Here is a 72,089-nt window from a genome sequence, read left to right on the forward strand (position 1 = left end):
TTAAATTATTTTTCTGTTGAAGCAATGTGGGTTTGATTTCAGAGTGATTTTATTTCTGCAAGTGTGATCTTTCTTTTGAGCAAGTGTTATAATCCTGGTTTCATATTTCTTTCAAGAAAGTGTGATTTTTCTTTCAAGTAAAGTGTGATATTTATTTTAAGAAAGTGCAATAATTTTGATTTCATTTTTGTTAAAGAGTGACATATTTATTTTCATGTAAGAGTGATGAAATCATGTGCATCTCAATATCTCAATTTAATCTAGGAATTTCATGAATAATAAGGACTTCTAGTACATATAGTACACATACACTTCATCAATATACTAGCCTTGGTCGATAATTTTCATAGTAATTTAACGTCAATTAAATTATCAAACATTTTGGCACAATTGTCGGGGAAGTGTATATAGGAGTCTTTTTCTTTTCATTTAAAAATAAAAATAAAAATGATATGCATAGGGAAAGAGATTCTAGAGGTATATTTGTAAGTATATGTAGGATTTTGATTCAAACATCATCACTCACCCCACCACGACCTCGTAGTGCCACATCATCCACCCAAACTCATATTCCATCAATTGCAGGAATACATAGACTTCCTGAGGTACTTAGATCTGAAATCCAACCTAAAGATTCACCAACTTCCTCTACTGAAGTCGTAGTAGAAGAAGAAGATCCTACATCCCCAATAGAAGGAGTAATTTTTCTATCTTCAATTGGAGAACAAATTCTAGGACAAGAACTGGAAATACCTAGTGAAGAGGAAGAAGAAGAAACCTATTTTAACATTCCATTGATAGAAGAACCAGAGGAGCTAGAGGAGGAACTAGAAAACCCAATTTTGGAACCTTACATTAGCTCTAAGGAATCTATAATGGAAGGAGAAGGGGAAGGAGAAGTACATAATGTGAATGGTGAACAACCTAGGATTGGAGGTGGAAGAGGAGGAAATAAAGGAGGTGGAAGAGGTGGAGGAAGAGGAAGAGGAGGTGGTAGAGGAGATCCAGAACCTTTTGGATTTCCCATCTTTGATGAAGATACCACAACCACAATGAAAAATATCTCACCCTCTATCCTCCCTAATTTCCATGGATTAAGAAATGAAGATCCTGAAACATTTATCTTTAAGTTTGAAGTCTTGTGTAGATCCTATGACTACTTGCTTGATACTAAAAAGTTGAAATTGTTTCCAGCCACTCTTAAGGATGCATCATTAAATTGGTTTATGGGCTTAGGAGCACATTCTATAAGAACATGGGAACAAATGAAAAATGCATTCTTAGAAAAATACAAGGATTATTGTATGCCCCATAACCTTAAATATGAATTCTTTAAAATGATGCAAAAAGAATATGAAAATCTTGAAGATTTCGTTGAAAGATTTTCTTATAATGTAAAAAGGGCTAAAATGCATAATCTAGATGAAGAAACTTTGAAAACTCTCTTGCTAAAATCTATCATAGATTAGTGGAGAGATCTTCTCAATTTGATGGGTAAATGAGATCTTTCTTATTATCATTTGGATATATTTGTGTGTTATGCATACACATTTCAAGAGGAAAGGCAAGAACTTGGAAAAATCCAAGAGATCATGTTATGTCTAGGATTAATAAATATGCAGCTGGGACAATAAGTAGGGCTGAAATAGGCAATTTGCTTGACAATTTTAAAACAAATATTTGGGGGAGTATTAATGAACAAATAGATACCCTTAAAGTAAAAACAAGCAAAAGGTTGAAAATGTTGCATTATCTATCTTTTGTCCAAAATGTAGAAAGAAGCATGCCTTGAGAGAATTCCCTCTTGACTTAAAAAGTGTAGAAACCTGTGTTATATGTGCATAAAATCATGATACAAAGGAATGTCCTTCAATACTGGGTCTTAAAGTTGTCTATCAAGAGAAAGTAATGCCAAATCAAGTAGAACCTCTTTGTTTTATTGCCAAGAGACTATGGAAAAATCCACAATCGAATATGACTCAAGGTTTCAACACTCAAACATATGCACAACCACCACAAAGTAATTGGACTGCACCCATGCCTTGGCAACCTTGGCCTCAACCTTGGGCATAAGGATGGAAAAAGCCGTATGGAAAGTATCCTCAATATCCTCAATTTCAACGACCTTACCACGTTTTTCCACCACAATATTTTCCTTAGCTTGTTCAACCCTCTCAACCTCAAAATCCAAACCCACAACTTTCACTACCATTTCCACAAAAGCCAAATCAACTGCCTGCTCAGCCACTTCCAAATCCAAATAATAAAAACTCACAGCCTGTTTACAACATGGAAGGGCAGAATTTCCAAACTTACATGATAACTCCATTAGATCTAAACAATGTCCAACTTAGATCTGGTAGAGTATTGGAAAAGAAGTCACCATCTGTTGTTATCCAGGAGTCTGAGAAGGATGACCTCTCTAAGAAAGAGACATCTCTTCATCAAGAGGAAAATCCTAAAAAATAAACCACCCATGTACATTCTGATGATACTCCAATAAACTCAACTCCCATTATAGAAGAACCTTCCATTTCTGTTCAAAATCTAGCTTTTCCTGAAAGATTGAAAATTGACAAAGGGGTAGAAAAATAGATTGTGTTGCTTGATTACGATATGCTAGATGAACTGAAGAATGTTTGTATAAAAATTCCTTTGTTACAGGCTATCAAATAAATACCAATATTTTCAAAGATAATCAGGGAGTTAAGTACTAGAAAACCAGGAATAAAATGGAAAGGAGTTAAAAGAATCCAGTTAGTTGGGAAAATTGCAAATATCATGATGGGAAAGACAACAGTTCAAAAATATCTAGATCCAAAAAGTCCCATTGTGAAAATACACATTAATGGTGTTGAGATTCCAAATACATTGATTGATTTAGGAGCAACCATAAATATCATGAGTAAACAAACTATGAGTCAATTGAAACTTCCTAATCTTCAATATACACCTACATTATTGCAATTAGCAGATAGCTGATGGTGTGTTAGAAGATGTATTTTTATCCTTAGATTCCTGGGAATATCTTGTTGACTTCGTGATCTTGAAACCCAATAATAATCTAGGAGGACACCCATTGATTCTAGGTAGACCATGGTAACTTAGCTACAGTTGATGATTTTATAAGTTGTATATATGGTGATATGTTTATCTCTGATTGAAGTTCAACAAATAAATTCACATTATATCCTCCTGCAAAAACAATAATAGAAGTATAAAGTGAAGCATTGATATATGATGATAATGAAAACTTTGATATACAACCAATTTTTTCTACTTCACAAATAGATGAAGAAGATTAGATTTTGAATTTAATGGAAAATAATGAATCTTCCTCATATTGTGAACAAAATCAAAGTTTTCAAGAACAATGTAATATTGAATATCTATCATCTCGTCAAATGGATTTACATTCTATGGATAAATTTTGGCAATTCTTTAATATAATTTTTTCCAGAGAAAACTTTGAATGTTAATGATAATCTGGAAGAATCTCAAAAAAAAAAATAGTGAAGATGTTACAAGAACATTTTTGTGCTTATGCATGGGAATACATTGATATGAAAGGAATTGATCCTAACACTTGTATGCATCATATCTATATTGAAGAAAATGCCAGACCAATCTGACAACCCCAGAGGAGGATGAATCCAAATCTAAGGGAAATTGTTAAAGAGGAATTACAAAAATTGTTAAATGTGAATTTCATTTATCCAATATGAGACAGTAAGTGGGTCTCACCATTGGTAATTGTTCCGAAAAATAATGGAAAATGGAGAGTATGCATTGATTATAGGAAATTGAATAAAGCTACTTTAAAATATCATTTTCCACTTCCTTTTATAGATCAAGTCCTTGATACATTGGCAAGGAAAAAGTATTTTTCATTCTTGGATGGTTTTAGTGGATATAACCAGATCCAAGTAGCTCAAGAAGATCAAGATAAAACAACCTTTACCTGTCCATGGGGAGCTTATGTTTATCGAGTACTTCCTTTTGGGTTATGTAATGCACTTGCAACATTTCAAAGGGCAGTTTTAGGCATTTTTTTATTCTAATTCATGATTATGTGGAAGTTTACATGGATTATTTTACTGTCTATGGAAACTCTTTGGAAGAAGCTCTTAAAAAATTGGAAAAAGTTCTCATTAGGTGTAAAGAAGAAAATCTATCATTAAGCCATGAAAAATTTTTATGATGTTCACTGAGGGAATTGTTTTAGGCCACCATATTTCAAGAATTGGAATCAAAGTGGATGCATCTAAAGTAGAAGTCATTTCTAAATTATCAGTTCCAACTTGTAAAAGAGATGTTAGAAGTTTTCTTGTTTTTACTGGCTACTATAGAATATTTATAGAAAACTTTATAAATATAGCCTCTCCACTTTTCAAATTGCTTACAAAAGATTGTGAATTCCTCTGGAATTTTGACTGCCAAAAAGTTTTTGAAACATTAAAAAAAAGATTTATGAAGCACCCATTTTAAGAGGACCAAACTAGAAACTACCTTTTCACATTTCAATTAATGCCTTGGATACAACTTTAGGAGTTGTATAAGGATAGAAAGATTTAACTCCTTATGCCATTTACTATACAAGCAAAAATTTGACCCCAACAGAGCTAAATTACACTGTAATAGAAAGGAGTTTTTAGTTCTTGTACATGCCATCAATTAATTCAGACGCTATATCATTGGTTATGAAACCTTAATTCACATAGATCATTCTTCAATTAGATATTAAATGAATAAAACAATTACTAATGGAAAAATTACAAGATGGTTATTGTTATTACAAGAATTCAATATTACTATTTTGGATGGACCTGGAAAGAAAAACACAATTGTTGATTTTCTATCTAGAATCCAAAATGATAATAATGATGTTACTGTAGAAGATAATTTTCCTAATGAAAATATTTTTGTAGTATCTATTAAATCTCCTTGGTTTGCAGATATTGCTAATTATTTGGCTACAGGGAAGTTACCATCATACTTATCACCTCGAGAGAAAAGGAAGGTTATTCAAACTAGTGCATCTTATTCATGGATAAATGAAGAATCATACAAGACATGACCTAACTTAATCATTTGAAGATGTGTTAGAGAGGATGAAGTACCGGAGATATTAAAAACTTTTCATGATGAACCTGTTGAAAATAGCAACAAGAAATGTTAAAAATAGAATCCATAAATTACAATTTAATTTGTCCTTGAATTAAATTGCAATTTTTTTCTCATAGCAACTTGTAATAGTTAACTAAGTTAAGTTGACTTAGTTAACTTAGGAATTTCGAGTTGGAATTCTATCTGAAGTCATGTAAGTGTGATCCCTAAGTTTTAGGGGTCTAGATTGTGTTTATTGGAGTTGTAATTAGATAACTCAATTTGACTGAGTTATAGTCTCAATTTGACTGAGTTATAGTCAGTTAAACTAGTTCTAACTATTTGAGGAACTAGTAGAGGTCTAATAGTGAGTTGGTGCACTAGTGCATCCTCAGTGCTACTCCAGATAACTGAAGATTCCCTCATGAGAAACTCATGCATGTCATTTCAAAGAAAGACCTAGTTGAGAGTAGAGTGCAGGGACAATGTACTATCAGTTGTATGATTTACTGAGTTGTAATATCATGCATGTACTCAGGAAGAGGACCTAATTAGGATTGCACAGTTTTGGAAGCATGAATTCCCTTTAAATATGGGCTATTCATCCTAGTAATTGTGCAAGGAAGTAGGGGCTTGGCAGGCAGTGGAAATTGGCTAAGTGTTGGCTAATAGTGGGCTTGTGAGGTAGAGAGTTGAGTATACTTGTGTGGAATTATTCTTGTGAGAAAAAGCTTTGTATATTCACTCATATTTTTCGTTTAATGTAATACGGATAGGTGGGGTTTTGAGCTTGTATTTACCCAGGAAAATTTATTGTGTTATGTTCCATTGATTTGTCTTCTTATTGTTCATATTGTTTTCATCAATCTATTGGCTTTTGTTGGTTGAAAGTAGAAGAAGAATCTTGTCCTATGCTTTAGTAAATTGCATGATCTTGTGAATCTACAGGAAATTCTACACGGTATCATATCTAAATTCAATATACTAGAGTAGATTTCAAAGTTTTGAGTTTTGGGTTATAGGTGAAATTCAAATTTGCAATACATACTTCAGATGGAATTCTACGGTTTACGGCTCTAGTATGCCTTGGATGGAAGCTAGAATTACATAGCCTGGAAGGATAAGATGGAGGTCGTGTTGGATGATAATGGCTTGAATGAATTCATTGATCAAGACATTCCTAAGCCACCAACATCGGATGAAAAAGATATGGTCGAATCGAAGAAGTATGTGGCAAGGGTGAGGTGAATAATCCTTGAGGGAGTTCGAGACCACATTGTCTCGAGTCTTCATGGGAAGGAGAATATGTATGGTATGTGGAAAGCATTGACATACCTTTTCAAGAACAACAATGACAATAGGAAGTTGGCATTGAAAGGTAAACTTCGAAAAATCAAGATGGAGGCGGGCGACTCAATTCCAAATTACTTGACCAAGTTCAATTATTGTCAAGATGAGCTTGGAAGTGTTGGAATCATTGTTTTCTAGGATGATATGGTGAGCCTGGATCTTCTAGGACTTCCAAAATGTTGGCACAGTTATCAGGACTCTGTCAATGAGACGAAGAAGCTGTCAGATTGGGAATGACTATGGTCAAATTTGGTACAAGAGGAGTTTCAACCAAACACCAGAGATGGGACCTCTTCTAAGGAAGTGGAAGAGGACTTTTCCTTAGCGAGTAAGGCAAAGAAGTCCAAGGGAAATAAGTCTTAAGGTGAGGTGGACTGGAAAATTATGGACTTGTCGAAAGTCAAGTGTTTTCACTGTCACGAGCACGGGCACTATGCCACAAATTGCGCACAGAAGAAAGAAAGCAAGAAGGAGCCTACAGTAGTTGTAGTAGGGGAAGCTCTAGCTTCACAATTCAAACTTAATTTCACTCTCATTGCATGCCTAGACAGCACTGTCATGGGAGGCGTGTGGTATCTTGACAACGGTGCCTCATTCCATATGACGTAGAACATAGATCTCTTTAGTAATTTTGAGGAGAAAGACCTCAAGAAGAGCATAGAGTTTGGAGATGACGGGAGGTATAGAGCTACCGGGATCGGAACGGTTACCTTTCAGAGGGAGTCTAGATCCCCTCTCAGGATCATAGATGTGATGTATGTTACAGGACTAAAAAAGAATATTGTTTCAATCAATGTATTGGAAGACTGTGGCTATGATGTGATTTTTAGTAAGGGAAAGGTTTTCCTTAGACACATCACCACAGGACAGGTGAAACAGATCGGTGCACGGATCAAGAACTTGTATGCTCTTGAGGTATAAGATGCATGTAAAGCCTTGAGGAATAAGGAAAAGGTTAGAGACTTGGTGGTTGAGAGGGACAGTAAATTACCTCTCAACATGCAACACCATAAGAAGCCTCAGAAGTAGCTTCAATAAGTTGTGGAGTAGCCACAACTAGAGAAGCTAAGAGGAGACCGAGCGGAGAGATCCACTCAAGCAGAGAAGAAGCAGCCTTAGAAGTAGTCTCATACAATTGTGGAGCAACCATAATTTGATAAGAAAAGAGGAGACTGAGTGGAAGCATCCACTTATGAAGAGACATAGGGGGAATTTCGAGCCAAGTGGGAAGAGGGAGCAGATGCAGCCATACCTCCAGGTGAGAGGTGGGGCGATGTGAAGTGTTAGTCCCAAGAGGACTGAAATTAGGCAGGGTCCATTGAGAGGTTTTATCTCATGGATCGTACCTTGATACGGGAGCCAAAAGTACATAGTAGCAAGAGGAATTAGTGGTGATTGATGTAGTCAGAGATCAGAGTGGTGGAGGCTAGAGCAGTCAAATACTGAAGAGCGCAGAGAAGAGTTGACAACAATTAAGAAAGGTAGTGTCAGTAGAAGCACATAGTTTTTAGTCGACAGAGGCAGTAGCAGTCAGAGACTTTGGTGATAGATGCATCATATTGATTCAGGTTGGATGTTTTTTTGTTTCTTGAGTTGTTGTAGCAACAACACTTGAGAGAAGTGTTGCACGCAGAACATTCCAAAGGTTTAGGATCAGGATAGAGTTGAATTCATTTCTTGTTGAGAGGGAGTGTTGAAAATAACAACAAGAAATGTTAAAAATAGAATCCAGAAATTAAAATTTAATTTTCCCTTGAATTAAATTGCAATTCTTTTCTCATAGCAACTTGTAATAGTTAACTAAGTTAAGTTGACTTAGTTAACTTAGGAATTTAGAGTTGGAAGTCTATCTGAAGTCATTGAAGTGTGATCCCTAAGTTTTAGGGGTCTAGATTGAGTTTATTGGAGTTGTAATTAGATAACTTAGTTTGACTGAGTTATAGTCAGTTAAACTAGTTCTAACTATTTGAGGAACTAGTAGAGGTCTAATAGTGAGTTGGTGCACTAGTGCATCCTCAGTGCTACTCCAGTTAACTGAAGATTCCCTCATGAGAAACTCATGCATTTCAATTCATAGAAATACCCAGTTGAGAGTAGAGTGCAGGGACAATGTACTATCAGTTGTATGATTTACTGAGTTGTAAATATCATGCATGCAATCAAGAAGAGAACCTAATTAGGATTGCACCGTTTTGGAAGCATGAATTCCCTTTAAATATGGACTATTAATCCTAGGAATTGCGCAAGGAATTAGGGGCTTGGAAGCCAGTGGAAATTGGCTAAGTGTTGGCTAATAGGGACTTGTGAGGTAGAGAGTTGAACATACTTGTGCGGAATTGTTCTTGTGAGAACAAGCTTTGTATATTCACTCATATTTCTAATTTAATGAAATACATATAGGTGGGGTTTTGAGTTGTGGCTATCACCAGGAAAACTTATTGTGTTATGTGCCAACGATTTGTCTTCTTCTTATTCATATTCTTTTCATCGATCTATTGGCTTCCGTTGGTTGAAAGTAGAAGTAGATTCTTGTCATGTGCTTTAATAAATTGCATGAGATTGTGAATCTACAGGAAATTCTACAGAACCATTTGGAGGACATTTCGTTGATAAAATAATTGCTTATAAAGACATTCTCTTATGATATTATTAGCCTTCTCTTTTTAAGGGTGCCAAAGAATATGTTAAGAGATGTGACAGTTGTCAAAGAATGGGGAAGTTTGTTCCTTCGGATGAAATGCCTCTACAACCACAGGTACTTAATGAACCTTTGGAGAAATGGGCTTTGGATTTTGTTGGTCCAATCAATCCACCGTCAAGACAAAAAAGGTACATTCTTGTTTGTACAGATTATGTCACAAAATGGGTAGAAGCTAAAGCACTTCCTTTTGCTACTGAAAATGTTGTAGTTTCATTTCTTTTCAGGGATATTTTCACTCGTTTTGGTGTCCCAAGCAAAATTATGACAAATCAAGGTACTCAAATTACATCCAAGTTGGTACAAAAGCTAATGGAGGAGTAAAAAATCAAACATTGGAATTCTACTCCATATTATCCACAAGCCAATGGGCAAGTTGAATCTTCCAATAAAGTAATTGAAGCAACTATTAACAAGATTGTGCATCTGCATAGAAGGGATTGGGCAAAAAATATTCCAGATTCTTTATGGGCATATTGTACCACATGGACAAACACAACAAGACACACTCCTTATGAACTTGTTTATGGAAAGCAAGTCCTATTTCCTATTGAGTTCCAGATAAAGACTTTTAAAACAGCAGCCAAATTGGGTCTTGATCTATCAGAAGCCCAAAGACAAAGAATGGAGAATGAACTTGATGAGATACGACAAGATGTTATTCATAGAACCAATATAGTCCAACAACAAAGATCTAGGTGGCACGATAAGTTTATCAAAGAAAGAAAATTCCAGCTTGGTGATTGAGCATTGATTTTTGATTCAAAGTTTAAATATTTTCAAGGAAAATTTCACTCTTTGTCTTGGTCCTTATGAGATTGAAACTATATTTGATAGTGGAGCAGTCAGAATCAAAACCATTGATGAAGAAAAAATAACTTTCCCTGTAAATGGTCATAGATTATGAACATATCCTAAACCATTAACAAAGGGAGATTTCATAAGAAATCTGCAAGATAATTTTGATTTGAAGTTGGTCAAGGAAGATTCTTCTTCCTCTCCAACTTAGCCTTCTACTTTATTTTTCAAAATAAATAAATTTAAAAAAATTAATAATAATAATAATAATAATAATAAATAAATAAACAAAAAATAAAATAAAAAATGAAAATGAAAATGGTTTTTTTGTATAAACATGAAAACCAACATTGTTGGCATGTTTATACAAAAAATCTAATTTGAAAACCAAGAATTCTTAGCAGCGCAGATTTTCTTTTATTTTCCCTATTCTTGTCCCATGTCTTTTTATTCCTCTTTTGAAAAATAAGACAACTACAGAATTGTCAATAATCTGCAACTCTCATGGAATTTTGCAGCTGACTTAACAGATTGCAAATAGGGAAAATGAAGATCGTGACATAAATAAATTGGATGAAAATTACAGCTAAAGCAACTTGAGTACAACTTGCAAAAGGAAAATCCAAAATCAGTAAGGCAAAACAACAGGTATGCAAATATTAGTTAGATAATAAAGGAAAAAAAAAACATTGAATTATGAAATTAAATAGATGTATGATCGTCGCTACCACCATTTTGTGTAATGATTAATTTCATTACGACATGACTTTGGTTCTAATGAAAATATATTTTCAAAAGGATATAACTCTGATATGAAACCTTGTTATCATTCAAATTTGCTCCCATCTTTCCGTATAACATTCCACATCTTTTGCATACCATCATAGTTCCTTGCATCATATCCATTCCACTTGGTCATGTTCCATTGCCAAAAAAACCTCACCTATTACCCAAATTCCGTCCTTCATAACCAAATTCCTTCCATAACCCTTTCAAAGAGAGCAATTAGGGGCTAAGACTTCTTCAGCATGGGATTAATTGTACGCTCTGTTATGAAACCAGCTCAAGAAAAGATAGAAAAGATAGATCAACGCCTTAGAATTCAGCCTCTTCGAGGGGGCAACCTCCTTTACATTACATAAATTAACAATTCTTTGATGATACAAATGAAAAAACCTCCTTTCTATATATAGGAGTCTAAGGAGTCACAATATAATCCAGCCGACCTAACAATAATAATATAAAGCCACAAAATTAACAATAGAGGGATTCTATGGGGCACAGAAATAACAACATGGGGGTAATAGGGGCACAACAATATAAATAAGGGGTATAACTACAATAGTAATGGGGTAATCACTAGTATTATAGGGACCCAACATGCCCCTCTCCTTCAAAAAAGTGTTGTCCTCAATGCTTGAGTAGTTCTTGATACTTCTGCATAAAATTCTCATCCTCCCATGTGGAATCTTCAGCGGATAAGTTCTTCCACTTGATAAGATACTCTGAAATTGATCGATTTCGTAGTTGTCGAGTTCTTGTTTCTGTGACTGCTTCCGGTTCCAATATAATTTTTCCTTCCTCATCAAGTTCTGGCAATATTGTTTGAACTGGGAGCTTGTCGCCTATAACCTTCTTTAAACATGAAACATGGAAAACTAGGTGCAATCGAGAAGCTGCAGGAAGCTCCAATTTGTATGCCATAGTACCAATCTTTTGCAACACCTTGTACGGACCATAATACTTTGGTGATAATTTATTATCCTTCTTAGCTTGCTTTAGGGACATTTTCTTATATGGTTGTAGCCGTAGGAATACCCAATCACCTACATCAAAACTTCTTTCACTGCGATGTTTATCTGCCTGTTGTTTCATTCTATTTTGTGCCAACACGAGGTTATCCTTTAAGAGTTGGAGGACTTGTTGTTGATGTTCGATGTGATGTTCCACTGCCTGAACCTTAGAATTTTCTCTTAAATATGATGTGATGGATGGTGGTTGATACCCATAAAGTGCCATAAATGGGGTCATTTTTGTTGTTGTATGGAAGGAAGTGTTATACCACCATTCAGCCAGAGGCAACCATTTGACCCATTGTGTCTATTTATCAGATACAAAGCAACGAAGATATCCTTCCAAACATTTGTTTACTATCTCAGTTTGCCCATCAGATTGAGGATGATAAGATGAGCTATGAGCTAACTGAGTACCAAGACAAGAAAATAATTCTGTCCAAAAATTTCCAGTGAAAATGGGATCTCTGTCACTTACAATAATCTTTGGGTTTCCATGTAGCTTTTGAATTGTTTCCATAAATGCAGTAGAAACTGTACTGGCTTTAAATGGATGTGATAATGCACAAAAGTGTGCATACTTGGTAAGTCTGTCAACTACCACCATGATGACACTCTTTCCCTCAGACTTGGGTAAACCTGTGATAAAATCCATTGAAACCTCCTCCCAACATTGGCTTGGAATGGATAAAGGTTGTAATAGACCTGGTGTCTTAATTGTTTCAACTTTATTTTGTTGGCAAACCAAACATTCCGCCACAAACTTTTGAATATCTGATTTAAGGCCATCCCAAAAAAATTCCTTCTTAACCCTGTGGTAAGTTTTTAAAAATCCTGAGTGCCCTCCTAAGGGAGAAGTGTGCAATTCCATAAGAATCTTTTGTTTTAGCTGGGAATTCTTACAGAGGTATAAGCGATCTTTGTACCATAATGAATCATTTTTCCAGCTAAATGTATCAGACGTACTGGAATCTTGTTGTAGCTTTCGAATAAGTGCCCACACTTCTTCATCATTCTTCCATTCCTCCCTTGCTTCGTTTATCCAATCTGGTTGGATAATAGAAATGGCGCACAACAATGCTTCCACATCCTCATCCTTTCTTGAGAGTGCATCTGCCACCACATTTTGCTTCCCTTTTTTGTAGATGATTTCAAAGTCATAACCCAACATCTTTGTGACCCACTTTTGTTGCTCTTCAGAGGATAATCTTTGTTCTAAAAAGTATTTAAGGCTATCATGATCCGTTTTTACCTTGAAGTGTCTTCCCATTAGGTAGGGTCGCCATTTCTTAAGTGCATGGAGTATTGCCAACATTTCCTTCTCATAAATAGCTTTGCTTAAAAACTTTCCCTTGATTGGACGACTTTCAAAAGCAATGGGTCTTTCATCTTGCATTAGAACATCACCAATTCCATTTCCTGAAGCATCACATTCCACAATAAAGGTTTTTGTGAAGTCCGGTGTAGCTAAGACCAGTGCTTGGCACATTGCCTCTTTAAGATGTTCAAAGGCCTTTGTTGCTTCCGGAGTCCATGAAAATGCATCTTTCTTCAATAATGTTGTTAGAGGTGCTGCTATTCTCCCATAATTCTTAACAAACTTGCGATAATACCCTGTCAACCCAAGAAATCCTCGCAGATGCTTTATGGATGTGGGGATTTTCCATTCCTTAATGGCTTTAATTTTGCTAGGGTCTACCTTAACTCCTTCATGAGATACAATATGACCCAAATATTCCACCTCCTGGACTCCAAAGAAACATTTGGATCTTTTTGCATATAATTGTTTCTCCTCCAATAGTTGTAGCACCCTGTCAACATGTTCAACATGATCCTTCCAAGACTTGTTGTAGATTAGTATATCATCAAAAAATACTAACACAAATTTTCTAAGGAATGGTTTGAAAATTGAATTCATCAAACCTTGAAATGTTGAAGGTGCATTGGTAAGGCCAAAAGGCATGACCAAAAATTCATAATGACCCTCATGAGTTCTAAATGCCATTTTCGAAATGTCTTCAATCTTCATTCTGATTTGATGATATCCCGAACGAAGATCCAACTTGGTGAAGTAAATTGATCCATGCAATTCATCCAGTAATTCATCAATGACAGGAATGGGGAACTTATCTTTAATAGTGAGCTTGTTGAGCTCCCTATAATCCGGACACATGCGCCATGATCCATCCTTCTTGTGCACCAATACTACTGGAGCAGAGAAAGAACTTTGACTTGGTTGAATTATACCAGCCTCTAGCATTTCTGCAACCATACGTTCAATTTCACTTTTTTGGACATAGGGATATCTGTACGGCCTGATGTTTGGAGGAACACTTCCTGGAATCAGATGAATAGCATGATCATGATCACGCATAGGTGGGAGACCTTTGGGAGTCTCAAATACCTTGGAATGATTGTCCAGGACTTTTTGGAGATCTGGAGAAATAGATGATTCCGATGTGGAAACATCTAGCGAACATAATTGTGCAATTACACCTCTTTGCTCCTTTTTTAGAAGCTTTGTCATACCATTAGAGCTGATTATCTTTCCTGGTTTCCCTGCAATACCCCTTAATTCAACTTCCTTTCCTTCCGTAGAAAATTTGATGAAAAGTTCTTGAAAATTAAAAGCTATTGTACCCAAGGATTGTAGCCATTGGACTCCTAGTACAACATCAGCACCTCCCATTGGAATGGAAAGCATTGGGCTAGTCAATACATATTCTCCCATGGATAGCTTGATATTATGGCACTTTCCAGAGCAATTTATTGTTCCTCCATTTGCAATCATCACTTGACACTCTGGTGCTGGATATAGGAAGCAATTCAATTCTTTTGCTACCCTACAATGAATAAAATTGTGGGTGCTTCCTGAATCAATCAACACTATTACCTTTTTCTTCTTGATTTGTCCTTCTATCTTGATGGTTTGAGGAGTGGTAATTCCTGCCAATGCATTACAAGATATGGTCGGATTTATTTTTTCTTCATCTAGGCTTTGTTCCTGGAGTATATCTTCTTCTTTTGACCTTTCTTGCTCCTTTTCTTCTTCCTCTTCACAATCTATGTAGAATAATTTCTTCTCAGCACACTTATGACCTTTAGTGTATTTGCTATCACAACTGTAACAAAGCCCTTTTGCTCTTTTTTCTTCCAATTTTTGTGGTGTCAACCTTATAGGTTGTGGAAGACTAGGGGCAACAACACTTCCGTCTTTATAGTTGTGAGTGGTATGCTTCCTGGTTGCCATAATTTTGCTTTCCATTTTTCTTGCTAACCTGAATGCCTTCTCTAATGAATCAGGTTCCCAAAGGCGAACATCATGTTGGATATTATCCTTTAAAGACCCTATGAACACATCAATCCTATGCTCCTCTGGAATATCTTTTACCCTTATGTTCAATTTTTGGAACTCCTCAATGTGCTCCATTACTGAACCCTTTTGTTTGAGACTTATCAATTGGCTAAAAAAAGTGTTGCTTTTTGTATCTTCATAATGTGCTATCAATTCTTCCGTAAAAATTGCCCAAGTGATAAATTTTTTACGAGAGCAAAGCCATTGATACCATACAAACTGATTTGGTTCCAAATATACAGTTGCCATACGTACCTTTTGTGTGTTTTGCACATTATTGAGATCGAAGAACTGCTCCATCTGTAATATCCATGTGGCGGGATCCTTGCCATCAAACTTCCTCATATCGATTTTTGGAATATGGTGGGTCTTCGATCCAACATTAGCGTCTATGGAATCATGATTAACATTACTTTTGTTCACATCATGAGTTTCCTTTACAACCTTTTCACCATTAGTAAGTATTTCTTGTAGAAAATTTGTCAAATCTGTCTTCAAATCTGTCATGTCTGTCTTCAAATTTGTCCTCAAATATGTCTTCAAATCATCCATCTTAGCTTCCATGCCCTTTATCTTAGATTCCACACCATTTATCTTAGATTCCACGCCACTTATCTTAGCTTCTGTTAGCTTTTGTGAGCGTGACATTTGTTGCACTTGTTCTTGTAATTTTGATATATCATGTAGCATTTCTTCCTCTTCTTCATGAGTCATGCTAGAGCTTTCAGGTTCCTTACTAGGTGTTTGCATTTTCTTTCCTCGGGGCATCAGTTACCGATAATAATTCTTTACTATGCCCTTTTAATTCCGTTAAACCAAGCTTACACAAAAATTAAAAAAAAAACTACGCACCTTTTTTCACTTTATAGAAGCCTGATATTGAATTTGATGTCTCTATAATTTCGGATCATCCAGTTCTGAAATTGCGACCTGTAGTAGCCTTCTGCATCCTCTTTCCAATGCCACAAGTCTGACCCCAATTGGATTCTCCAAGGAAGAGTTATGTGAAATCTCCCACAGTGACTTGCTTTTAGACTAGTTCAGTAGAGCGAACTTGTACGACGTGCCACGAGTCACTGTTTCAACCTTTGAATCTGAAACACACATACAAGAAACTACAGTCTGTCCTCTTTCTGTACCTTCTTACGAAATTTCAATCCGATCCCCAGAGAGAAAGTTATGACGATTTTCCCCAGGTCACCTGTTTTGAATGTAATTCAGGGGTCTGCAAAAAGACCAACTTCCTCAGATCATATCTCCGCAAATATCGCGCGAAAAGCTCTGAAATTTGGACCCAAGGTTCAGCGCGATTTCTTCTCAAATGGGTTTTTTTTGTGACTTCTAAAACATCACAGAAAAAAGTTATAGCGAAAATTCCACGATGACCTGTTTGGAGCAGCGAAACCCTAGAATCCAAAGCTCTGATACCAAATGTTATGAAACCAGCTCAAGAAAAGATAGAAAAGATAGATCAACGCCTTAGAATTCAGCCTCTTCAAGGGGGCAACCTCCTTTACATTACATAAATGAACAATTCTTTGATGATACAAATGACAAAACCTCCTTTCTATATATAGGAGTCTAAGGAGTCACAATATAATCCAGCCGACCTAACAATAATAATATAAAGCCACAAAAATAACAATAGAGGGATTCTATGGGGCACTGAAATAACAACATGGGGGTAATAGGGGCACAAAAATATAAATAAGGGGTATAACTACAATAGTAATGGGGTAATCACTAGTATTATAGGGACCCAACACGCTCAGAGCCGAATGGGGCTAATTTCTTGAAGGATACCCACATGTGAAACAACAGTTGTAGCAAGCATAGTGGTCAGGGTTTGTTGAAAAAATTGATGGGCATGAGAAAGAATTTACGAAATCATTTGCTCGGGCATATGATGGTATAGAAGTAGATATTGGAGACATTCGATTGGTTTTGAAAAAGTCATTCGTAGCACAAGCTATTGGATTGCCGAGAATCGTGGAAAGTTGGTTAAAAAATCAAAAGATCAAGGAGAAAGAATGGGAAGTATTCCTTAAAAAATCGGGTATGGATATCTCTATCTTTAAGAAGGGAATTCCAGCCACGGCCTTAAATAATAAATGGATAAATTTGTTGTTGATTATTCAAAAATTCATAACTTGTCAAGCTATGTTTGGAAACATGTTCTTTTACCATGCTCGCCTGATGATGATTTTTCTTGATGGTAATGAAATCAACCTACCTTACTTCCTGCTTAATAGTTTGAGAAAAATGGCTAGAAATATTCAAAGGAAAATATAGTCCATAGATAATGCCTTATATCATCATGAGTTAGTGAAAATTATATTTGAAGCCCATTTGAAAATAAAAGGGGATAAATGGGAGGATTTTCTTATTAGAAATCATTTCAAAGAAGCTGAACAAGAAGAACCTAGAGATAATACCATAAAGAGTAGAAGAAAGTTACCTTAAAACCCTAAGGAAAACTCTCCTACACAAGAAACACAGCAAGATCAGTATTTTGATGATGTAACCCCTCTTATAAATGTGTTGGAAACTCTTAATCAGAAAAAAATTTAGAAGAAAGATAGCCAGAAATGAAGGGGGAAATACATCAAAAGGAGAAATAGAAAAAGAAAACGTTAAAAAGTATCCCCTTACTACTGAAAAATCACCATCAACTATAAGAATAAGTGCAAGGATTAACAAGCCAATACATGCACAGTCTCAACAATCTCCAAATATTGTCAATTTAGAAGAAGAAGAGGAACCGAGAGTTCCATCACCCGTTGCAAGTCCAGATAGGAGAACTCCAGAAATTGATCTTGTCTAGCAAGAAATATATGACTACATAGAATATCTGGAACAAAGAGCTACAGGAAAAATTGTTGAATCATCTTCAAACCGAGAATAAATTATTCACTTTGATCCTCCAGAAGAACCTCAAATTGTAAACACTCTTAAGCAAGAAATCTATGAATTGGAGGTACTAAATAGACATTTGTAGGAACATGAAATAGTAAAGGCACCAAATGAAATCCAGAGAACTCAAAATGACAACATATCATTACATCTTTATTTATGGTACGAGAAAAATAAGAAATTGAAAGCTAAAAATCACTTTCTTAAGAAAAAGGTCATAAGTTTGCAGCACATAATCTTAATGAAGAAACTAAGGATGGAAGAATTCAATGTCAGGAAAGCAAGAAGAACTAACTTAGATGTTCTTTCTCAGGCTTATGAAGATGCTCAATAATAGAGAAGGATTAAAAATTTTGAAATTTGTGCATGAGGACATGCAATGTCTTCTATGTGGAGGAATGTTAGAGCCCAAAATTGTCTCTTTTTTACCACCTTCTTACACTTCATCCTCCTTATTTTTTACTCTAATATTTCTAATTGAGTATCAATTTACAAGGTTCATGGAAATAGCAGGTACTTAAACATCTTTTATTTCATAAGTTTCATTGTTATTTATTATTTAACTTAATATTTGCATGAGCTACTGAATTGCACCAATTCTGTAGCTAATGACTGATTCTGTAGCAAAGTCGAAGGTTCGATAGGTTCTGAAACTCCAGCCGAGGAATGAGACATATGGGCAGGTGGCTAATAGCTGGCACAACGATATTTTCCTATCTTCATGATCTAGATCAATGATAAGAACACCACATAGGGCCAGTCAACGTGGAAGTCAACCAACGAAGAAGGAGCCGAAGGCGAACTAGGCAAGCGAGGAAATTAATGGAAGTAGATATTTAGCCTCATGATTTGCTTCTCCGATAGAAAATCATGAGGAAATCATGAGATATTATCTTTTTATGATATTTTTAGTCTCTGTCGAGTAGGATAGGCTCGTAAATCTCTAAACAGTTATTGATAGAGGTTATAAATCTACCTCTCGGCATGACAAACATAGTCTTGAATATTATTTTGAAAACTTTGTTTTATAGTTATAAAAACTTTGTTTTATTTGATATCCTTTTTGTGCATTATCTTGATGCGTATATAATCATTTGAAGGAGTCATGATGTTACCTACATCTCGCAGGAGGGCCCCCTAAAGTTGTAAGGTTTTATTGTTTTCAATTAACATTTCAATTTTGCATTTTTTTGTAGAAAATCTGCTTGTAGGTTGACCCGATTGTGCAATATAAATCAAATCAGAATACTATAACCTACTTCTACTATCAATTTGCGGAAGCCTAAAGATCGAGCTGAACAATATAACCATAAGAAGAATAATCAATGCACAATACACATGAAAATACTTTGGGGAAAGCCTTGGCTAAAAACCCCACTATTTGTATTATCATACAAGGTGGAAATACATAGGAATTATACAAAGCCTTAGCTCTCACAGCTATCTAGCTCTCAGTACAATCCTCACATATGCTCACAGGCAATCTTGGCTTCTCTCAAGCCTTCCTCTCTGCCCTCCAAGCTCCTATTTCCTTGCGTTGTTCCTCTAGGATGATTCACCTTCAACCAAGTGGAACATTGATCTCACACATTGTCAGAACTAGGAAATCCTCAAGGAATGATGCCTTGACTGCATGCATGAGTTTTCTTTATAAGGAAAAACATGCAACTGATAGTACATTTTCCTTGTCTTTAATCTCAACTGGGTCTTTCTCATAATAGACATGCATGAGTTTCTGATGAGGTAATCTTCAGTTAACTGGAGTACACTAGTTGAGTGCATGCATGCATCAACTGATTGTTAACTCTCTATTAGTTCCTCAAACAGTTTGGAACTAATTTAACTGGACTTAACTCAGTAAACTGAGTTAACTAATTACAACTCAAATATAACTCAATCTTATCTCCTTAATTTAAGGGATAACTCTTGCATGACTTCAGAAAGACTTCTAACTTGAATTTCTCCAACTAATTAATTCAAAATGAATTAATTAATTATTTCCAAGTAGTTGTTAAGACTATATTCGATTTTAATTCACAATTTAATTCAAGGACAAATTAAAATGGAATATTCTTGTTGTCATATTTCAACACTCCCTCTCAACAAGAAAGGGATTATCTGCCACCCCGATCTTGTCTCTATGGAACTCGAATTTACACTTTGACAAAGCCTTTGTCAAAATGTCAGCAACTTGCTCCTCTATCGAAATATACTACAACAACATGATCCTCCTTGCTACACAGTCTCTGAGATGATGATAACGGATGTCGATGTGTTTCGACCTATCATGAAATACTGGATTCTCAAAGAGTTGATACAACTTTGATTATCAAAATAGATCACAGTTGGATCCATCCTCTGATCAAACAAACCAACTAGGATTTTCTGCATCCAGATGGCCTCACATGTTGCCTAACTTGCAGCTATGTATTCTATCTGTACGCTGAGTGCAACTGACCTCTGTTTCCTACTGTACCAAGAAAATGTCATTGACCCAATATTGAAAATACCTCCTGATGTGCTCTTCCGATCTGATGGACTCCCTGCCTAATCTGCATCAATGAATCCCTGTAGCTTCACTCCCTCTGTCCATCTGTACCATAATCCATATTGAGATGTGCCTCTGAGGTATCTCAATACATTCTTTTCCGCTTTCCAAAACAACTTGGTAGGTTGAACCATCGCTTGACTCAGTTGGTTCACAGCATAGCACAAATCTGGTCGTGTGTTCACCAAATACATGAGTGAACCCATAAGCTGCCTGTACACAGTAGCTTCCACTACTTCTCCTGAAGTAGCATCCTCCTTCCTCTAGTTACCAGCTAGAGGAGTCTACATGGGCTTGCACTTCTCCATGTGGAATCTCCTAAGTATCTCGTTGGCATACTTTCCCTGAGACACAAACAACTCCCCATCCTTCTGCCACACTTCCATGCCAAGGAAGTAATGCATGAGACCCATGTCTTTCATCTCAAATTCTCTTGCAAGGTCCTCCTTGCAAGACATGATCAACTGATCATCACCAGTCAATATGAGATCATCAACATACAGTACGATGATCAACAACTTACCTTTCACCACAATGTGGTACAGGTTCCCATCCACTTCAATCTTTGTGAAGCCCAACCTGGTGAAGTAGTTGTCTATCCTGGTGTACCAAGCATGAGGTGCTTGCTTTAGCCTGTACAAAGTTGTCTTGAGTCGAAACACATGCGACTCACGATCGAAGGTCTCAAAACCTTATGGCTACTCTATGTACACCTCTTCCTCAATCTCGTCATTAAGGAATGCAGTCTTCACATCCATCTGATGGATCTTCCAAGCCATCTATGTTAATAGTGCCAACATAGATTTGATAGATGAGTACCTTGCGACAGGAGTAAAAGTCTCATCATAGTCAATCCCCTCGACCTGTGAAAAGCCACGGGCAACAAATCTTGCCTTATGCTTCTTCACACTACAATCAGCAGCTTTTTTTACCTTGTAAAGCCAACGGGAACTCACAACTGACTTGTTTTTTGATCTCGGAACCACATCCCAAACACCGTTACAAACTATGGAGTCATACTCCTCCACCATAGCATCAACCCAAATCGGCTACTACACTGCTTCCTCAAAGGAATATGGCTCGGTCTCAACACATTCCCCAACAAGGGCCATGTATCCAGTGTACCTCTCAGGTGACCTCCTCTATCTGCGCTGAGAAAATGGTGCTTCCACATTCTCTCTCGCATCCTCCAACAATCTGTCAACTTCTCTTGTGTGCTTCCATCCATCTCTGAAAGACTCTACTTGAGTGGATGTCTCCACTGCTAGAACCTTTGCATGTGGCTGCTCCGCATCAGTCTGAGGCTCCTCCTCCTTAGGAACCAATAGTTCCTCCACAGCCTCTAGTTGGAGCTCCCTCTCAAGGGACCCTCGCATGGCCTTTTGCTCATCAAACTTGAGATCTCTGCAAACCACTATCCTCTGACTAGTAGGAAAGTACACCTGATAGTTGTGAGGTGTATCAGTGTACTCCACAAGTATCCCCAACTCTACTGTCGACTCAAGCTTCTTCCGTGCATCCTTTGTCACATGGAAATATACCGATGAGCCAAATATCCTGAAGTGACCCACATCTGGTCTCTTACCAAAGAAAGTTTCCTCTGGTTTCTTCATCCCAAGTATGCGATGCGGCCTTCTATTTTGCAAATAGACCATTGTGTTGCATGCCTAAACCCACAAGTGAAGTGGTAGGCCTTGGTCATGCAGCATTGCCCATGCTACCCCTACAATAGTTATGTTCTTCCTCTCGGCCACCCCATTCTGTTGTGGGTTATGAGGTGCCGTCAACTCTCATTTAATTCCTTCCACTGCACAGAAGTCCTTAAACTCTTGAGAGACATATTCTCCACCAATGTCGCTTCGCAAGGCCTTGATCTTCTTCCCTGACTCTTTCTCGACCAAATCTTTGAACTCACAAAACTTTTTGAAGGTTTGGTCCTTCTTCTGCATGAAATAAATCCAGCATTTACTAGAATAGTCATCAATGAAAATCACATAATACCTTTGCTTCTATGTGGATGTTGTTGAGAATGGTCCACACACATCAGTATGAACTCGCTCTAAGATAGCCTCTACTCGACTGTCTCGATCATGAAAGGAAGACTTGGTGTACTTTCCCAAGGTACAACCTTTGCATGTGTCAACTTGCTCAAGTTTACCTTTGGGAAGTCCTATAGATATCTGCTAAATTATCTTCAAAGCCCATGATTCAAATGGCCCAACCACCTATGCCATAACTCGCCAATGTCTTGGCTTTGCACCAAATTTTCTTTCGTACTCAATGTTGCACAATCATCCACCTCTAGTTTATAGAGATTCTTCACCCGAATCCCTATCCTCTTGGTCTGACCCGTGGCTATGTGTCTTAGGAACGCCTTTCCTTTACTGAAGACAACATCGTAGCCTTTGTCCTCCAACATCACGACCGATACCAAGTTCTTCTTCAGTCCAGGCACATACTTCACATCTGTCAAGGTGATAGGAGCTCCATGCTCCCTCTGAAAAGCAACCGTGCCCACTCCTGAAACACTATACCTTCTGTCGTCACCCATCTCTATGCGCATCTTGAGGTCTTTCTCCTCCAAGGCACTGAATAAATTTTTATCACCGGTCATGTAGAATGAGGCTCCACTGTCAAGATAACAGACATAACCCATCATCGATGACACCATGCATGCAATGAGGGTAAAGTCCATTTCAAACTGAGAGGTTAATGCCTCACCTTCCGATCCTTCCCAGGATCCCTTCTTGGAATTCTTTGATGGGCATTTAGTCGCATAGTGTCCCATCTCGTGACAATTAAAGCATCTCACTTTAGACATGTCACCCTTCTTCCCTCCATGAGAAGAATTCGATTTGGAATGGGAAGCCTTCCCCTTCCCTTTCCTTGCCTTACTTACTAAGGCCAGATTTTCTTCATCATCATCCTTGGATGAAGAACCATCTCGTGTGCTCCTCCTGATCTCCTCCTGCATCAGATCCAACCACAGTCGTTCCCAATCCGGTAGTTTCTCCCTTCCATTCACAGAGTCCTGGTAGTTATTCCAACTCTTTGGAAGGCCAAGGAGAGCGAGGCTCACCATATCATCATCGGCAGTAGTTATTCCCACACTTTCAAGCTCATCTCTACAGGGGGTGAGCTTGTTCAGATATGTGGAAATAGTATCGCCCTTCTCCATCTTGATTCTTCGAAGCTTATCCTTGAGTGCCAATTTCCTTTGGTCGCTACTATTCTGGTAGAGGTCCTTCAATGTCTTCCACATTGAAAATGGAGTATCCTTCCCATGGAGACTCGAAACAATATGGTCTCGAACTCCCTCAAGGAAGATCCGTCTCGCCTTTGCCACACATTTCTTCCACTCAGCCAACTCTTGTGCATTAGTTGAAGCTGGCTTTGGGATTTATTGATCAATGAATTCCTTCAATCCATTGTCTTCTAATACAACCTCCATTCTATCTTTCCATGCTATGTAATTCCCGCTATCTTCCAAGGCATACTCGAGTCTCAAGCCATAGAACACCCTTGGCCAACCTTGAAGTATGATATGAATTCGATTTGCACCTGCAACCCCGAACTTCAAACTTCGAATTCTCTTCTCATTATACTGTTCACAACTCTGATACCATGTAGAAATTATCTACAAATATCGCTCTGATACCATGTAGAAAAAATTCTACAAACCTAGCTCTAATACCATGTAGAAAATTTGCTTGTAGGTTAAACCAATAATGCAATATAAATCAAAGCAGAATACTATAACCTACTTCTACTATCAATTTGCAGAAGCTTAAAGATCGAGCTGAACAATATAACCAGAAGAAGAAGAATCAATGCACAATACACATGAAAATACTTTGGGGAAAGCCTCAGCTAAAAACCCCACTATCTGTATTATCATACTAGGTGGAAATACATAGGAATTATACAAAGCCTTAGCTCTCACTGCTAGCCAGCGCTCAGTACAATCCTCATAGATGTTCACAGGCAATCTTGGCTTCTCTCAAGCCTTCCTCTCTGCCCTCCAAGCTCCTATTTCCTTGCGTTGTTCCTCTATGATGATTCACCTTCAACCAAGTGGAACACTGATCTCACACACTATCAGAAATGCGCAATCCTCAAGGAATGATGCCTTGACTACATGCATGAGTTTTTTTTATAAGGAAAAACATGCAACTGATAGTACATTGTCCTTGTCTTTAATCTCAATTGGGTCTTTCTCAAAAAAAACATGCATGAGTTTCTGATGAGGGAATATTCAGTTAAATGGAGTACACTAGTTGAGTGCATGCATGCATCAACTAACTGTTAACTCTCTATTAGTTCCTCAAATGGTTTGGAACTAATTTAACTGGACTTAACTCAGTAAACTTCGTTAAATAATTAAAATTGAAATATAACTCAATCTTATCTTATCTCCTTAATTTAAGGGATAACTCTTGCATGACTTCAGAAAGACTTCTAACTTGAATTTCTCCAACTAATTAATTCAAAATGAATTAATTATTTATTTCCAAGTAGTTGTTAAGACGAAATTCGATTTTAATTCACAATTTATTTCAAGGACAAATTAAATTGGAATATTCTTGTTGCCATATTTCAACATTTATATCGTGTTTAATTAGTTCATCTAACTGTCCAATTTTGATTGTTAATGAATGATTTTGGCAGTGATAACAGAGTTCGTAACATAGCGTGTTTTGTTTAATCATATTGTTGTAGGATGAATGAGTTAAGGTGAAATCTCTTATGCACATGAATATTATAATAACAGAAGGTGGATTGATTTAGGATTTGCAATATAGTTTGAGTTATATTCAGGTTAAGTTACATTTAAGTAAAGAATATTTTGATTTAGATTAAGTGTGATATTTTCGATCAAATTCTTTTTATGTTGAAGCAATTTGGGTTTAATTTCATAGTGATTTTATTTCTTCAAGTGTGATCTTTCTTTTGAGAAATGTGATAATCTTAGTTTCATATTTCTTTCAAGCAAGTCTGATTTTTCTTTCAAGTAAAGTGTGATATTTCTTTTAAGCAAGTGCAATTATTTTGATTTCATTTTTGTTAAAGAGTGACATATTTATTTTCATGTAAGAGTTATGAAAACATGTGCATCTCGATATCTCAATTTAATCTAGGAATTGCTTGAATAATAAGGACTTCTAGTACATACAGTACAGATACACATCATCTATATACTAGCCCTGGTCGATAATTTATGTAGTAATTTAACATCAAATAAATTACCAAACAATAAGACAACACAATCTTATGCTTACAGTGATTTGTAATTCATTACATCAAGTTGAAATTATAGCTTCTATCTATTGAAGGAAGAATTCGTTGTTTGTTTTTGGGTATGCAAGAAGTTTTAAGATTAAAATTTTGCTTTTTGTAACTTAGATTTTGAGGAAATTAGGCTGCATTCTTCAAAAAAGGGGTCAAGAATCGTGTATTATGCATTCTCTCTTATTTTTATTTTGAAAATGATCCATTCTTGTATCGTTGAAAAGTAAATGAAACATCTTTCCTTACTTTAGTCACAATTAATCGAAGTGAAAAAATTACATTATCATGCTCCATTGCATTTAACTTTGAGTCATGCTATAACATCGTTGGTTTCACATCCATCAACCCACTGAGTAAACAAAAGCTTAAAAACAATGCTAATAAAAAAAATTAGAATTTTTATATTTCTAGGCCTCATTACACCGACATTAGATCAGATAGTAGAGCTTTGGAATAGGGAAGTGAGTTAACTTTCCAAAGCTGCAAACAAACACTAGAATCTTGCGATAGGGAGTAAATACATCTATTGCAATTTGACTCTAGGAAGCTCCTCTTACAAGGGAGTTAAGCATGAGATCATATCCGACCAAGTGAAGTGACTGACCCCACTTCATTGGTTACGGTAGCAAAATTTTCACGCATTACAAATGGTGTTGAAAGGGGCTTGGGAGTCACTTGAAGGATAAACCTCAAGCTAATCATGTTGAGGAACCTTCAAGGGGATTGAGCTATGTACATCCAATCTGCGACTGTTCCCCTAGTTTAAATTTTTATATGTGGTAACCTTAGAGACCATTATCCTAGGAATTTTACCCAAGGTGACAGCGGGGGGGGAAGTCCCTATTGTACCTAGAGCAGATGTTGACTAGACTCACTTGGACCTTTTTGGAGGGTATTCTTCACTCGAGATGGCATAAGTGAAGTTACTTGCACCGAATTGTGCCCATTAAGTAGGTTCTCAGCGTAACTGATTCCACCTACTCTATATCTGGCTACTTTTCACATTGATCTCTGTGATGTTGGGTTTCATCACCAACAAGTTATTTCACTGTGAAAAGGCTATTTCTATGGTTTGATTCCTTAGATTTATTAGCGTGTGCTATTTGCTTGTTTTTACTTTTTACATACTGATCTGAAATGAGGGTTTAACATCTTGTCATACTTACAAGAACCTCTCACTCCAAATCTTAACAATTATTTGATCTAGCTTATGTTGACAATTGCGGAATTAAGTACTTGAAACAGGTGTATGTCTTTGTTTGTTTTTAATTGTTTAAGTGCTTTAAGTTGATTTTTTTTTGTTGATATTAGACACACATAACAGCTATATAATGCAGCAAATAAACATCAACACATAACAACAAATTTAATCTAGGAGTTCACCCAAATATCGTGGGCTACGTCTCCTTGAGCTTCTGTCAATTTGACTTGGGTCTTCGGGATTATGTCTTCAATTCTTTTACAAGTTCCACACTCAACTCCAATGGTCATTGACTGAACCAATGGGCTTAGAAAACCATCTATATCCCTGTCATGGCTATCATCATTCTTCAAACAGTTCTAAGATCCCTTAGACTTCATTCCTTCAATCAGTGCATTGAGCTTCCTTGAGCTTCTTGATGGCACAAACTCCTTCAGAATTATTCAACTATCTCTAAAACCTCTTCTACTATCTCCATCACATATTAGACATCAACAATAGACTATTAATTTTCTCAAAATGAGCATTGCATCCCCGATCAAAGCCTTCCTCCATGGTTGGCACTTGGCTGCCTAAAACTTCCTTGTAGCATCTCGGCCTTTAGAAGTCTTTAGATGCTTTTGTAAACCCTTTCAATGGATTCAGAAGGCTCATTACAGTCAAGAATGATTGTTGGTTCGCTAATAACGGATACTGGTAGCTCCCACAACTGCCTCCAACCCCTGGTGGCCCTAAGCTCCAAAATCTCCTTGGATGAAAATCTCCTTGAAGATGGCTTCTTCAACTTCTCTATACTATTCCATTGGCTTCAGAAGGCCTCAATTAGCCTACCTAGCCTCTTGTTTCACTCTCTTAGGTCGAAAATCACTTCTGGAGTGCATTTAATCAGTTTGCTCTAAAGATCCTCCACTAACTTTGGCAAACTGGAAGTTAAGGCCACCAAATATGGCAGCAAGCCCTAAATCAGCTTCGGGTGTGCATGTGACAGGTAGAACTCCTGGCGGTTAGGGATAACATTGTTAAGGATGGCAGTCAACATGCAAACCACATGGTTGGTTGACAAACTATTTCGCAAATGGTGGCATGTGACCAAGGTTATGGGGACCGCTGGCGGGTAAGACTGCTGGTGGTCTTGACCCCCAAACCGCTGACCAGTACAGTTTAAATAAAAAAAATTGACCATAGATTGTTAAGAACCACCGTAACAGAGTTGGTAGCGCGCGTTCAGGTCTTACCGGAGGTCACGAGTTCGATCCCCCTGGACCCCAAACATAATTTTATATGACCATTCCAGGGCCACATGGCAGCCTCCGAGCTTGCCACATGTCATCTCCTGATTGGTTGGACAAAAGGAATATTCCTTGGAATATTCTTTTTCTAATATTCTCCAAAAATCATTTTATCCTTGGAAATTGCAATTTACTAGACTTTTTCAAATGGTGATAACTTCTTCATACGGTGTTAGTTTTGCGAACCGTTCATGGTGCTGGAATCAGGAAGACGATATATATCCAGTCTTTTAGGTTCGACACTCTTTCGTACATTTTGAAAATTGAGCTATCATTAAAGTCCTGGATCAATATTTGATCACTCCTCCCCATTGGGAATCTTTTCGACCCCAAAAGACTGATATACTGATCTGAACAGTAGATGAGAGTATATTACCCTCTTCTTTCAGCCTCCATACACTTACTTGCATGGCTAGTGCCTCTGAACCAAAAATCGAAGGTAGTCAACACTTCCCTTCCTGGATGCGCTTGTCCTCCTATTAAGAGTTATCTTCCTTGAACTCATTCAAAATTTATAGAAGGTAGTTGAACATCACTTTCAAGCCACTTCCATGGCGACCTTTGCTATTGCAAATCTTCTTCAGCAGACAATGTCAAAATATAAGAAAACAACTTGACGACATAAATTCTTGCTCCATCAAAAGAAACAAATTTCACATCAAGTGAATCATCAACATGTCTTTAAATCTTGTGTACAAATGATCAACTAAATCAAAAACTGACAAAAACATGCCCTTTCAAGCATTTGACCCTTCAAGTCATGCATGTACAAAAGAATTTTTAATGATTCTTTTACAAAGATGAAACACTTCATCATTAACTCCCTTTTACAATCTTGGAGACCAAATCAACTTTTCCAAGTCGACATGACATTGCATGCATGTTTAAACAAAACAATATGATGGTCGATAGCTTTCCATCAAGTCAACTACATACATGTTCAAATACAAGGAAATCATTAACATCCCTGTGTTCATACATTCCATCCTCATGCATGTATTCGCTTATTCAACTTTCTCTTAAGTACAATCATAAGTACAATATCCTTGATCAAATGTATATGTACTTTCAAAGCTGAAATGAATATAATTTTGCTGCAATAAAGTAGGTCTACATACTCGACTTTTTCCATCCTGCAACTTGCATTCCATTAGAAAAGAAATGCAAATAGATGTGACACATTTCTTTTCTCATCAAAAGACATGTAACTTTAATTAGATAAGAACTCTAACCATTTCTTACCAATCCACACCAAAGGTGCTTCCTTTAACTGCACATCGACATCAACATGTGGATCATCCTAAAACACATCAATTATGGAAACTTCCTTTCCATTCTTACCATACTCTTTCTCCACTTTCTTCAAATTTTGTGGAAGCATTGTTGGATTCAAAGTCCAACACCTTTCAGCAATATGTCCTTGCTTATGGCAATAAGTACAACACATGTTCATCTTCTTGATAGCATAATTTTCCTTGTCCAATGGACCTTTGGCTTCTTGCCTTCTTTCCTTCAAAAGTTTCTTGTATGTGGCCATTCTCTTCCAACATCTAGAAACACTATGGTTAACCAAACCACAAAAGGAACATGCAATTATTTTCCAATTCTTATGTGGAAATTTACCATGCTTAACATAATCAAAAGAAGTGTGATTAAAATCAGATTTATACCTTTCTCTTTCACCTTCATTACCTTCATGAGGAGGTGAATCAAATGAAGAAGTAGCTCCCTTTGGAACACCATCAATCCCTTCAATGGTTTTAGAGCTTTCACAACTTTCTGGTTCAAGTGTATGCTTATGTACACCTTCTTCATGCAAATAATATTTCAAACAATTGCATTCCCCAAGAATACAATCTTTACAAACTTTAGGTAGAGAACCTAAAATGAAACTCCTTCTAGGAATTGTTTCAATTGCCTTCATGGCTACTTTGGAACTTTCTCCATAAGATTGTCCATAGCCAAGACCCAAATACTTAGGCCCTTCCTCAACCATTATTAGCTCAACAATACCCTGTGCATGTTTTCCCAATCCTTTTCCTTCATAGCCCATTTTTGACATTAACTTGGACCCTATGCCTCTTGTATGTTTTTCAAAAGAACCAACATAAACATTCTTAGAGGAAATTGAAGACAAACTAGAATTGTTTACCTCTTCTTCAAGCTAATACTTGACTAAGGCTTCTTTGGCAACAAGGAGATGTGTCTCCAACTCATGCATCTTTTCCAAATCCATATTTGTAATAGGAAGTTGGCTCTCCATTTCCTGCAATTTGTCAGAAAGCAACTGCTTCTCTTCCTTCATGGAATTCAACTGCTCTCGAAGTTCGGTACTCATTTCTCTCACCATATCCATCATGATGAACAAATCTCGCTTCAAGTCTTCATCAAAGAATATTTTGAAAGAGGAGGATTTGGAAAACTCACTTGTAGAATTTTTCATTATCAAAATGAACAAAATCACTTCAACAAAATTCTCAAAGCTTTCAAAGAACTAATGACAAATTTTTGAACTAAATGGCAGTAGAATCAAATTCTTATTCAAGCAGCCTTTTGCAAACAAACCCTCTTATACTTCAAGGATTGCCTTGAGGTCCTTGGGGTAAGGAGAATGCCTTCAATCCTTCTTCCTTCTTGTCCTCTCATGGACTTAGCTTAACAGTAGCTTTCCTTTCACCTTTGCAAACTCAAACAATAGTCAGCTTACAAACAATCAAACAGTAGCATCCTTTGTACTGTTTAAACACCTATCAAGTCAAACAAGCAAATAGATTGCTTTGTCAATCAAGCATCTTGCTCTGATACCACCTGATCTGAAATGAGGGTTTAACATCTTGTCATACTTACAAGAACCTCTCACTCCAAAGCTTAAAAATTATTTGATCTAGCTTATGTTGACAATTGCGGAATTAAGTACTTGAAATAGATGTATGTCTTTGTTTTTTTCAACTGTTTAAGTGCTTTAAGCTGATTTGTTTCTACTAATATTAGACACACATAATAGCCATATAATCTAGCAAATAAACATCAACACATAAAAACAAATTTAATCTAGGAGTTCACCTGAATATCGTGGGCTATGTCTCCTTGAGCTTCTGTCAATTTGACTTGGCTCTTTGGGGTTATGGCTTCAATTCTTTTACAAGTTCCACACTCAACTCCAATGGCTATTGAATGAACCAATGGGCTTAGAAAACCATCTATATCCCCTTCATGGCTGTCATAATTCTGCAAACAGATCTAAGATCCCTTAAACTTGATTCCTTCAATCGGTGCACTGAGCTTCCCTGAGCTTCTTGATGGCACAAACTCCTTCAGAATTATTCAATTGTCTCTAAAACCTCTTCTACTATCTCCAACACATATCAGACATCAACAATAGACTGTTCATTTGCTCAAAATGAGCATTGCATCCTCGATCTAAGCCTTCCTCCACGATTGGCACTGGGCTGCCTAAAAATTCCCTGTAGCATCTCGGCCTTTATAAGTCTTCAGATGCTTTTGTAAAGCCTTGCAATGGATCCATAAGGCTCATTACATTCAGGAATTACTCTTGGTTCGTTGAGAACGCATACTGGCATCTCCTGCAACTACCCCCAACCCCTAGTGGCCTAGAGCTCCAAAATCTCCCTAGATGAAAATCTCCTTGAAGATGGCTTCTTCAGCTTCTCTGGACTATTCCATTGGCTTCATAAGGCCTCAATTAGCCTATCTAGCCTCTTTTTTCACTCTCTTAGGTCGAAAATCACTTATGGAGTGCATTTAATCAGTTTGCCCTAGAGATCCTCCACTAACTTTGGCAAACTGGCAGTTAAGGCCACAAAATCTGGCAGCAGGCCCGCAATTAGCGGAATCCACCAACTTTAGCGCTAACTGCTAACCATAACCGTTGGCTTTGGGCGCGCATGTGACAGGTATAACTCCTGGCGGTTAGGGATAACGTTGTTAGGGCTGGCAGTCAACACATAAACCATGTGCTCGGTTGACAAACTGTTTCGCAAACGGTGGCATGTGACCAAGGTTATGGGGACTGCTAGTGGTCCTGACCCCCAAACCATCAACCGTTACAGTTTAAATAAAACATTTGACCATATATTGTTAAGAACCACCGTAGCGGAGTCGGTAGTGCGCGTTCAGGACTTGTTGGAGGTCACGGGTTTGATCCCCCCAGACCCCAAACATAATTTTACATGACCATTCCAGGGCCATGTGGCAGCCTCCGAGCTTGCCATATGTCAGCTCCTGATTGGTTGACCAAAAGGAATATTTTGGGGAATATTCCTTGGAATATTCTTTTTCTAATATTTTCCAAAAATCATTTTATCCTTGGAAATCGCAGTTTACTAGAATTTTTCAAATGGCGATAACTTCTTCATACGATGTCAGTTTTTCAAACCGTTCATGGCACCAGAATTAGGAAGACAAGATCTATCCGATTATTCAGGTTTGACACTCTTTCAAACACTTTGAAATTTGAGCTATCATTAAAGTCCTGGATCAATATCTGATCACATACTTTAGGCGTGGATTGTGATTTTAAATTGTTAATATTGTTTTAAATTCTTAATAAATTTATCTAATTTGAATCTAATGACAACAACATCGGAAGTTACCAATAAATAAACCCCTTTTAATGAGAATCTTAGTCCTTTTCCTGATTTTGAAAATATCGGTCCTCCTTATATGTCAACATTATCACTTCATGGATTCACGATAGGTTTACCAGTGTGGTTGTCTTCAAATTCTTTAATCCCAAATACCCAAATTGTTCCACCTCAAACAAGCTCTTCACCTCAACTAGTTTCTCCATCTCAACAAGACCAATTGTTTGTTGACCCTTTACCTTATTCACCCAAAATGTCTTCTTCCCTTTCTTCTTCTTCGCTTGGTAAAAGTTTTGATGCTAGTAACCAAGTCACTAAGAAGAAGAAGAAGAAGAAGTGAGATAAGAAATAAGTCGACCAACCAGCCATTACTCCGAGTATGGAAAAAGTTGAGAAGTAGCCCAAAATATGTCACAAGCCCAAATTCCCTTGCATTCTTTGTAAGGGTGACCACCTTATTATTGATTTTCCTAGTATTCCAAAGGTGTTAGAAGTGTTGTCCAAAAATTCTCATCAAATTCCATCGACTAGTGATTGTCAGGTTCCTGGGAAACAAGGTAAAGTTAGGTTTCCTTGTAGATTGTGCGAAGAGAGTCATCAAATTCACCTTTGCCCTCACATAGGTGAAGCCTCAAAATTGTTGGAAATCCTTAATTTTTCTCAACAACAACTTCCAATTGGTTATCATATACTTTCTCCCAACCTATCGTCGGTTGACGAAGTGATTGATCTAATTCCAAGTACAATTAATCCACTCTTCCATTGGAGAATGAAACACATATCACTAGATTTGATGAACCGTTAGTTGATCGAGTGGTCGACTCAATTCCATATTCATTCGATCCCACTCTCTTTGTAGAGGATGAAATTCATATTGCTCAGGTTATTCTTGTTACTTCAAATTCTTCTACACATGGGGGGCATTTCACCTGTTTCCATTGAACCCCCTCCAAGTAATGAGGCTTTTTCCTTTGATTGAAGTAGACTGACACAGCCTCATCTTCCTTCTTCCACAGCTTTCCAAATCATTTTTAAAGTTTATGGTAAGAATTTGCGTCGCACAAACGTCAACAAAGGTGCTTTTGTCGATATTTTATCCTTGACAGCTTGGCAAGCTTTGGGTTGCCCTCAGCTTGTGCCTGTTACATAGAATCTATTAGCTTTTAACAAAATGATTAGCGAGCCTTTATGGATCCTTCCTAAGTTACCTATTAATCTGGAAGGAAGAACTATCTATATCAATCTTATGGTAGTCCAAGGACCCTTGGTTTTCAAAATTCTCCTTGGGCGAGACTATGTCTATTCCATGAAAGTTGTCGTCTCCACACTCTTTTGAGTGATTTCTTTCCCTCATAATGGAAACATTGTGACTATTGATCAACTTTAATTCGTTTATCTTTATTTGACTACCAGTGATTTGACATCCCTGAATGTTCCTTATATGGAAGTGGTACCTACCCCACCATGGGTTAATTATGTGCCAACCTGTCCTATGTTTCCAATTACCGATGCAGGCGAGCCTCTCACTATTTTCTCGACTTCCTTTGACTTAGATCTGATATGTGACATATTGAACCCTTCAATGGGGACATTTGAACCTGATTTTCTTATCCCTATTGAGTCCCTCGACATGTGTTGCTTCCAGAGAACTATTATTCCTTCTTATGAAGACCTCTTGGAATCCATGATTGGGGAGTGTCCCTTCGCATGTGTTTCTTCCAAATAGAAGCCATGACGAGGTTCCTATGAGGATAATTATTTTACTGTGTCAACCTCGTTAAAAATTGAAACAGATTCCTATGAGGATGGTTCTTTCACTGTGTCAACCTCATTAAAAAATGAAAAAAGTACCTGTGAGGATGGTTATTTCACTTTGTCAACCTCATTAAAAAATGAAACTAGTCCTTATGAGGATGGTTCTTTTACTGTGTCAACCTCATTAAAAAATGAAACAAGTTCCTATGAGGATGTTTCTTTTATTGTTTCAACCTCTTTAAAAAATGAAACAAGTTTCTATGAGGATGGTTCTTTACTATGTCCACCTCACTAAAAAATGAAACAAATTCTCAGCATAGTTATTTTCGTTTCATGCTCGAATAAAAATGAAACACATCTATGAAATTCATGAGCATATTTTTGCATCAAGATTGTTAAAAAAATGAAACAAATCTCCCTCTAAATTGAGTCTTTCATTTGATTTTATCAATGAACCTTCATTTCATCTGCCTATTGGTAACCTGTCGTTTACTTAAGCAAATCAAACGAAGCTCAGGGTACATGTGCCTCTACATGGGTACATTATAAATTGTTGTATTATGTTTTGTGTGTGGAAATTTTGTGCATCTTTTTACGATTTTCTTCTACTTCTCCTGCTTATCTTGTTTTACACTTGATTTGTAGATGTCGATTCTCCCTCAAACCTACATTCTCTTTGTCGGTGGCGCTAGTCGTAGTACTTAGAATTTGTCTTCCACAAGTTGGGTTGTTTATTCACCCACTGATGAGTTAATTAGTATTCATGGAATATGCCTTGGTCGAACAACGAATAATATTGCATAATAAAGTGTAATGATTTAGCTATTGTATAATGTCATTTCATTTGGTATTTGTCGATTGATTATTAAGTTAGATTCTCAACTCATAGTATTACATTTAAATGGTGTCTATTCAGTAAGAAGTTCCACAATGTTAAGGATGTTTTTGTGGGTTCGTCTCTTGGAAAGAGAATTTGATTACATTGAATATCAACACATTCCAAGACATTTAAACACATTAACTAATGCATTGGCTAATTATGTGTTAAATCAACATTTGTAACATTTGTAAGAAAGAAAAACAATATCCATCCACATATTGTACAAGATAAACTGAGATAATAGTAGTAGTTTCCATTAATCAAAATGTTTGTAAAAAGTTTGGCTTTATAAAATTTCATCCAAGAAATATGAGGCCTCGTGGCCTTTATTATCCGAACATGTCGATATATCAAAAAATAAAATATATCCCTATGACTAGTAGCTAAGCATGGTGATCATGGTAACAGACAATGGTGCGAGCTACTCGTCGTAACAAACGATTGATTAGCCTAGGAATTCCCACAGTATGCCTCTGGTAACGGAGAAGAAAATCATTGATCCCAATATATGAGATATCTAGAGTCAACCACTCCAGGTTTTTCTCAAGCTCAATTAAGGCCTTTGTTGCATCAAGGTTTTGTACCACAAGATTTGTTGGCTGCTCACCATGCATATCAAATAGACGTAATGTTGTTGATGTGACCAGGCCCACATCTTCATGATTATTTCAAATAGTTAGCTTTGGATGTCAAAAAACAAAGCAAAAAAAAAAAACATAAAACAACCAAAATGTGAATTTTTTACCTATGTCACCCCACTACATTCCTGCAGGAAGTGGGATATTTGGATCACCAGTGTAATCCATGCCCGCATATGGGAAGTCCTCGATCATGATGATCTGGTGTTCCAACCACCCAAAAAATTCAGGAGTGTATCTCACAATTGGGCCATCACCACCTTCGTGGCATGCCATCAACGAAACCCATTGTAGCATATGAGGATCTCGAGGTCCTCCTGCATCTATAGATACCTATGGGGAAAGAAGAGGAATCCTCTCTAGAGAAAATGAGATCACGATGGCACCATACCCAAAGTTTTTTAGTTTTCCAATCTTTACTCTAGTCAGTTTCCCTTTGAGATTGGCAACAACCCCCTCACACCAATTGAAAATGGTAGGTTGTGAACACTCCACAAAAATATGCATTTGGGCCTTAGTGAGAAAATGAAGTGTTGCACTTCCACACAATCATGCAACAGTGAAATCAATGGTCCTCAATAGAAGCCTCTCAATAGTTTTGATGTCAATCCGTCCATCTTTGAGCTGGGACCCTCGAAAACAATGTTGTTGTAGGTAAGTTGTTGTTGTTTCTCCACCTGGTTTGTGCCCATATAATGAGATATCAACCCACGACATGAAATCCCAATCAGGAAATAGATGTCATATGCATCTATGGTAAGTATTTGGTCTCCAATCTAGAAACATTGTTCCTGAACATTCCATGTTCTTACCATCCATGTCAGCAAATCTAGTTGATCTTTCATACCTGCGATCATGAAAAAATTGTATATACCACGATCCCTCAAGTCATGTAATTTTGTTGGGTTATTTAAAGCTTTTGCATCTTGATATTCATGTTCTCTCTCCCTCCATTCCATTTTTTCAATTCAAAACTCTGAAAATAACAATGGAGGATCATTAGAAAAGAATGTGATAAATTTTGCAAGAAATTTTGGGTGTTTTATAATTTTTTCAAGACCCTTGGCATTGTGCACAACCCTCTTTTATAAACAAAGCGAATTTGGGCGGTTCCCGTTTGGAAAACTGCGTAAATCATGTTTTTCAGTATAACAAAAAGGGTCAGTGTGCATGGAACTAATGGGGAGTAACTGCGCACACCGAGGGTAGAATTTGAACTAAATAAAACCCCCTAAAAACGCTAAATTTATTGTGAAATGTAAAATGCAAGTAATCAAAACGAAGGTAATGGAGTGATTTCTTACTTGGAGAAAATAGTTCATGAATTGCTCCACCAGTTTGATCGGAATCCGCCTGTTATAGACATTTTTGTGCCTTACAGCTATAAGCATGAAATGTCCATAATCTAAGGGATCCAAAGTCCCTAAACATGTTGTTCCTACCCCTAGAGGAACAAGGCTAACAAACCACAGCAATTCACAGAAGTTCTCCACCAGAAACTGCTCAAAAACAAGTCAATTCAGGATCAATTCAGAGGCTCCACTAGCTGTCTGCGCTGAAATGCAAAGTCTGCACTGGCTACCTGCACTGCAACACAGGTAGAAGCACTACCAAGGTGCGCTGAGCGGGAATTGACAAATGGCAAGTTCATTCAACAAGGTGTCAAGACCCTGGAAGCTTCCAGAATCTTCCTCAATGACACTTGCCTTAGTGAATTCGACTAGTGATGAGTAAGAGGTTCTCAATCTCCAAGTGGAAGCAAGGACCTCCAAGTGGAAGCAAGAACTGACAGAGGGAGAGGACACTAGTCAGATCTCAAGCTGACTCATCCTCTCTCCAAACATATATATATGGATCTCTCCTCCATGAGATCTAGAGGCTGGAATTTTGTTATTGCAAAGAATTGTTGTTGGTTTGAGATTGGAATCATTGGGTGCTTAATGCTTTGAAGGAAGGTGAAGATAGGAATTTCATTTGCTGGGAAGGAGATGCTGGATTGGAGCCCTCTGGGTTGTATCTCTTCCTGAACCTTGTTATTCATCAATAAAGCTATCTTGGTTTCTCCTATATGTTGATGTGCCTTTGATGTATGATTGCATTAGTATGTTTAGTGTATTTCTAATCCTAAACTAGTTATGAATATGAATCTATGTCTTTGTGTAGTGTTCTCTTCTTGTGATCTTGCAGGAACCTGTTGAAGCTGGGCGAGCGAGAAGGCAAGTAGCTGGGAACTCTCAAAGAGAAGAGAAACCGGATCGAGGGACAAACGGAAGACACCAGTTAGTCCATCCATCTCTCTTCATTCTTAATTCATAAAGGAAGAATACTAGAATAGCTGTCTCTGTTTGTTGCTAAGGCACTGTCACACCTTAGGTGGATAGGATCGTCCTGCATAGGCATTTTTCCCCACAACACCGCCTCTGAAGTTTTTAGTAAAAATGCATTCCCAATGGCTCTCAAATGGTAAAAATATTTTTACTTTTTGGATTTTTATAAGCATTTTAGGCCAATTAAAATATTATTTTTCCTTTAGCTTCTGAAAATTCAAAATTTTACTGTTTTTAATATGTTTCTTGAGTTGTTATGATGATTTTTTAGTTTAAATGTGCAGGACACAGGATTAATTGCGAAAATGAATATTTTTGGCATGACTACATTTTTATCACTTTTTCAGACTCGTTAAAACTTACGAAAAAGCAAAATATTAGAGTTACCTTTAAGCTATTTTCTGACTCTGAAAACAAAAAATATTATTGAGTATGCTAGTTTGTTTCAAACTCGTTAAAGTAAACGAAAAAATGTCTACTTCATATAAGTTTACTCCTTTTACAGATCATGTGGACTATTTACGAAAAATGTATACGTTGACTAATCATGGTCAAGAGAGTTCTCTCTTGCATTATTTTACCCTTTTCTAGGCTTGAGAGACTAAATTTACGAAAAAAGACATTTTGGAGTCTACTTATGTTTTTCTCATGACTCCCTAAAAATGGAAAACACTGAGCTTTACTTTCTTCGGGCTCGTTAAACTTTATGTTGAACAAGTTTTCTTTTCGTATCTTTTCAAACTCTTTAAACATGAAAACGAAATTGTTTTATCCCTTCACTAGACTTGTAAAACATAAATAGTGCAGGAATCGTCCATCGTGATGAGACCGAACCACTCCTTCCTAAGGTTTGTTAAAAATAATATAAAGGACTCATCTGAAGGATGAGCATATAGGACAAGCATATGTTATCCTCCTCAAGCTTACACAAAAATAAAGAGGTACTTGTCAATAATGGTGGGGGAAAATTGGGAAGGAACATTTGTTTTTGTATTACAAAACACAATATGTCGCTCTTGAACATGACACTTTGTCACCTTTGTGTCCAGGTGGGAAATTCGTTTGTCTCTTAGTTAACCATACCTCATTAAAATTCTTCAATTGGTTTTGGGTATTATTTTTTATTCAAATGATGCCAAGTCAAAATTTCGTGTCGCCAATATGTTCAAGAGAAGTCCAACCTCAATCAAAATTACCTTGCAATTTTTTATCCTTCAATCGCATCATCCATCCCTGAGTTAGTCCTGGATCACTCCAAATTTGTTCTTCAAAACTTAACATGAGTTTCGTGTCGTAGGCCCTCCTCCGACGGGTCGCTTCCTATCGACTTCAAATCATTATCTAGGAAGTTGACCTAGACACCTCCTTCAGTACCTTGGAGCCTGCATGCATCAATGGAAAGTTTCTCACCTTCTACGATAGGTTCTCATCATTGACCTTCAATCGAATGATTCTATGAATGTTCGACTTCAAGACATATTTTCACACTTGATATATTGTACTAGAAGTACCTTGAGAACCATTGTCATTGTTGGTGGTTTCTCTCACACTTGTTAACGATTCACATCATTGACTGGTAATCAGGTGGTTTCTACCATGTTCGACTACGAGACATTCACTCACATGGTTAGATTCGTACTATGAATCGGTAGAGATGAAGACCAAGACCCTAGATCTAGTTTCATCCATCTAGGTTGCATGGAGTTTTAAATATTCATGATTGTAAAAATGGATCCATATTTGATGGTTGTGTCCATACTGTGTCTACTATTGACATGGATCTTTGCATATTTCCCTACTGATTCATTGAGATATTTATGCTCTGAGTATGGGAATTCCTACCTCAGTGATGATTATATATTGTATTGTAACCCTTGATTGATTGTTTCAGGTCTCCAACCATGGTCTAATCTGAAATTTGGCATGATAAAGTGCTTCGGTCCTCAAACATATTTTCTAACTTCACACTTTAGGGGGCAATCTGTTACACATCATTTTGTCACCATTAGGCAAATGACCGTCAATCTGGATCTTTCGCTATCAAAGTGTTCCAAAGCATTCCCCTGCAAGGCTAGAAGCTAAACAATCCCAAAGAGAATGAGAATTATGGATTACATGGTCCAAAAACCTATTTTGAGTACCATCATGGATCCCTAGCCAGTTTCTACGCATACGCAAATTTGACCATTAAATTCAGCGCAAATTTGCGCTCTATCTTCCACTATGAACTGCACACATGACTCAATGAAAGTAAAAATAAAAAAGTAAATTCTAGAAGCTTTGTTGAGCAAATATTTCCCAACTAAAAGCTTCAATCTTATGCTTACTCAAGCCTAATCCCTCTATTCATGGAGCTAATTCCCTCTCTTTGTGGAACCCTAATCCCTCCTTTTGAGGATCTCATCCCTTGAGAAGAGGATCTCAAACCTCCTCCTCTTGGCCTATAAATCAAACACAGACCAGAGGGTTAGGGAGGACTACTAAAGGTAAACTTATGTTGTTGAAATAGGGCTAGAAGGCTTGTCATCTAAGGAGAAGATTGGAGACCATTGGAAGAGGCTTGTGACATCAAGGCAACTAGGTTGTAAGCTTGTTCTCCTTTGAATTCAATACAAAGCAATTGTTATTTCCTAATTGTGTCTATTTTGATGTTATTTGCGAGATTCCTTGATCACTCACATGGTTTATAACTGATTATTGATTCAACTATATGTTGTATGTTAATTTAGGGATTTAATTTACCTTTGATTTTATATGCAAGATGCTTTGATCCCTTCGAATGTTTTTGTCTATGTATATCTCTTTTGGAGCATCATGGAGAAGTTGTAGAAAGCATTGGGAAGGACTCTAAGGCATTGAGGAAAATATCGTTGTGGAAAGCACTGAAAGGAATTCTACAAGCACATCGCTAATAGGTAAGTGATTCTTTGTGTACTACATGTTTCATGTTTCAGTTATAGGATAAGGAAAGGTAGAAATTATTTTGATGTTTGTTACTAGATTTTGTTGGAAATATAGGGAGATTGTTTCTATCCACATAAGCAATTTGTCTGCCTAACACAAGCCCCCTTCATCGACCTATCTTGCAGCTCAGCTTGTTTGCAACTTAGCTTCAGCTTCATCCACCTTGAGACATTGTAACAATCATAGAATACCATACACTATACCGGTACAAGGCATAGAAATAATTATTACAAGGCTAAGAATTAGTTGAAATCAATGGCAACACTACAATGCCAACATTTAAAACATACGTTGTAGAACATCCTCCTTGACCTAGCCTTCTCTTAAAAATATGTGACCAAGGTAATGTTTGCAGTAAAAATTTCCTGGATGGTGTTTGTAATTTTTATATGAGTGGCATATTTATCAAACAATTTTATGTTGTTATCACCTTCCTCCAACCAAATGGCCATGCTTTTAAGATGAAAGATGGATTCCTCTTTGGCCAAAGGATCATGTCTAAGGGCCAGGAGGGACTTGAGAGTAGCGTCATTCTCAACAACAAAAAAGGAAAGGGTTGGTTTTCCACCAGTAGGGAATTAATATTTTGTTCAATATCTAGCAATTGTGCTTGAGACATTTGATTGAAAGCATTTTCCATCAAAGAGAGACTTTCTTAACCTTTATTGGATTATCTGTGAACTATTTCATATTAGAGACTCCAACCAATAGATACAAATGATTCCAAGAGGATGAAATAAGGACTCTATAATCCTCCTCTACAAGCCAAGGGGGATTGAATTTAGAGAGGTTGGGGGCTTCAGCTCTCTTTTCTCAAGTTTGAAAATAATAGGGAGGTGATTAGAAATCCCACCTAAAGCTACCCATGTCCTAATAATTCAAGGGATGCCAAAAGAGGTTTGAATACAAGAAATTGATCTAGCCTTTTAACGATACTCTTTGAACCTTTATGATCTATCCTCTAAGTGGGAACAAGTTTTGGGGATTCTACATCAACCAACTTCCAATTTTTAATGAAATGAGAGAAAAAACCTTCTAACGAAAAAAATAGTCAAATAATTTTAATAATACATATCATGTAATTTAATATTAAACTGTATATATTTCTTATTGATAGATTTGAAATTTATTTAAATAATATGCACTATATTATGTTTACAATATAACCCAACATTAAAGTACTTCTAAGGTTTTATTAATTGATCCTATTATTATTAATTAATTAATTATATTGCAATTAAGGGGTAGCAAGTGCAAGGGGGTGATCTTTAGCACTGATGAACAAATTGAAATAATATATTCCTAGATTCTAGGCACAACTTTGAATAATAAAGTGAAGTTGTACGTTGTGCTTCGAGGAATCAATTTAGACAAGAAATCTCCAATTCATAAGCTATTCATTGTGGGTGACTCAAGTAATATTATTAGGCAACTGAACCTAGATTCTTCTCTCACAAGTCAAAAATTCCAATCCATTTTCAAGATAATTATAATGAGCTTATATTCCATCTTTGAATACCACATTGTCCACATCCTATCGGCACTCAACACACTATAAGACTCATTAGAAAACCAAGTGATCACTCCCCCATGGAACTATGCGGGTGATGGTTCCACCCAATTCCACCCTATTTTAAAATAGTTTCACTATGAGACGTGGATTTTATGGAGCCACCTATATTTGGGAGGTCTCCAACATGTGGCTTGGAATTTGGTTTTAAATTTCTTATCATAATTGATGCAGGGTTGATCTTCTTCACTTGAATGAGAGCCATGGGGAAGTAGATCTACTCAGATGGCACAGGGTGGGATTTAATGTTAGTCTAGTTCCCAGCTACTCCCCATGCAGAGGCATCAAGGTCTGTGGCTTGCATTGTTTCATTCTCAACACCTAGGAGCTTGGGAAATGATCACGATTCATGTAGTTGGGCCTTAAATTCTCCATCATGAGTGTAGCAAGATCGATCTTTCTCACTATGTGAAATATATGGGAAAGTATGTTGCCTCGAATGGCACAACATGGGAATTAATGTTTGTTTGGAATCCAAATCCCCACCGCCCTCCTACACACAATGGTATTTTTTCTAGATTATGTTTGCTTCAGTCTTAGCATCTAAGAGATTGAGAGCAATTGATATTTCAGCTTTAGTGGAATATATTGAACATGCAGATTGACAAGAAAAGAGGGGTGGGCTCTCCTTTGGTATTTGGTATGGCTCACCTTTAGGAACATTGAAGGTTGGCCTCCCTTGTCATCGCCAATGCAATGGTTGAGCTTTACAACCAAATTATTACTCTCAAAATCGTGTGGACTAGTTGGTAGCACAACTAACACCAAAAATGGAGATTTTGATCGAGAATGGGAACTTAATTTAGTAATAGAATAATGAAATTTATGCCATAAGAAGTCAATTTGACGTGCACAAACAACTATAAGCTAGGGCTTGATCTATCAACAGCCTCATTAGTAAACTTGGCTAGTCCTCCCTCTACTCCCCTTTCAGACCTGAATTTGGCAGCCTCTCTAGACAACATAATTTCACTAAATGTATTCCATGATTTCCATATATTGTAGGTCTTTAATGCCATCATTTTTTTTTGGGATTCTTCTCTAGATATTTTACTTTCCAAACTTTCAATTGTTTTATAGTATGGTTCTAGCCTAAAAAAGTAGTGTGATATCGTCTTTGAATAATTTTCAGAAAAATGTATTTTTAAACTTAGCATGTAATTGTATTGTACTTATAGCAAAAATTTTACTAACATTATTCACCAATCACTAGTTATATATTTTTTTAACAGAGTGGGAAAACCTATCATAACTCAATTGCCAAACCAGTAGTGGGGACAACCATCAATGATTACAATCTGCTAATGCAAGTTGACTCATCATTTTTATTCAAGGAAATCCATGCCACTTGTAATTAACACTGGTGGTCCATAAGGGGGCAGGTTATATACGTATATGTACACACACACATATGTGTGTGTATACATATATATAATACACAGACACACACACACACACATGCTATTGTATTTGTTTTTTATAAATATTTTAAAATTTTATTATTAGCACCTATTCCATCTTCATATTGAAATGGAGGGCCCACTAGAATATGGTGGTATACATAGGTAGCAACATGGATAACACGTAGTGATGCAAACACACACACACACACACAATTGTATTTGTTTATTATAAAAATAAAAAATAAAAATTATTATTATTAGCGGTTATTTCATCTTCGTATGGAAATGGAGGGCCCACTAAAATTTGATGGTATGGATAGGTGGCAACATGGAGAACACGTGGTGATCTCTGTATCTATGTTTCCATGACTCATCATCGTGTTGTATGCCAATTTTTGGAATTCTATTATGTTCATATTTAGAATTGTCCAACATTTCTAGTGGACTCACCACCCATCATCAATGATAGTAGCAACCATAGTGGATCAGAAAAGAGGGTTATAAATAATGTGAGAGGTGTTGACAATAGTAATATGAATTTTAATATGAACCTTATCCTGGTCCCCAGACCTCCTCCATGATTTTGTCTGGTGATGAATCTCGTGAATCTATCATTCACCTCCAGCATGCTCCTTCTTCTCTCTATCCCTAGACCTCCTCCACGTTATTTTTTGTTGATGATTCTCGAGAATATATGTCAAAATTTATTGAATATGTAGTTAGATCGTTTGAATCTGCATCTTGTTTTCTATTTCCCCTGGTATTTCATCTAACCCTTCTCTATTTCACCCCTGTAACTTCTCCAACTATTCTGATGAGCCTTTTGATTTTTCCTTCATTACACATAACCCACATTTTCATGTGAATACCTCTGTACGTGTTTCCATCAAGTCGCCTCACAAGTTTTCCTCTCTCCCATCCAGGCTCCAACAATCTTTATCAATGCTTGTCCACCCAGCAGTGCCTCCTCCTCTAGCTTGTTTGATCCATGCGCCTTAATTCCTCACCAAAATGCTAGCACCGACTCAAGTTCTAATTCGACGAGTTTGTCCTCCTTTGAGGAATCTCTCCCCTCTTCTCATAAGTATGGTGGTGCTTCTTCGTCCAATTTCTTGTCCCCTATTGTATTTATTGTAGACTTCTTTAGGAACTGTGGTATGCCTCCCCAAGTAGCTTGTGACTCCCATGAGGATTTTAGACCTTCATTGCTCATTCACCCTATTTCCATCTCATCCAACCCTCATCTATCAAGCTCAAACCATAATCTTTCTTTGTAAAATCAGTTCTCTTTATGTCCTACCCTTCCCCTCCTCTTAATTGTTTCCTGAATAAAACTACTTCCCTTAGGCTTCCTATCTCCATAGTTCTTCCCGTTCAGACCCTTTACATGACCCATTGCGTCTGCCTAACCCCCTCCCACCTTCATTCAGCCTTTCCTTCATTACAGTTAAATTTTCATTTGTTCACCTTAATACCCCTCCCTTAAGTTGTTAGAAAAAAGTTTCAATTATGTCGTTGCACCCTAGAGAATCCTAGTGGATGACATTATGTGCATTATTGAGTCCATCATAAAGGGTATGCCTTCTCATGAAGTTGAAGAGATTGGAAAAGAACGTGGGAGAATTTTAAGGAATGCAAAACCCCCTAGGCCCAACCTTTCAAAAGAGGAGTTCCTCGCCATCCATGAGCTTAACAACGACCTAGAAATAGTAGTCCTAAAATTTGATAAAGGGAACACCTCGATTATAATGAATGAATCTCACTATGATGCCAAGCTTGTGAGTTTTTTCTTCATCTTCTTATAATTTTCTCTCTAAAAATCCCATTAATTGTGTCACCAACTTGGTCACTAAATCCATTAAAGCCTCATTAATTGAACCTCATATTCAGAAGCGGATTATCTCTTAGCACCCTATTACCCCTAAAATCTATGGACAACCTAGGTGTCATAGAAAGGGAATAACCTTGACCCATAGTGAGTAACATTGGTGCCCCTACTCATTCACTTTCTTGATTCTTAGCTGATAAACTCCAACCCATTGTTGGTACCATTGATTCTTTCATCAAGGATTCTTCCCTTTTCATTCAAAAAGCCAAGTCCATCCATCTTGACCCTAATGACATCATGGTGATCTTTTATGTTTTCTCACTCTTCACAAAAATCCCTATTCCATAAACCTTATAATTGATCTCTAAGTTGGTTTACTCTAAAACCCTTAGTCTCATTAAAATTTGTTTGACCTCTACTTTCTTTTTCTTTTCCTATAAAGGTACTTGCTATGAATAGACTAAAGGCACGAAAATGGGATTTTCCTTGTGTCTTGTTGTCGTAAATATCTTCATGGAGCATTTCAAGACTATGGCCCTTAATTCATGGCATTTAAAACCAAAATATTGGAATTGGTTTATTGACGATAATTTTGTGGTTTGGCCACATAGACTTCCTACCCTCCAAACTTTCCTGAATCACCTCAATAACCTCTATTTGCATATCCAATTCACCATGGAATTGGAAGAGCACTCCTCCCTTCCCTTTCTGTATTTCCTCGTCACCCAACAATCTATTGGTTCCCTTTCCTTCCAAGTGTAAAGAAAACTCACATAGACCGGTACCTCCATGCCAACTATCATCATCACCCTGCTCAGAAGTCTACCATACTAAAGACCCTCTTCAATAGAGCGTTGAGAATTTCTGATCTGTAATTTTTATGATTAGAAAGAGCTCACCTTACTAAAGCCCTTATTAAGAATGACTACTTTTCAACCCAAATCAATAAAACCTATAGATATGCTCACTAGAACCACCCCAAAGACCCTCTTTCCCCTCCCATTGATCTTCTATCTCTTTTGTATATAAAGGATAACACTGATAATATTTCCATATTATTAGCCAAAAATAACATATAAACCTTATTCAAACCTTTCAAAACCCTAAACCAATTATTCAAGTCTACCAAAGATCATATGGATCCAATGCTTGGTCCAGTAGTTTACCTAATTCTCTATTCATGTGGAAAGTTTTACATTAACCAAAATTGTAGGTCTTTTAAAGCTTGTTTGAAGGAGGACATCGCTGACACAACTCAAAATCGAGTCCTAGAGTTTGCTCTGGCAAAACACTCCTTCAAAACCAAGCACCTCACTAGCTTTGTTTGACCAAACTAACATCCTAGCACCTGTTCCTTTCTAGTCCACCCACTTGGTCCATGAAGCTCTCAAGATCAAAAAGCACCTAGATAACTTAAATAAAGAAGAGAGATAAAAACTCTACGAGTCTTGGAAACCCCTTATGCATAACCTTATTCAATGACCAACCCTATTTTTTTTATTTAAAGTTCTTTTATTTTGTGCTCTTCCCACTATTGAGAAATCTAGGGGCAACTATATTAGGTGATTTCTCCTACTTTGGTTATTGCTTGTGATTTATTTTTACTTAACTTGACTAGATTCTTCTTTCACAGGATTATTATTATGTTCTTATCATCAAACAACTACCAAACTATGAGGATCAAATAGACAAGATGACACAAAATTTAGGCGGCAAGCCACGGCCGAAACCTCTTCTCTTGAGAGGAAAACCCACAAGAATTCTTCTCTTCTTATAGTATGTTCAGATGACGAATTCCAAGGCCTAAGACCCTTGTCAAAGACCCCTCCAAGACCAAGTCCATCCTTCCTTCTCGATGGGATTTCCTTCTAGCAACTTTAATCCTAGAAACTTCTCAGACAACTTTGAATCCAGCAATTTTTCCAGCAACTTCAAGTACTGCAGAAACCCTAGCTCTTGCACGTGTGGGAAAAGATGGTGATTTCTTTCCTCTTATTCCTTCGCTTGAATTGGTTCTTTGTTCTTGGGAACTCAGCTTGCAAGGTAGACATTTTGGTGCTCTATCTCAACTTCTTTCTATAATTTGGTCTATATATAGTAATGTTTCCCTAATCTACGTACATGTGAGGAGATGGTAGTCCAAAAACAATAATCAAAGACTTCGTTCCTTTCCTTCTTCTAGGCCTCTTCTTCTTCGCTCTTTTAGGTCTCTTTCTCTTCCTTGATCGAACTTCTTTTTTGATAATTGGATCATCTTCAAGTGATGTTGATCTCTCTTATATATAGGCTTCTCTTCTAGGTCGAATAGCCCTACATGAGCTCGACTTGTCATCTTATTAAGGTCGACTTGTTGTTGCTTGTTTGACAAGGTCTTAGAAGGTCTTTATGACACTTTTGACTATACAAAAAATTTCTTTACAAGATACAACATACCCAAAAGGGATCTTACATGTATGACAATGACTCTTTTGACTTCATAACTCTATGACAAACCTAGAAGCACTCAATGGGCACTTGACTTGTAAATAAATTTACCTTGAGCATGAAACTCATGCTTCAAAATAATATATATATATATATATATATATATTCATCAAATAAGAAAATCATGATTACATTAGTCATTATGAAGACTAAACCTACTTACACATTTCAACCCCCTCTCAACACTTCCCTTTTTTTTAGCCTTCCTTTTTCCTAACTTATCTCTTTCCTTCTCATTAAATACTACCCAACCCTTCTTTTTCTCTCTTCTATTCCTCCTTATTATCTATTCCCCTTATTATCCATGGGTATATTTTATAACTAGTCAGTCAAATCCAATTCAATTATAAATCTAACATAATTATTGATTTTACATGGTTTTTGGTCCTTCGTATATGCCCATCCTCCCCCATTTTCCTCTTTTAATCATTTTCATACAATTACATCTCCTAATTCGTATCTTTCCATTCAATTTCCTTATTATAATAGTTTCTTTTTTACTATTAAATATTTATTATCTTAATTATTAATAAATTATTATTAATTTATTTCAAAAAAATTTAATAATTTATTTTATATTTATTAATGGGTCAATTTCTTTTTGTTGATTATTCCTTGGACTATGCCAACTGGTTGAGACAGCCCATCTAGGGACAGACACAAGCAGGGGTCACGTTGACAACACTGCGAGGATGTTAGTGAGTGCACTGATTAGGAGTGATTTATTAGATTGATGGAAAACATCGGAATGGGGGGTCCACCAGACAACTGCCATCTACCAAAGGGGTGGTACAATGAACGGACGGATACAGCACACAGAGGAGGTGGGGCGGGAAAGATTTCAAGAGCGGAAGCGGAAGTGGCTGAAGATCGATTAGCGAACAAGAACAGAAAGAGCGGAAGGGAACTAGTGTGTGTGTGAGGGAGGTCACCGATAGAGAGATTAAGATGAAGTGTGAGGTGCAACAACCTTACAACTTCTCCATTACCTGGTGCCAACAGACCAGAGGAGAAATGTTCACCAATGGATAGGAGTTCAAGCAGACCTGTTCAATCCAGTCTGTTCAATCCAGTCAATCCAGCTGTTCAAGCCATTCAAACTCTAGCTATACTTTAATCCCTACCTCAGCCCTCATACTCATTCATACAGCCTTGGTACGCCTCCTCATTCAAGTCAAGCTCAGCTTACCTAACCTGTCGAAGGCGAGGTTGGGTTATCACTTCCGACCGGCCAGGCCAACAACGTTGTGAAACCTATGATACCTTGATCAGTGCATCTCAAAATAGGATATAAAGGGAATATCAAAATGATAATAAACTAAACTCTCCATTGATTAATCAGAGCCGGGGTTGCTCATTTACTCAGAGAGCCGGGGAGAAAAAGGAAGGTGGGGATAAGTCGCCTGGACCGATTGAGAATTCTTCATCGTTGGGTTGTTTCGTAGTCCCGAATAAGAGACAAAAGCTATAGGCTACGTAATCAACAAAACAAAGGGCCCCATATTACTTAGGGGTCACTCACTATTCATATGGTGAGGGTTTTAACGCTCACTCATCATATGGGTGAGGGCCCTTACTTCTTCATAGGGACGGAGTCACTCACTATTCATATGGTGAGGGTTCCTAGTCCCAAGCTAAGAGCTACTTTCATTGTTCCCCTTTGTTACCGAAATCCGAGTTTCAAGGCCATCGCGCAGAAAGAATAAGCCCTGTGTAACTAGGTTCAAATGGTAATAGTAATGGTCATACTACTTATAAGCTCTGATTACTCATAAAGCTATACTATCATGCATTCATAGTATATGTTTTAAAATTTTCAAAAAAAATCAATAATTAGGTCATACATTACACATTTTAATTAATATTTTATTTTACCAATAATTTTGGATTAATAAATTTTTAGTATTATTATTATTACTACATTAAATTATTTTTATATTTTCATTAATTTCTTTTTTAATATTACTAATAATAATTTTATTTAGGAAAGTAGAATAAATAGTAATAAGTGTATTGTTAAAATATTTCATAATATGAAAGTCACCTATAAACCAAAAAAAACTATATATTAAAAATTAGTATGGCGTAAACCAAATATGATCCTCAGATTTCAATTGAACATTAATTTTAATATTTATATTACTATTACCAACATTTTTCACACTCCTTATAACTTTGTTTTCTAATATGCTATAATTACTTAGGTTATGTACCTGATAATACACGATGGTGAGTCCATGTTGAGCAACTCTATATCAGCACAGTAAAATTCCAAAACATTTTCTAAAATTAAATTATTAAAAAAATATATATTTTAACTTTGTGCTAAAAGAGCGTCGTTCATTTAACGAAAGAAATCTAGTATGGGAAAATTCGTGTAATTGTGAATGAAATCAAGATGGTAAATAGTAAAGGTGTAAGATGTGGAATAGTTGGGTAAATCATATATATATACATATATATTAATTAAATTAAAAATAAAATCAATTAAATTAAAATAGTAATTTTATAATGGATATTTAATATTATAATGTAATATTTTTATTTTTAAAAATGATATAATATTTTTTTAATAAAATTATTTATTTTAAATTGAAAATTAATTAAAAATAAAATATTTTTATGTGAAAATATTTTTACTTAGTCAAAATAAAAATATATATATATATATATATTAAAATAAAATAATGTATTTATCTATAGTATGAGAACCCATGGTATTTATGTGGAATATAATCTATTTAAAGGAGTAAATCAAACTACTCTAGATCCATTTTAAAATTGGATCTACTAACTGTTGAGAGGGATTAAATCTCTTTTAACTCTAAAAGAGGTTTGCATCTCAAGAGATTTGATCCCTCTAGGCGATACATCCGAAATTAAGAAGAAGAAAGAAGAAAGAAATTATTTTAATGTCCACGAGGCTAAAGATAGCCTATTGGACATATTGCTTCTTCATCTGCTTGATGTATTCGGCCATTTTTCTGTGAAGCTTCAAAATAAATGCTCCCAGCTTCTCGACAAACCCCTCACTAAATAGATTATCCCAAGAGCTAGCTGTCAGCATATCTGCATAACTTTCCTTATTGTCTTTGAAGGCCTCACATTCTAAAATGAAATGTTTTTCTGTTTCCACTTTTCCGAAAGAACAAAAAATGCATACTCTTTCCTCCCACACTTCCTTTGGCCTTTTCCAGTGCCCTGTTTCACAACGGAGTTGATGAGAATTAGTCCTTAACTGAGCAATAAGAATTTTGGCTCTCCAAGAGATATTGGCCTCTATGTATGCTTTTGGTTGGTGACTATGAGTGGGATTAAACACTTTAATATAGTAATTTTTCTTTCTTCCTAGCTCCTTATCCCATGTACGTTTCTGGAACTTTTCCATAACAAAAACTTTATCTCTTTGTTGTTTATGGGACACGCGTTCAAGCAAATACCCCATTTACTAAACCATTTGTTATCTTGATGCATCCAAGTGTTTTTGCTCTTGCACTATCTATCATTAAAGACAACCTTAGGTCATCTACCCTCTTCCATTTGCTCAAATTTTTTTACATACCTTTTGGCTCGCACCATAGCAATTGCTTCAATAGGAGCAGTGTCTGTTTCACTTAACAAGATACCATAAGGAACTGCACTTTTAATTTTAAATTTGTTTGTAATCAAACGCTTCTGAATTTTCTCAATTTATCTCCATTGCATGTCGCATGTATTGATGGCCCATAGTTCACAACCATAGAGAATCATCAGAGTCACTAGAAGCCCAAAAAGAGTTTGAGTGGTTTTCCAGTCTCATAACTATGCGTCTCTACACCTATTTTGAAAAGCATAAAATGATTTCCAACCCCCCAAAGTTCTTTTCTTTCTACAACCATTCTAGCTTAGATTTTTGTTGAAGTCAATTATGAGGTATTTGTAATCCGCAACTTCTTCCAGAATGTTTCCTTCAAAGTAGAACTTACATTGGTTATGTTTTCTTTTCTTAGAGAATACCACTACTTTTGTTTTGCTGATATTGACTTGCATCCCCACACTTCTACAAAAATGTTCAAGGGATAGTAAGTGCTCTTGCAAACCAAGAGTCGATTTAGCAATCAGAATAAGGTCATCTGCATACAAAAGAAGCCTTATAACAAACTTGCCCAAATATATACCATCACCCCCTTGTGAATTTAACCACTCCTCAAGTTTGTCTATATATAAACCAAAAAGGGTAGGAGACAGTGGGCAACCTTGCTTGACCCCAATATCGCTTCTAAAACTTTCAGAAATGTCTGCTGAAGTTCTAATTTTGACTTTCACCTCTTCATACAGCCTATGCACAACTACTCTCAAATGTTTAGGAACCCCAAGTTCCTCCATTCTGTGCCAAAGCTTATCCCTAGGAACCGAGTCAAACGCTTTTCTGAAATCAACAAAGCAACAAAAGACTTCTTCCTTTTTCTCCCAAACTTTTTCAATGATGTGTCTTAAAGTTATACAATGATCAACTGTGAAATGTTTAGGTCTAAAACATTCTTGCCTTTTAGCACGCTTATCTCTTTCTTCTGCCGACTTGCTAATTTTGTTTTCTAGCATGCTTCCAAATAGCTTTGCAAACAAAGGGTTTATCATGTTGGTCCTATAATTGGACTTGCTAATTTTGTTTTCTAGCATGCTTCCAAATAGCTTTGCAAACAAAGGGTTTATCATAATTGTCCTATAATTGGAGAGATTATTGGCGTCACCGCTCAAAGAAGTACTGCCAGACTAGTTGTCCAATCTGTAGAGAATCTTTGTTGTATGATATTGTTGAAAATTTTTGTAACGTGAATCTAAACTGGTTTTTACTTCAATATAAAAGAAACACATGGAAAGTAATATCTATGGCTAAAATATGAATGTAATTATTTAACTATGCGGTATTTTTATTTTTTTAATATGATGGTTTAGAATATATGGGTAACGTAGTATGTAATTATTTACATTAGTAACTTGACTTGGTAATTTCTATGGCTGGTAACGTAAAATATGAATGTAATTATTTAACTATGCGGTATTTTTTTAATTTGGTGGTTTAGAATATATGGGTAACGTAGTATGTAATTATTTACATTAGTAACTTGACTTATACGTGAAGTTGACTTGGGAATCTTTGAGGTAAAGAGGATCCCGGGTAATTTTTTAATTCAGCGGTTTTAATTTTTTAAGTGTTGATTTTAATTTTATAAACATATATATAAGATTTTTTAATATAAGTTAAAGTGTTGATTTAGGACGTTGTATTATATGAATTGACCTCAAAAGATTTGTGGTTTAATTTTTATGTTTATTTATTTAGTTGAAAGAGAATTGTATAGCTAAGTGTTGATTTTAATTTTATAAACATATATATAATATTTTTTAATATAAGTTAAAGTCTTGATTTAGGACGTTGTATTATATGAATTGATCTCAAAAGATTTTGTTGTTTAATTTTTATGTTTATTTATTTGGTTGAAAGAGAATTGTCTGGTTAAGTTTAAATGTTTTTGGAATTTTATTAAAATAATGTAAAATAGGTGTAAAATTTTGAAAAGTTAAGTTGAAAATATAAAATATAATATTTTTTTATTAATTTTAAATTATATATGGTTTTGAGTGATTATCTAAATTAAGTAATGGTAAAATAATTTTTAGAATTGAGAATATTGATATTTTAATATATAATTTTGAAATGATAAAGATGGATAATTTTTTAAAACTATTTAAGTAATGATAGAGAAAATTTCTCAACATAAAAGAGTGATGCAATTGAAGTTGGATATCCTTAAATGGGTGATACGAGAAGCGCTAGCTGGGAGGTCATATGGCAGTTATCTCACTAAATATTCATAAGTGAGGGCATCCCATAAAAACTTCCTTAATGATGATCAAAGATAATCATGCAACTGCATGGTGCACCATGATCCATGACACCATTTCGATGTAGCACAATTTGAAATTAATGATGATTGGAATGTCATGATTGGATTGAGGATAAGGGTGATGACCATGATCCATGACACCATTTCGATGTAGCACCAATTTGAAATTAATGATGATTGGAATGTCATGATTGGATTGAGGATAAGGGTTATCATGATTTCCAGTTTTGGTTGTTTGGGGCCATCGACGAGCATTATCACAACCTATCCTCCCACACATGTTAATAAAGATGTGCAAGGGTGGTTTGATAATGGTTAAGGGATGTTAAAAGATACATGACACAATTGTAATGAGCAGATGGCAATTAGTTCATCCTAGTACATGACAATGAAGGTTCGACTCTTATTAATTATAATGGGCTCCTCCTTTCCTCTCTTATCAAAGCTATTATAAGGTGGTTACTCTGGATTGTATCCCAAGTGTTCTATGTGCAATGCTAACTTTTCCCTATTGTGTCTTTAGTACATGGTGCACCCTATATGTGAAACCTCTAGGCATTACTATCACTATTTCTATAATAGTTTGTTGTCTAGTTATTTTTCTACGACGAACCTAGGCCTGTGTCATAAGAAATTTCCTCGTAGCCCTATCCCTTGTGTTATTTCATATTATCCCTTTGGGTTTTTCCCCTGTTCCACTTCCTTTCCTTCAACACATTATGTGCTTTGATTTGACCTTTTCTTTCTTAATCCACACCCTTGCTTATCACTCTCCCTTTGTGTTGCCACCCTTGTCATAGCCACTTCCTAGGATGTATTAGTCCTTGTCTTCGATGGAAAATCATGTCGTGTCAAAGAGTTAGGACTAGACATGGGGCCAGTTATTACAGAGCACAAAATGATCCCACACTCAAGATAGAGAGGAATTCTCAGCTATATTTTATCGCATTCAAATGACCTAAAAAATTCAAGCGAAACTTGCAAAGGCTGAAAGGGATATTATAGGAGAACATGGTAGTTTAACTAATATTGAGGTAGGTAGTCAAGTTGTGAATTGGATGTCTGATATGGATCATAGCAGAGGAAGATTCAACCAACATATGTATATGGTAGATATCTATTGACACATGAAGTCATTATTGGGTAGAGTTCTCTTGGACAAACATGAAGCAAAGGAGGAAAACATTTTCATGCTTGATGAGCTGCAACTATTTCTCAAAACCTTGAACCAACCCCTGAAATGCATAGAATACCATCTCAGCCTTCCTCCTAATCTAGGTAGGTCTCCTAGCAGCAATAAGAAGGAAATAATGGTGGATCTCTCTAATTTGTCTAAGTCTACATGAATAGTTATCATTAACCTAGTTTCCTTGGCTCTCTCTATTGGTTTTTTGCTTATATGTTAGATAATGGACTAAGTAGTAAGGGTCTACAACCCAGTTACTATGTTTTTTGGACCTTTTTTTTAATTACATGTTTGAATGCTAAAGGAGTTATAGTTCTACCCCTAGTCAAGTTTCTCAAGCGGCAAATCAAGGCAAACCAAAACCTATTGTTATGTATTATCTTGATTCATTAATAGAATTTTAATCTTACATAAAAAATAATAAAAAATAATAAATAAATAAAAAATTGAAGTTGGATAAAACTACTTCCCTTAAGCTTCTTATCTCCATAGTTCTTCCCGTTCAGACCCTTTACATGACCCATTATGTCTGCCTAACCCCTTCCCACCTTCATTGAGCCTTTCCTTCATTACAGTTAATTTTTCATTTGTTCACCTTAATCCCCCCTCCCTTAAGTTGTTAGAAAAAAGTTTCAATTATGTCGTTGCACCCTAGAGAATCCTAGTGGATGACATTATGTGCATTATTGAGTCCATCACAAAGGGTATGCCTTCTCAAGAAGTTGAAGAGATTGGAAAAGAACGTAGGAGAATTTTAAGGAATGCAAAACCCCCCTAGGCCCAACCTTTCAAAAGAGGAGTTCCTCGCCATCCATGAGCTTAACAACGACCTAGAAATAGTATTCCTAAAATTTGATAAAGGGAACACCTCGGTTATAATGAATGAATTTGACTATGATGCCAAGCTTTGTGAGTTTTGTCTTCATCTTCTTATAATTTTCTCTCTAAAAATCCCACTAATTGTGTCACCAACTTGGTCACTAAATCCATTAAAGCCTCATGAATTGAACCTCATATTCAAAATCGATTTATCTCTTAGCACCCTATTGCCCCTAAAATCTATGGACAACCTAGGAGTCATAGAAAGGGCATAACCTTAAGACCCATATTGAGTAACATTGGTGCCCCTACTCATTCACTTTCTTGATTCTTAGCTGATAAACTCCAACCCATTGTTGGTACCATCGATTCTTTCATCAAGGATTCTTCCCATTTCATTCAAAAAGCCAAGTCCATCCATCTTGACCCTAATGACATCATGGTGATCTTTTATGTTTTCTCGCTCTTCACAAAAATCCCTATTCCATAAACCTTATAATTGATCTCTAAGTTGGTTTACTCTGAAACCCTTAGTCTCATTAAAAAAAAAAATTAACCTCTACTTTCTTTTTCTTTTCCTACAAAGGTACTTGCTATGAATAGACTAAAGGCACGAAAATGGGATTTTCCTTGCGCCTTGTTGTCGTAAATATCTTCATGGAGCATTTCAAGACTATGGCCCTTAATTCATGGCATTTAAAACCAAAATATTGGAATTGGTTTGTTGACGATAATTTTGTGGTTTGGCCACATAGACTTCCTGCCCTCCAAACTTTCCTAAATCACCTTAATAACCTCTCTTTGCATATCCAATTCACCATGGAATTGGAAGAGCACTCCTCCCTTCCCTTTCTGGATTTCCTCATCACCCAACAATCTATTGGTTCCCTTTCCTTCCAGGTGCAAAGAAAACTCACATAGACCGGTACCTCCATGCGAATTATCATCATCACCCTGCTCAGAAGTCTACCATACTAAAGACCCTCTTCAATAGAGCATTGAGAATTTCTGATCTGTAATTTTTATGATTAGAAAGAGCTCACCTTACTAAAGCCCTTATTAAGAATGACTACTTTTCAACCCAAATCAACAAAACCTATAGATATGCTCACTAGCACCACCCCAAAGACCCTCTTTCCCCTCCCAGTGATCTTCTATCTCTTTTGTATATAAAGGATAACACTGATAAAATTTCCATATTCTTAGCCAAAAATAACATATAAACCTTATTCAAACCTTTCAAAACCCTAAACCAATTATTCGAGTCTACCAAAGATAATATGGATCCAATGCTTGGTCCAGTAGTTTACCTAATTCTCTATTCATGTGGAAAGTTTTACATTAACCAAAATTGTAGGTCTTTTAAAGCTTGTTTGAAGGAGGACATCGCTGACACAACTCACAATCGAGTCCTAGAGTTTTCTCTGGCAAAACACTCCTTCAAAACCAAGAACCTCACTAGCTTTGTTTGACCAAAATAACATCCTAGCACCTGTTCCTTTCCAGTCCACCCACCTGGTCCATGAAGCTCTCAAGATCAAAAATCACCTAGATAACTTAAATAAGGAAGAGAGATAAAAACTCTACGAGTCTTGGAAACCCCTTATGCATAACCTTAGTCAATGACCAACCCTTTTTTTTTTATTTAAATTTCTTTTATTTTGCGCTCTCCCCAATAGTGAGAAATCTAGGGGCAACTATATTAGGTGATTTCTCTTACTTTGGTTATTGCTTGTGATGTATTTTTACTTAACTTGATTAGATTCTTCTTTCACTTGATTATTATTATGTTCTTATCATCAAACAACTACCAAACTATGAGGATCAAATAGATAAGATGACACAAAATTTAGGCGGCAAGCCACGGCCGAAACCTCTTCTCTTGAGAGGAAAACCCACAAGAATTCTTCTCTTCTTATAGTATGTTCAGATGAAGAATTCCAAGGCCTAAGACCCTTGTCAAAGACCCCTCAAAGACCAAGTCCATCCTTCCTTCTCGATGGGATTTCCTTCTAACAACTTTAATCCTAGAAACTTCTCAGACAACTTTTAATCCAGCAATTTCTCCATGAACTTCAAGTACTGCAGAAACCCTAGCTCTTGCATGTGTGGGAAAAGATGGTGATTTCTTTCCTCTTATTCCTTCGCTTGAATTGGTTCTTCGTTCTTGGGAACTCAGCTTGCAAGGTAGACATTTTGGTGCCCTATCTCAACTTCTTTCTAAATTCGGTCTAGATATAGTAATGTTTCCCTAATCTACGTACATGTGAGGAGATGGTAGTCCAAAAACAATAATCAAAGACTTCGTTCCTTTCCTTCTTCTAGTCCTCTTCTTCTTCGCTCTTTTAGGTCTCTTTCTCTTCCTTGATCGAACTTCTTTTTTGATAATTGGATCATCTTCAAGTGATGTTGATCTCTCTTATATATAGGCTTCTCTTCTAGGTCGAATAGCCCTACATGAGCTCGACTTGTCATCTTATTAAGGTCGACTTGTTGTTGCTTGTTTGACAAGGTCTTAGAAGGTCTTTATGACACTTTTGACTATACAAAAATTTTCTTTACAAGATACAACATACCCAAAAGGGATCTTACATGTATGACAATGACTCTTTTGACTTCATAACTCTATGACAAACCTAGAAGCACTCAATGGGCGCTTGACTTGTAAATAAATTTACCTTGAGCATGAAACCCATGCTTCAAAATAATATATATATATATATATATATATTCATCAAATACATAAAATCATGATTACATTAGTCATTATGAAGACTAAACCTAGTTACACATTTCAACCCCCTCTTGACACTTCCCTTTTTTTGAGCCTTCCTTTTTCCTAACTTATCTCTTTCCTTCTCATTAAATACTACCCAACCCTTCTTTTTCTCTCTGTTATTCCTCCTTATTATCTATTCCCCTTATTATCCATGGGTATATTTTATAATTAGTAAGTCAATTCCAATTTTATTATAAATCTAACATAATTATTGATTTTACATGGTTTTTGGTCCTTCGTATATGCCCATCCTCCCCATTTTCTTCTTTTTAATCATTTTTATACAATTACATCTTCTAATTCGTATCTTTCCATTCAATTTCCTTATTATAATAGTTTTTCTTATTAATGGGTCAATTTCTTTTTGTTGATTATTCCTTGGACTATCTTTTTAAAATTTTCAAAAAAAAATCAATAATTAGATCATACATTAAACATTTTAATTAATATTTTATTTTACATATGATCCTCAGATTTCAATTGAACATTAATTTTATTATTTATATTACTATTACCAACATTTTTCACACTCCTTATAACTTTGTTTTCTAATATGCTATAATTACTTAGGTTATGTACCTGATGATACACGATGGTGAGTCCATGTTGAGCAACTCTATATCCGCACAGTAAAATTCCAAAACATTTTCTAAAATTAAATTATTAAAAATATATATATTTTAACTTTGTGCTAAAAGAGCGTCGTTCATTTAACGAAAGAAATCTAGTAGGGGAAAATTCGTGTAATTGTGAATGAAATCAAGATGGTAAATAGTAAAGGTGTAAGATGTAGAATAGTTGGGTAAATCATATATATATATATATATATATTTATATAAATTAATTAAATTAAAAATAAAATCAATTAATTTAAAATAGTAATTTTATAATGGATAGTAGTTTTATAATGTAATATTTTTATTTTAAAAAATGATATAATATTTTTTTTTAATAAAATTATTTATTTTAAATTGAAAATCATTTAAAAATAAATTATTTTTATGTGAAAATATTTTTACTTAGTCAAAATAAAATAAAATATATATATATATATATATATATATTAAAATAAATAATGTATTTATCTATAGTATGAGAACCCATGGTATTCATGTGGAATATAATCTATTTAAAGGAGTAAATCAAACTACTCTAGATCCATTTTAAAATTGGATCTACTAACTGTTGAGAGGGATTAAATCTCTTTTAACTCTAAAAGAGGTTTGCATCTCAAGAGATTTGATACCTCTAGGCGATAGATCCGAAATTAAGAAGAAGAGAGAAGAAAGAAATTATTTTAATGTCCACGAGGCTAAAGATAGCCTATTGGACATATTGCTTCTTCATATGCTTGATGTATTCCGCCATTTTTCTGTGAAGCTTCAAAATAAATGCTCCCAGCTTCTCGACAAACCCCTCGCTAAATAGATTATCCCAAGAGCTAGCTGCCAGCATATCTGCATAACTTTCCTTGTTGTCTTTGAAGGCCTCACATTCTAAAATGAAATGTTTTTCTGTTTCCACTTTTCTCAAAGAACAAAAAATGCATACTCTTTCCTCCCACACTTCCTTTGGCCTTTTCCAGCGCCCTGTTTCACAACGGAGTTGATGAGTGTCACATACCACTTACACAAGTAAAAAAAAAAAAATTAACCATCATATAAACATATGAATAAATAAACATTCATTAGTTCTGCGTATTGTAATCATATTATAACCTTATCATTTGCAAACATTTCTATGAGGAAACTTCATATATATATATATATATATATATATATATATATATATATATATATATATATATATATATATATCCGTTCCTATGTTATGATTGGTTCTATAATCCGCTCATACAAGTCGACATAAGATTGTGATTCTAACCTTATCCCCGCCATGGTTCATAGGCGTTTATTACAAAGTTGACTTATATAAATCTCGGAAATCAATGGTAGGTACGTAAGGTTTTGAGTGGCACTTCAGACTTAAATGATTTATGGCAGTTTCCGTTTATATACGTGCTGGTTACTACACCGAGGCAGGCCGAAGCCGCAAGTCCCGTCCGGCTCTGCTGCTCACCCAGCTGGCCTGCGTAGCATCGTCCATCTGGCTCGATGAACGGCCGGCCTCCGGCTTGCCATGTGACCTCCGCGTGCTCGGTACTCTGCACAGTCTGGCAGTCTCGAACCTACCAATTCACCGCCGTTTCCCGGTTCATTCACTGGCGATCGAACGGTGGGAGAGAGCCCGCCCAAATCAAGGGCTGCGATCAAACCATAGGGCGGTGGGTGCTTTAAATGTCTTCTGTGTGGTTACTTCTAAGTTTTGTTTCTCTGTTCACTGCCGAGCGCCTCTGTCACTTATAGTTTCATGGCGCCCAGGCTCACACAGAGTTTCTCACCTCCAAGCAACCGGGTGCTCTGCGGAATGACTTCGCCCTCCAGCTCCGGAACAGGTATCGGCATAACCTTGGTTCAAGTTCTCCGCTTTTCTGGTTTCAATACTCATGCCCTCACAGGTTTTCGAGCTTTAACGTCTTTAGTTTTAGTTACGATTCTGCCAGACTTTGTATACAGTCTTTTCTTCGGCTTTTTATGAGTTTATAGATACGATGATACTATTCTAATGTGTTTCAGATTATGTGACTTTTACAGGAGGCAATTCCGGCTGTTAAACCAGCGGCAAGGCCGGTTGTTTCACCCGCAGCCTTGGAAGACCCTTCCGACTTTCTGCCAACCTATGTCCAGGTAAGAGTTTTTTTTGTTTTTTTTTTTGTTATGTATCAGAGTCGTGGCTTGTTGGCATTTCTGTGGTAACGGCTGAGCCGCTGACCGTCTGAAACAGGATGTTGGTCTGCTCGAGCTACGGAATTCTTCCGCCATACACCGGGGTTACTCCCCATGGGAAAACCCATGTTTCCCTTCGTATTCAGTTGTTTATTAAAAGTCGGGTCTCCCCGCCAGCCCTCAGGCGGGAACCTCCATTAAGAGGCGCGGGATGCCCTGTATTGTTCACTTGATACCTCATTCTGATCTATTGTTAGTATAAGCGGACAAGTTCCTCAGATTGATCAATGTTTGTTTAAATGACTCCGTTCTCAGTTTTTTAATCTTAACTTAAAAGTTAACATTGGAGTTTGTACAGAGACCTTTATTTGGCTCCGGTGCTGTGTAATCGTTGTCTACCGGGCTTGCTGCCCTCTCTGCAATTTTTATTATGATTATGAGTTTTGAATGCTTGTCTCTGTTCATTTCGTTTCCGTATATATATATATATATATATATATATATATATATATATATATATATATATATATATATATATATATATATATATATACTTGTTTTTCCACGGTTAATCTTTCTATGTAAATGTTTCTAGCAGTTAAGCCCCTGCCGGCTATCAATATTTAAGCCCGTTTTCGGCGATTCCTTTAAGAGCCGGGGCATCTGATAATAGCTGTTGTGCATGCATGTCGGCCTCGGCCCTTCCTCCATTCCTCGGGGGCTAGGGCATATCTGGCCGACTATCTTGTTTTCTTTCTGTATATATATATACATTTAAAGTTGGAAACTTACAATGTAAATGGTTTACTACTGCGAGCTATTTGCTCTGCTCCGTAAATGGTCGAATGTTCTTTTCCTTTCTTTATATTGATAAAAGGTCTGGATGTTCACTATTGTTCTCGGTTTGATACATATATTTACATATCGCTCACGCACAATGATGTTTTTCTTGCTCTATTCCATCTGGAATTATAGAAGATGGTTACACAGTAATACTTTACATATATTCACAGGTCGCTTACGCACAGTGATGGTTTCTTGCTCTATTTCATCTGAAAATTATAGAAGATGATAACACAGTAATACTTTCCTGTTTTGTGTTCTTTCTATACTTATGTTACAGAGGTCTTGACCGACATGTTTGCACTGTTAACCTATGTTTGAAAGGTCCGGCTCTAGACTCTGCCGGTTGCACAGAGATTAGGTTCTTTCTTTAAAGATTGTTTAAATATTTCCTCATCACCTTTACTTGCATATCAAAGACCTTAGAAGAATTACACAGATTTAAATGAATTCTTAAATGTTTTAGCAAGCCGTACCTGAACAGCAGCAAACCTTTTTGTAGCGCTTGTCAACCTCCTGACCGTAGGAAGATCCTCCTCGATCTTCCACCCCCAAGCACTCTTGCAGATATTTACTGACTGCAAACTCCCTGGTTATACCAGAGTCACGCTATCTGATCCTAACCAGACGTAGCAGATTCAGGAAGCCTTTCACTTCCAGGCACTGGCTATCTGGTCTCGACCAGACATAGCTCATCATCATACTTTGCCATCTGATCCTAACCAGACTTGGCATTCCCCCTTTTCCCTCTGGGGTCTCAACTGTCTCATGGAGGTAGTTAGGTTTTCTCTTGTTTCAACTACCTCAACAATTGCTAATCAACAATTAATCACATACTTAATTAAACAGTGATAGCACAATCAATTATCATAGTAATTAATAGTAATAACTCTGTTAATAGTAATTAATAGTAATAACTCTAAGAATACCACTACTTTCGTTTTGCTGATATTGACTTGCATCCCCACACTTCTACAAAAATGCTAAAGGGATAGTAAGTGCTCTTGCAAACCAAGAGTCGATTCAGCAATCAAAATAAGGTCATCTGCATACAAAAGAAGCCTTATAACAAACTTGCCCAAATATATACCATCACCCCCTTGTGAATTTAACCACTCCTCAAGTTTGTCGATATATAAACCAAAAAGGGTAGGAGACAGTGGACAACCTTGCTTGACCCCAATATCGCTTCTAAAACTTTCAGAAATGTCTACTGAAGTTCTAATTTTGACTTTCACCTCTTCATACAGCCTATGCACTACTACTCTCAAATGTTTAGGAACCCCAAGTTCCTCCATTCGGTGCCAAAGCTTATCCCTAGGAACCGAGTCAAACGCTTTTCTGAAATCAACAAAGCAACAAAAGACTTCTTCCTTTTTCTCCCAAACTTTTTCAATGATGTGTCTTAAAGTTATACAATGATCAACTGTGAAATGTTTAGGTCTAAAACAGATCATTGTGAAATGTTTAGGTCTAAAACATTCTTGCTTTTTAGCACGCTTATCTCTTTCTTCTGCCGACTTGCTAATTTTGTTTTCTAGCATGCTTCCAAATAGCTTTGCAAACAAAGGGTTTATCATGATGGTCCTATAATTGGACTTGCTAATTTTGTTTTCTAGCATGCTTCCAAATAGCTTTGCAAACAAAGGGTTTATCATGATGTCCTATAATTGGAGGGATTATTGACATCACCGCTCTTGAAAAGAAGTACTGCCAGACTAATTGTCCAATCTGTAGAGAGTCTTTGTTGTATGATGTTGTTAAAGATTTTTGTAAGGTAAATCTAAACTGGTTTTTATTTCAATATAAAAGAAACACCTGGAAAGTAATATCTATGGCTAAAATATGAATGTAATTATTTAACTATGCGGTATTTTTTAATATGGTGGTTTAGAATATATGGGTAACGTAGTATGTAATTAATTACATTAGTAACTTGACTTGGTAATATCTATGGCTGGTAACGTAAAATATGAATGTAATTATTTAACTATGCGGTATTTTTTTTATTTGGTGGTTTAGAATATATGGGTAACGTAGTATGTAATTATTTACATTATTAACTTGACTTACACGTGAGGTTGACTTGGGAATCTGTGAGGTAAAGAGGATCCCGGGTAATTTTTTAATTCAGCGGTTTTAATTTTTTAAGTGTTGATTTTAATTTTATAAACAATATATAATATTTTTTAATATAAGTTAAAGTGTTGATGGAGGACGTTGTATTATATGAATTGACCTCAAAAGATTTGTTGTTTAATTTTTATGTTTATTTATTTAGTTGAAAGAGAATTGTATAGCTAAGTGTTGATTTTAATTTTATAAACATATATATAATATTTTTTAATATAAGTTAAAGTCTTCATTTAGGACGTTGTATTATATGAATGGACCTCAAGGTTTAATTTTTATGTTTATTTATGTTTATTTATTTAGTTGAAAGAGAATTGTATAGCTAAGTGTTGATTTTAATTTTATAAACATATATATAATATTTTTTAATATAAGTTAAAGTCTTCATTTAGGACGTTGTATTATATGAATGGACCTCAAGGTTTAATTTTTATGTTTATTTATGTGGTTGAAAGAGAATTGTGTGGTTAAGTTTAAATGCTTTTGGAATTTTATTAAAATAATGTAAAATAGGTGTAAACTTTTGAAAAGTTAAGTTGAAAATATAAAATATAATATTTTTTTATTAATTTTAAATTATATATGGTTTTGAGTGATTATCTAAATTAAGTAATGGTAAAATAATTTTTAGAATTGAGAATATTAATATTTTAATATATAATTTTGAAATGATAAAGATGGATAATTTTTTAAAACTATTTAAGTAATAATAGAGAAAATTTCTCAACATAAAAGAGTGATGAAATTGAAGTTGGATATCCTTAAATGGGTGATACGAGAAGCGATAGGTGGGAGGTCATATGGCAGTTATCTCACTAAATATTCATAAGTGAGGGTATCCCATAAAACCTTCCTTAATGATGATCAAAGATAATCATGCAACTGCATGGTGCACCATGATCCATGACACCATTTCGATGTAGCACCAATTTGAAATTAATGATTATTGGAATGTCATGATTGGATTGAGGATAAGGGTTATCATGATTTCCGGTTTTGGTTGTTTGGGGCCATCGACGAGCATTATCACAACCTATCCTCCCACACATGTTAATAAAGATGTGCAAGGGTGGTTTGATGATGGTTAAGGGATGTTAAAAGATACATGACACAATTGTAATGAGCATATGGCAATTGGTTCATCCTAGTACATGACAATGAAGGTTCGACTCTTATTAATTATAATGGGCTCCTCCTTTCCTCTCTTATCAAAGCTATTATAAGGTGGTTACTCTGGATTGTATCCCAAGTGTTCTATGTGCAATGCTAACTTTTCCCTATTGTGTCTTTAGTACATGGTGCACCCTATATGTGAAACCTCTAGGCATTACTATCACTATTTCTATAATAGTTGGTTGTCAAGTTATTCTTCTACGACGAACCTAGGCCTGTGTCATAAGCAATTTCCTCGTAGCCCTATCCCTTGTGTTATTTCATATTATCCCTTTGGGTTTTTCCCCTGTTCCACTTCCTTTCCTTCAACGCATTATGTGCTTTGATTTGACCCTTTCTTTCTTAATGCACACCCTTGCTTATCACTCTCCCTTTGTGTATGCCACCCTTGTCATAGCCACTTCCTAGGATGTATTGGTCCTTGTCTTCGATGGAAAATCATGTCGTGTCAAAGAGCTAGGACTAGACATGGGGCCAGTTATTACAGAGCACAAAATGATCCCACACTCAAGATAGAGAGGAATTCTCAGCTATATTTTATCGCACTCAAATGACCTAAAAAATTCAAGCGAAACTTGCAAAGGCTGAAAGGGATATTATAGGAGAACATGGTAGTTTAAGGTAGTGAAGTTGTGAATTGGATGTCTGATATGGATCATACCAGAGGAAGATTCAACCAACATATGTATATAGTAGATATATATTGACACATGAAGTCATTATTGGGTAGAGTTCTCTTGGACAAACATGAAGCAAAGGAGGAAAAGATTTTCATGCTTGATGAGCTGTAACTATTTCTCAAAACCTTGAACCAACCCCTGAAATGCATAGAAGACCATCTCAACCTTCCTCCTAATCTAGGTAGGTCTCTTGGCAGCAATAAGAAGGAAATAATGGTGGATCTCTCTAATTTGTCTAAGTCTACATGAATAGTTATCATTAACCTAGTTTCCTTGGCTCTCTCTATTGGTTTTTTGCTTATATGTTAGATAATGGACTAAGTAGTAAGGGTCTACAATCCAGTTACTATGTTTTTTGGACCTTTTTTTTAATTACATGTTTGAATGCTAAAGGAGTTATAGTTCTACCCCTAGTCAAGTTTCTCAAGCAACAAATCAGGGCAAACCAAAACCTATTGTTTTTTTCTCGGTAAAAACTAAGTCTATTAAGAAAATATATAGTACAACCAGAAGTTACATCCAAGAGAAGCAAGAACATAGGCAGCCGGAAAGGATGGGCTATCCACCTCGGCTCCTAGAAGAAGAGAGAAGAGAGAAGAACATAGCAATAGGTAACTGGAAGAACAGAGTAGCAGAAGCCAAGCATAGGGTTCTACCCAACATGGGAAGAGTCAACTATGCGGCATTTTTTCCCTTTCTTTTTGCCAACTTTGACCCATTCAGGAGGGGACTGCTGAGCTGGCATGATTTGCAAACTGAGCTGGGCAGACTGAGAGATTTCCTTGTCTGAATCCGAGGTAGAGGATTCATGATTTCTTTTCTGGGAAGTTGGCTGGACTGACAGATTTTCAGGCTCAGCCGAGGGCGGATTCTGTGTCCTCATAGCTGCCTCTCCTTCCTCATTCTCCTCCTCTTCATCTGAGCTGAAATCAAAATCGTCCATGGGCGGAGGGTCGTGCGGCTTCCAGCTTTTGGATTTCTTCTTGGCTTTCTTCTTTTGGGCGGGTATTGAAGGACAGGAGCTCTGTAGATGCCCTGTGTGGTGGCAGTTGCGGCAGCGGAAAGCTGTGTTCTCATAATCCAGGTTCTGAGTCCAATGGAAGTCTCCGATTTTGATATTGATCTTGTCAGGGAGACCTTTGCTCATGTCTATTTCTGCACAGATTCTGGCATAGGTATATAAACCCTTTTCCCCTCTAGAAGTGTCTGTGTCTAGGAGGCGGCCTAGAGAGTTGCCGATCCCTTGGAATACAGCGAAGTGCCATAGATTCGCCGGGAGATTAGGAAGTCTGACCCAGATGGGGAGCTTGGTGATGATTGTTGTAGATGGATCGAAGTCTGGGAACCAGGGGGTGAGGAATAAACCTGCTGAGCCCCAAAACCATGGTCCTGCTTTTAAGGCCTTTTGGTAGTCCTCCTCAAAAGCAAACACTGTGATGAAAAAGCCCTTTGAACATAACAGAACCTTACAATTATTGGTCCAGTTAGAGTGAATCCACTGGTAGAGATCTGTTGTGCGTGGCCATAGCCCATTGAACCTGCAAATGATGCCATGCTCTGCAAACTGTTGGGTTTGCTCATCCAGCGTAGGGTGCATTATTTCAATGGAGGGGGTTTCCTCTAGTTTGTCCACCAGAAAAGGTTTGGGAGCCTGTGCTGGTGGCACTGATTTCTCCTGCTTATGTGCATGGACAACATCTTTGTATGAAAATGCCTTGGCTGAAGAAGACTGTCCTGCAGCTCCCCCTCTCAAACGAAGGGCAAGAATAATGGAGGAATTTCTCTTAATGCTGTAAAAAGAAAGGGGGTAGAGATCCTCGAGTTGTTTACCTTCGTGTAGGAGTCGTTGAGCTGCAGATGGAATCCCCAGCTTGAGTTCCAGTGTGTGTTTGAGGTTCTGAACTAAATCCGATGAGCTCACCCACTGTAGCTGGGTTTTGCCTGAGATGAGCTTGATTTGGATCTGAAATGAGGCAGAGAGGTCAGAGATTCGCATTCCCCTGCAGATTTGAGAAGCCGCGTGTTCTTCCAGAGTGGAATGTGTTCTTCTAAGAATCCCCGCATGAGGAGAACCAGAAAAGAAATCTGCGAGTTCGCCTTTGTCTGATGCGTATTCAAACTGAAGGGGGCGGCAGGTGCGTGAATCAACATTCGAGGGCCAAGAGCTGGCAGCCCCAAAGTCCCAAGCAGAGAAGTTAAGAGCGCTGGGGGCACGCGGAGGAGACTGGAGGGCGAGCCGTTCACTGATGTCTGAGAAAACCCTCGTTCCAGAACTGTAGCGCATATTACCATCATTTGCGAGGTCGAGCAGGAGCCCGAGAACGGCCGAGGGTCGGGGGCCGAGAGCGATCGAAGGCCTGGAGGCGGCGGCAAATCTGCTGTAGATCCTCGGGGGAACCTGCAATCCGTGGTTAAAGCATTCTTTACTCTTATTCTCCAGGCCAAGCCGAAGCCCGAAAGCTGCCGAAGGCAGGGAGCCGAGAGCGGCCAGCGGCATGGGGGCTGCGGTTGGATTGCTAGGGTTTCTTCCAGCCATTCTCCCAGTCTCAAGTTCCGCAAAAATATAGGTCATTGGTGCTTTGGGAGTATAAACCAAAACCTATTGTTATGTATTATCTTGATTCATTAATAGAATTTTAATCTTACATAAAAAAAAAAAAAAAATAGAAAAGAAATTGAAGTTGGATATATTTCCTATCAATAATATCTCAAATAAATAAGAATTAACATAAGCATATTTGTTTGGCTCCTATTTAACATGAATGAAATGATTTTCAATATATGTTAAGAAAGATTTTATATTCTATATAAATGAATGAATTTTCCACTATGCATGTAACTTTAGATTTTTTGGAAATTTGGAAGTAACATTTTTACATATTTATTTTTTTATGCCACAACATCATAATGGGGTTTTTAAAATAGTAGTTTTTTAATGCATGGAATATTTGTTTATATTAATTATTTGTAAAAATGTATGTTCTTTTGTGTTTGTGCACACACACATATGTGTCATTTTATGTTTTAAATTTTATTGATATGTCACAACAATGTTACAAACCTTAGCATCTCATGAGAGAAATATCTCTAAGAACAACTAAGACATCTCTCTCTCTTCTTGTCTTCTCATGGGGATTCTGCATGAACCATAGTGTCTTGATCCCCACAAGACTTCTCTAAGACAACACAAAGATAGAATATAATACAATTAATAATCGTAATTTGACAAAGATCTCTCATATGTTTATATATATACACAAAAGGTGAGGGAGGCTAACATCAAACAAGGGATGTGTCCATACAAGTAATGAATAAGGAAACACAACATTTATAACTCTATAATATAAAGATGTAAAAATGTCATACTAGGGTTTATCAAACCCCTAAAATGAAACATCTTCCAAGCATGAATCTCCTAGGACTTAATTCCCCTACTCTAGGATGCTATGTTTGCCAGAAAGTTTTTAGTCCAACACACTTCTTCCATGGTGGTATCCAAATGTCCTCATACAAGACATTCCTCCTCCAATTGTGTGCCACATTTCACATCATATTCCCAAGGATCCTCTCATGTTTGTCAATGTGGTAACTAAGTTTTAATGCTCCTTCCCAACATATGTGCTTGGGTTGAAAAGAAACCTCCATAAAGTATGCTCTTCAAACCAAGTGTCCTCAAGAAAAGTGCCCAACCTCCAAGGTGTATATAACATGATCTCGAGCTCTTATGGATAAGTATTATCCTCCAACTGCCTAGATATCCAACTCCTAAGTTGTTAGTCCAACAAACTTCTTCCACGGCGGTGTCCAAGTGTCCTCCTACAAGGCATTCCTCCTAAGTAAGGGTGTTATGTTATCACTCTGACCAAGGTTAAGGATCCACTCAAATTGGGCCCTCCAGATGTCCATGAAGTTGCACTAAGTTACTAACATTGGGTGAAAATACTTTTGGAATAACCCTAAAATCTAACCCTCTTGTTCTATGAGAAAAATGGTTTCAGTAGCACTAATCAACTCCCTTTACATTTCTAACCTATAACTTTCATGCCTCCACCTAAAATAATGTTCTTGCATCATGATAGAAATCATACTTAATCTACAAGAGTCACACCCATGAGTATAAGTATATATTCCTTAGCATCCAAGCAATCATTACTCATAAATTTGTCTCTCTCTACAAGCAATAAACTAAGTAATATGAAACTCATCCTTTGGATGGTGAATATGAAAGGAGAATACAACAAAGTAACTTGCTTCACACCACGAAGCTACTTCCTCTTCCTTTTTTCTAGAGGCCCCAAAAGAACTTTGATATATGTAAAAATCAATTAACATAATCATAGATCATTGCTTCTTGTCAAGCTTTGAAATCACTCCAAAACAAGGAAGACATCAACAATAACCTATCAAAACAACAACATCCCTAAAGTCACTTCCGTGGGAAAAATATTTGTTCACCACATTAAGAATTGATTAATACATCCTATAAGTATCATCACATATCCAATAATATCAAGACAACTGGATTAGATCTATTAAAGCACAAGATAAAAAATGCATACAACTCAGCTTATTTATCCTAAAATACTAAACTAGTGGCAATTAAAGGGAAAAAAACCCATAAACTTTTATCATCATTTATGAGTATGAGAATCCCTCTCATGCACCTCAAGATCTCTAATGATTGGAACAACAACCTCAACAAGGTCACCTCCCTCTTTCTAAAACAATCCTAAAGCAAGAGTATCATCAAGGTCAACTCCCTCTGCATGAAAAAATTCAATAACCTTGTCATTAGTGCTCACCACTACTCCCATCACTTCCAAGCTTCAATTAATCATTGATTCCACCACCATAGATTTTGAACCTATCACCAAGTTAGGGCTTCCACACCCTTATTCAATGTGAAACACTCAAAGAGAAGAGTACACATATGAATAATGCAACATGAAAGATCACTCTTCAAGATCAAGTATGAAGTATAAATTCAAAATATCACCATAAGCTTAGTA

This window comes from Pinus tabuliformis, chromosome 4_2 (genome assembly GCF_031772625.1).
Source record: "Pinus tabuliformis cultivar Carrire ecotype Pingquan chromosome 4_2, CPIR1, whole genome shotgun sequence".
Classification (NCBI taxonomy): Eukaryota; Viridiplantae; Streptophyta; class Pinopsida; order Pinales; family Pinaceae; genus Pinus; species Pinus tabuliformis.